This window comes from Ornithodoros turicata, chromosome 1 (assembly GCF_037126465.1).
Source record: "Ornithodoros turicata isolate Travis chromosome 1, ASM3712646v1, whole genome shotgun sequence".
Lineage (NCBI taxonomy): Eukaryota > Metazoa > Arthropoda > Arachnida > Ixodida > Argasidae > Ornithodoros > Ornithodoros turicata.
In genome coordinates this window covers 67014552-67086640 of record NC_088201.1, presented here as the reverse complement: position 1 = coordinate 67086640, position 72089 = coordinate 67014552, and the positions used below count along the sequence as shown (strand labels likewise).

General features: G+C 45.4%; 1 long non-coding RNA gene and 1 pseudogene across 4 annotated transcripts; both read right to left on the bottom strand.

The window, feature by feature from the left end:
• Positions 1-18266: 18266 nt before the first annotated feature.
• Positions 18267-19878, bottom strand: LOC135400108 (uncharacterized). Of its 4 annotated transcripts, none has more exons than XR_010424530.1 (7): positions 19216-19878; positions 18932-19003; positions 18800-18871; positions 18668-18739; positions 18536-18607; positions 18404-18475; positions 18267-18343 (listed from the first exon to the last, which is right to left on the bottom strand). It is a non-coding gene; the product is annotated as an uncharacterized LOC135400108 (long non-coding RNA). The 4 variants fall into 4 exon arrangements; XR_010424531.1 differs by having other exon boundaries at positions 19622-19876; XR_010424527.1 differs by having other exon boundaries at positions 18404-18461; positions 18932-19875.
• Positions 19879-39012: 19134 nt separating this feature from the next.
• Positions 39013-40042, bottom strand: LOC135401645 (uncharacterized protein K02A2.6-like; annotated as a pseudogene).
• Between the last annotated feature and the right edge of the window lie 32047 nt (positions 40043-72089).

Below are 72089 nucleotides of genomic sequence, written 5' to 3'. Positions count from 1 at the left end.
TAGGGCTGCGCTGGTGACGTTCGTTTTCGGTTATATATTCTTTGCAATCTTCGCACTCACTACACTTTCCGCTGAGAACACCGAAAATATCCTTGTTTGCAAGCGACATCTAGCTTTTCCGTTGTTCCTGACGATACTATGATAAACGCGAGGAAAACCACTGATTAAAACAGATTACACTTGTTAACGGACGGACGACGAGCGTTAAGCGTTTCAAGGAAACCGCTCTCAGTGTGGATAGACCTAGACCACGCTCGGCTACGCAGCGAAATCGGAAATCTTGGTGGTTGCGGCATTGACAATGGTTTTCCACCCTTTAGAAAGAAACATACTATCAGTATTCCAGACTGCGAACTTATAATCTGTGTTCGTACAGCATTGATAACATGTAGTCGACGTATAGATGACGCTGAAACAGATAAAAAATAACAGCGTAGATTCGCAACTGTCGTCTCGATGGGAGGCTGAAACGTGGCATTATGCTGAAAAACAGAAGGAAAACAAACGATAAGAAACTAACAAAGAAATTATCGTTGGAGATTTCGCTTAGAAGTTACAGTGTCGGAGTAGAGGGTACATTTATAAGTTACAACAAGCAGTTTTTGTTTTTTCCGAGATGTAACTTCTATTCGTGTTGTAAAGACATGACCTTGGTCGCTTTTAACCTCTAAATATACGTTACAGTGGTGTAACCTATAAGAAATCTCGAAATCTACGTCTATATAGAAGTTACATGTTTCTAAAAGTTACAATAAAAGGTACGGGTTTAAGAGTGTACCGCCAAAGGGTGGAAAGTGTTGTGATATTTGGGTCTCCTCCGTTAAAGCTAACCATTATTCTCATGTTGGCTGAGCCGTTTTCCAAACATATAGCCTTAACTTCAGGATGTAGGTACACACATAACGAGCACTGGCTTTAGCGGGGGCCATGCCTTTCAAGTTTGTACTTTCCGCATTCATTTCACAATAGTTTGCAAACTCATTCATTCGTTGGTGTCTGCGTTTGTTCATTACACCGCACTGCGAAACCTTGACGAGCCGTCACTCCTAGCTCTCCTTCATGTTTATAATACGTTTTTGCGACAGGAATCCGTACCATCTACCTGAAAGGAGGCTTTAGTTGTTCCAATCCTGAAACCAGGCAAACCCCCAAATGCCCTATCCTCCTTTCGCCCCGTAAGCCTGACAAGCTGTGTGGGGAAACTGATGGAGAGAATGGTTTTGCATCGCCTCGACTGGTGGCTCGAAAAACAAGGTGCGTTCCCTCAGGAAATGGCTGGATTTCGCCGCCACCGAAGCTCTATGGATCCAGTTCTCGATCTAGTCTCTACATTCCAACATGCTCGTGCTCATCGGCGGATCGTTGTATCGGTCTTCCTGGACATTAAGCTCGCCTATGCCGTCTCGCACATCTGTGTCCTCCACGGGTTGCGGTCTTTTGGAGTATCTGGTCGACTTTTCAGCTGGCTTCACGATTTCCTTACGGACCGAACTGTCGCTGTCCGCACATCTCACGGCCGAAGCCCAAAGCACCCTGTTCATCAAGGCGTACGCCAAGGAAGCATTCTCAGTCCTACTCTTTTTAATGTGGTCATGGCAGGACTAAAATCGATAGTTCCACGCAAGGTCGCATTCTCCGTGTATGCCGATGACGTTGCCCTTTGAACAGTAGGCAAGTCACGACCAGCCATTCAGCGCCGTTACAACAAGCTTTAAACAACGTTCATCTCTACCTTACGCGACTTGGAATGGACCTTTCGCCCGAAAAGTGCGTCGCTTCACCCATAAGGCTATGCGTAATTTCCCTTTTTGGGTTGGTACACGGAAGCTTGAGCCTATGCGTTCCCGTCGCTTCCTTGGTGTGGTCCTGGACTCCCACCTGCGCTGGGCTCGCCACATTAAGTACCTTGAAACCAAAGTGCAGTGATCGCTTCCTGCCATTCAACATCTTTCTGGCTTCGGCTGGGGCTGTGATCACCCCTCCCTCTTAGCCGTTCACGGGGCTTTGGTGAGGGCGACTGTGCTTTACAGACTTCCAGTCTTGCATAGGGTTTCTACAACATGGTTAAAGGTCAGCTCCGGAGGAAACTCACTGCCACGGATTACAACAAAAACCGGCAGGCACAAAGGTTGATGCCTACTGAATGTACTTCCAAAATAGTTTCGGCGAATACCCTGTATTTACTGCGAAATCTGTTTTTTGGTTTGCCGTCCGATCGTCCGCTTGAACAGCTGACGTCACGCTCAGCTTTCGCTTTGGCTCCTCTTGGCTTGTTTGCTGGCTCGCAGTTTCGCAATCGCCAGCAATCACAACTCGTCAGGCTGAAAGCGAAATCGAGAGTCGTGTACGTGTGGGCACCTTTCTCCGCGTTTTAATTTGATTATCTTTTTACTCCGGCTAGTCAGTGTCATACTGCCTTGACTGCAGTGACATGTGCCCTGACTTGTATTGAAGGAAAATGATATTGTGTCAAATAAAGAATAATGTAATGATTGGATATTTGTAATAAAGAGACAGAGATTGTAATCGAGCAGCATCGCTTTGACACTTGCATGGGTGAGACTGACTTTGAGGGCTGGCTGTCGCTGCATCGAGCTCTTCTTCTGAGTGGGCATAGAGGACCTACAGTCAGGAAACAAGTGTGTGTTGTTCACACTTGACACATGTATTTCAATCGAAACTGGCAAATTAATTCTGTATGTCTTAAGCTGGGTTGCACTAGTGCAGATTAGACCTCCGTAAACTTGAGGGTGCAGTGCCATGGACTGTGCAGGCAATGGCTCATTTGTATATGCTCGCTAATTGAATGAAAATTCTAACATTTAAATTTTACTAGTGACACTTTTGGAATGTCTGTTTTACGTATCGGAACCTTCAGTGAAAAATATTTAAAGAAAACTATGTTGGCAATTGGTGATTTTTTCAAGTTATCAGTTGGTTACAGTTTACACATTGTTTGTACAGAGCAGTGTCCAAAGCTCTCTTACTCAGCTCACTTGACATATCTATCGCATGTTCATTTGTCTGTCACACAAACAGGGGTGACAAAGGATAAGAGCGTCCACACAGGCCAACTTTCACCACCAACCGCACATTCATGACCGACTCAAATTGGAGGGAATCTGTCAACGAACGAAACCTTCAGAAAGTGGTTGTGCATTGGCAAGTCGGCGAGAGATTGTCACATGACTTATGCCCTCACTTCCAATGGTGATGCAATTTTATTTGTGTCATAGTGCCGTACTACTATTATTAGATTGCAGGTGGAGCTGAAAAATAATAGTCCTTAAAAGGTCAAAGCCGCAGAAACATCCCAGTTGTCATTTCTTAAGAGAATGTTGTTCTTTTGGTGAAATAAGATGATGTGAGATTGTTTGTCTGCGGAGCTGCCTAGTTGGTACTTGTGTGTACGCATATGGCACCGCCTCGAAGTTGGTCTGTTGGTCTCTGTGAACACTGCTTAAAGAACACCCACAAGGCATGCTTTTGAATCCTTCTCTACCTGACTTGTAAACAGCAATGGCTATGATGTCATTTCGCAGGTGAGACAGCACGTTTGCATCATGAGACGACACGAGTGCTGTGCACCAGTTCGGTAGAGAAGACGAATGAAAAGCGCAGTGCATCTTCCATGTGACAAGCAGCCAAAGAGCACATTTGTACAATGCTTCACGCAAGAAATATGTAAACAGAATCCAACTAATAACTCGAAAAAGTCACTGAGTGTCAATGCAGTTCATTCTAAGAATATTTTTTGCTGGAGGTACTAGCCCACTTGCACGAAACTTCTGCTAGGATGCTAACCTTTAGGCATTTCCTTTGACACAGCTCTGGCAGTGCATTTCACTTATAGGAAAGTTTGTGTCAGTAGCTCACGACACAAGTACTAGCAAGGCTGTGCCAAAGGGAATTCCTCAAGATTAGGACCCTAGCAGAAGTCTAGTGCAAGCAGGCCCAGGTACTTACCCAAAAGTGTCCAAAGTAAAATTCAAAAGTTGATATTTATTTAATTAGTGAGCATATGCAAATAAGCCACTCACTGCACAACTCATCTTTAGCGATAACAAAGCTCTCCTATAGCACCAACTATTTATGAATTATTCAGACTGGGAACATTCTCGAAAGAAGTCCAAAAGAAATGGGACGTGGACAACAAAAGGAGTAACAATTAAATGGGGTGTTTACACTTTGGCAGTTTATTCCATGTAGCAGCTGCAGTTTTTGAAATCTAATCTGCAATATTGTAAATTGTGCTAAGCAGACTTCTGGTAGGACTCACATAATGTGAGGCCATATTTAGGTATGTAGATGGGTAGAAATCCAGCGAACCGGTAGAGATGTAGGAAGGGAGTTGCCTCAGGACAGAAGCCGCCGATATTTCGAACAGAGACTGTTCTTCTTCTCTGTTCTTCTTCTTCCCCAGAAGAAGAACAGTCTCTGTTCGAAATATCGGCGGCTTCTGTCCTGAGGCAACTCCCTTCCTACATATTTAGGTATGTTTGGTATCAGAGGGGTAGTGATTCTATTAGTAAACATATTGACGACACATAACAGATCCTTCTAATTTAATAGACACTACCTGTAGTAATCAAAATACATGTAAATTCTGTAAAAATATGCCGTATGAAAGAATATCAGGTGCCCTGTCTAATCCTTATGTATGAAAAGGGGGGGCCGTTCCCCCAAAGCCCTGAGATCAAGAGGAGAGTGTTCTCCTGCACCCACCTTCCCCAACACCCGCATACATACAAACATACATTATATCAATGTAAACAAAGGGGTTGTGTTGATAGACCTGGTGGTTATGATGCTTTCATTGTCGTCACGCATGCTTGTGCTCCATCAAAAGTTGACTGCATTGAAAAGACAGAGCTTTTGTTAAAAACCTTACACCACTTGTTTTTCTTTGGTTTGTCGTTCCCTTTTTTTTCTTTCCTGCGAATAGGAAGCCGCCATAGCAGAGGCTAACCTTTCCCTACTACTTTTTACTATAAGAAACATATCCCCCCTCCACACCACTATCCCTTGCTTTTACGAAAAGTGTGCCTTGTAGCCTGTATGATAGATGACACCTGCGCTGGGTATCTGCAACCACGTATAAGACTATGCAGTATAATAATAATACATAATAGTATATAATTAGTTATATTATTAATATTAGTTTAACAATAATAGTATATAATAATAAACAACAAATATAACAGAGCATGTGTGGACGTCATCATTTCACTCAACTAACTGGTTGCTGTGGCTGCAAGACATAAACACAATTGTACATAAACACATAAACGTCCATTGATGAGGCCTGTTTACCACAAAGCATAGCCTACAAGATTTGCAGAACAGTCTGCATAAACTTCTAAAATACTTTTTTGCGGGTTTCAAAAGATGGTGCAGTACCAAAGCAATTGTCAAAGTTCATCAAGCATCACATTGCTCTGCCCTGAGGGCATAATCAGAAGGAAGCAGCATAACGAAGCAAAACGAACGGACTGGCCCTGCATGCAACTTTTTCATATGAGCATATTGCAAGACGTTGTGTAGAACACCAAATTACAGTAGACTCATTAATTCAAATCCTAGGTCATTACATATTTTTCTTCAAATTGTCATAAATTACTCCAAATATATGTTGCAGCTCACATTTTTTTGCCTTTCCTCTGAAGAAGTGCTATTATGAGTGGGGACACAAGAAAGCAGGCAAAAGTTAATAACTGCAGAGATATTCAAAAGAAGCATGTCGATGATTACTAGCTTAACACGTCAGTCCTCAAAACTAAATGTCTGATGTCAGCTAAAGCCCAAGCAGTAAGGGTGCCTTTCTTAGGAGACACGCATCTGTAGGTGAGCATTATGTTCAAAGGTGGGTGTCTCAAGAGATGGCGTCAGCAACCTGCGGAAGTAGTCTTCTGCCCGTAGGAGGGTTTCACACGGGAATGAAAAATGTTGATGAGGCAAAAATGCCGTTCAGTTACTAAGCTTTTCAATACACTGAAAACTGTGGGCTAAACTTGGAGGTGACATGAAGTTTGTGTGAAGTATGCAAAAGTATGAATTATCGTAGCTTGAGGTAATGAGAGAACACCTACATTAAAATGTAGCAGGTACCACAAGTTTGTACGACAAGTTTTTGTCGGTTGTTTGAGGTCTATCTTATTAACTGCCGTGAACTTTCCTGGGCTATGCTTGTATGGCATTAGCACCAGACATCATAAAACGCAATATATTTGCTCTTTCTTGTGCAACGATGGCCCGCTTAAAGACACGTCCTGAAGCTCACTAACACAACTGTTACCTGATAGCCATAGTACTGTACATGTTCATCGCATTGCCCTTGGTGGTTTGCTTTTTCTTTTTGTTTGCCTTTCTTTGCTGGGAATAGCAACCCGCCATGGCGCAAGCTAACCTTTCCCTCCTATTTTTTTACATAATAAATATATCCCCCCCCCCTGGTGACCTTATACGACTAAGCAATAGATGTCTTTGTGTTGTTGAGGCTGTGAGTTTCCCCCTACAATCTCAACGTTATAGCAGTGAGTGGAACCAGAATTCATCAAAACCATGCTCTTAAGCACAGAAAAATCAACACTTTAAAAAAATCTTATCGATTTAAAGCTTTCTGGCAGGTGTTTACACAGCCTATAGGAAAACCAAAAAGTTGTAACTCTAGTGATATGGTGCTACCATAATTGATATGTTGTTTGTGCACAGCAAACTGAAATATTAAAAGGCCATTATTAGCGGCAAAATATGGGGAATACAGTTGTAATGTTTTTGTATTACACGGAATGCATGAAGCCCAAGCAAGTAATTTATCCTGCAACATGTGGGGGTTTCGTGGAAACGACATTGCTGTGTGACATTGCAAGTATTACTCTAGTGAAATGAATAAATAATCTCTTTTGTTTGCTTGTAATGAAAAACAGGAGAAATTTAACATGTCTCCCAACTTGTTCTGCTGGTCCGAACATAATTTCTCACCCCCCACACACACACTCCCTAACAATACTGCTCATATGCTCTGCACGCAAGTTTGGTATTCACTATGCACATGTTCGCTGTTCAGAAGTCCACTAGCCATATGTTCACTAGCAGTCCACTATTCACAATTATCCCAGGATCATGCACAGAGAATCCTAAAAGGTTGTATCCATCCCACAGCCCTGAACACAAGTGCCGCCAAGGCAGCATCCCTAGTGTTCGGTGCCCAAAGTCCCAACACCTTCACTATACTGAAAACACTGCTGTCCAGTCCCTTTTTGTTTCATAACCTGGCAGTGCATGTTACTCTTTTACACAGCTGCAGTGCCTTTGCGTTTGTGAGCAACATGTTGTACTTAAAGCTCAATTTATGTGCATACATACATACAGCATGTGATGGTGTGGGTATGATCAAGATTGGGTCAAGTGGGTGCAAACACTGGCACTGTATTTTTTTAAGTTAACATACTCCCTTGCCTTGATCAGTAAACATGTGAACCTAGATACCTTTCCATCTTGATAAGCTTGCTAGATACCCCCTTGAAGAAACCGTTGTATGACAGCTTTCCTAAATAATAAAAACAAGAGAAACGTGTCATCTGTTAGTTGCCAAAACAGAGTGTAGTAGCAGTGGCCCCAGCCAAAAATGAAAAGCAAGTTGTAAGCATTTCATGACCATGTCAAATACATCTTGTCACTATTCCTTACTAAAGTAATTTAGACATGTTTTTCTGGAGCTACAATTCTAGTTATGACTGGTAATAGTCAATGGTTGTCTCCAATGAACAATTCCGTGGTGAATCTGGTATGTGCATGCATAGGTATTGCATAAACAGGTGATGGGTGAAACTGATGATCTTTCGTCCTGAGGTGATAACCACTATTGTCTCTTTGTCCATTACCATCACAGTCATGAGCAGAGATGAGAGTTGACCATGAGACACAGAGACTATCATAGCCATGGGATACAGAGTGAAAAATAAAATCAGATAACATAATTTAACCACAAATGGCGATTTCAATATTGCTCATGGAACGTGCAATGTGGGCATTTGCTAAGTCACAAAGTTACAAAAGTAATGTTTTGCTGAGCTGCGTAGTAATGAACTAATCTAAAACAAGTAACGTAACTAATACTTGCGTTCAGTTCGTGCAGTTCAAATGAGAAAACAAACATAAATGTGTGACAAAATTGGTCAGTTCTGGTTGGGTGATATTAAGTGAGACACAAGTAGCTATACCGTAATGTTCCAACTCGAAGCATCCCTTCTCTCTGCAGAAAACAATGTGAATGCCATTCCTCATCATAAGATTACCAATGCAGTGATACTGACTGATTATTGTTTTTGCTTTTACTGGTAGCTTTTGTAGAAGTATGCTTTTAATTCATTTTAGTCTTGCTATTTTGGTGCACTTGCTATCTTTAGGTAGGCATGTGTACATTATGCATAATGTTTTCTCAAGTTCAGGCCACAGTTCCTTGTTAGCAGTCAGAAACACTGAATAAAACACAAAATATAGCTATATAAAAACCCGTGTGCATTTTTTTCATACTGTGTACATTTATCCACAACATTTAGTAATGAAAGGCAAGTGTAAGGCAAGGCATTTTTGCCAATATGTAACCACAAAAGTAAGCTGAATCAACACTATGGTCATAAAATCGTATAAATATTGGTCAGAAATATATGTGAAGTGCACTGAAATGCACCATAAATACAGCCTGATTACGTGTTATACCCTATTCCACCCCAGAGCCTGAAGAGTTCGTGTTAAACCAAGTATCACCCTGAATTCAATCACGTTTCAATCATGAACTAAACTGGGTGCACATTATTTGGATTTGACGCTCAAGACCACTACATGCAACTTTCTCTGCGAGAGAAAAAAAGACAAAAGGAATATAACCTGAAGACGTCAGAACTCTAGTCACTATTAGTGACTCTAGTTGGAACCACACACACAGTCTTTGTGCACGCACTACGCTCAGACTTCACTACGGCGCCTTTGCTTTTGCAGATTCACTTCAAACTTCTCCACACGCCGCGAGGACCCATTTTCAGTTTCTGTCCCTGTTAAGTTCTGTGTTTGTTAATATTATTGTCTTCACAATACGTATATGATTTTCTGCTTTTCTAAGTGGCCCCAGCCTGGAGCATTATGGCGCGTATGGTATGCTTTTATTTTTTTGTTTATCACAAGGGTCTCGGCCTTGCTCATTGATAACAAAACCGCACCTGTGACGACACGCTAATGGGTTGTGTCGCAGTTGGGACTTAGACTAAGGGAATCGCAAGGACGTCTCGCTCACGCGAAGGTTGACTATATTAGGAAGAGTGTCTGGGGACAGGCTAATCCGCTGTTTCCTTGTGGTTTAGGGATTGCCACTAATGTACTTGCTTTTAGTTATGACAATTGTGTTTACGGCTAAGTGTCTTTTAAGCAAGCTCTTCCGGAGTACATTTTATTGGCTGCATGGATTTTTGATGTGCCCAATCAGGGTATTGGGAAAGTGCAGTCATCAATTGTGATTCGTTGGAAACGTTTGGGCGGTACACTGATGGTTGTAAATAAAAGGGCCCGGACAAACAATGGAGGGTGACTGGACAGCGGAAGGCTACACATGAGTGTGGGGAAGAGACAATCAGTCTCGACCTGAGGTAACGTGTACTATGTATATACTGTAATTAAACAGTTGTTGTTGCTAGTATATCCTGGAATGGTTTCTGCTCGCTCCGTGACGGACTCGCGTCATCCCACCACCACCACCCCTTCACGACAACTTCTACCAGGGCGTCTTCGTTTCTTCAACGGTGGAAGCCCGGGCAGAAAGTTGACTGTCCCACTTTCACATTCGATCACTTTCAACTTCCATGCCGTGTATTACTGGCAACCACCACCCAAATAGAAGCACAACATCGCTCTCATGAGTGAACCAGATATCCCACATTGGACACCCTCCAATCTAACCCTGGGAACGAGGCTTAGACGGAAGTGAGCACAGTCTCGAACAACTGCGGGGGGGAGGGGGAACCCCCCGGACCTCCCCCCCCCCTGCGCGTGTAAAATGTACTGACCTAACCTAACCTAACCTCACTAAAGAATTTGCAAATTACAGGGCAATTTATTACTAGCGACGCGCGACTTCCGGTTAGCCTTGTTCCCAGGAGGGGGGTCCGATATGGGAATTTTGCAATTTCCTCGCTCTCATACACTAAAAACACCGGCTCTCTGCGGACTCACGCTTTCAAACACAAGGAGCATAAATGTTGGAAGAACTTGCGCGTTACTTAACGCGTAATCTCAAGGCACGTCAACCAACAAGCCAAATCTATCTGCTTCTTTTCGCTCAACCCATCTGTCCCAACCCAACACCACAAAACATAACATCGCCTACAGCCGCCATTATGTCAACAGCGTCCTGCGACAACGCGACGCATCGGGTTTTCAGGGTTTTCTGCCGCAGCCGCCGCCGCTCTTCTGTATCGGTCAGGGTTTCGAAATACGCCCCCCGGAATTGGGTGGTCTTTACTGACTCAGCATCTGCGCTGCAAGCAATTGAAAATTCTGGCATCCGAGGCTCCTCCGCACCGTTGGTTATGGATGTGTTAACCGCTTACAAACTTCTCTACAAAGCAGGACATAGGCTCGCTCTCCAACGGGTTCCCGCCCATTGCGGTGTCGAAGGCAATGAACTGGCGGACAGCGCCGCCGAAGCAGCTCTCTCGTGTCGGACACGGACGCGTATTGCACTGCTGAGAGGCGATCGGCGGTCCATACTTCGAAGCCCTGTGACTCCTCTGGCTACCCGCCAACGCACCGCCGACATACTATCCCCCGCCATGCTGAGCAGAGTTGACCCAGCGCTCGCTTTCCGCATGCCAGCACATATCTCTCGTCAACACGCCGCATTAGTTCATCGAATGCGCCTCGACGTAGCCTTCGCAGCACAGTGGCGCTACCGCTTGAGACAAGTTAACTCTCTCCACTGCAGTCACTGCGGTGCTGTTGAAGATCTCGAGCACGTTCTTCTCCATTGCCCACACTACCACCCTTCCCGCTCCGTACTCTCCGCCTCCCTCAACGACCTAGACTCCTTCCCCTCTCCATCACAAAATTGCTTGGCCCTGGCCGCATCCAGCTCACCAACGCTCTGTCCTCAAGGCTCTCTTCACATTTTTGGACGCCGCAGGACTTCGATCCTCATTGTAACGGGACCCATTGCTTCATTCCCTGCTTCACCTCCAGCAATGGGGTAGAGTATCGCCCCCGGCGATGAAACTCCCCACCCATCATCCTGAAATAAAGTTGTTGTTGTTGTTCATTCACACGAAAAAAAAAAGACCCTCAAAAGAGAGGAAGCTCTCAATAAACAGTGGGTGAATGTACAGAAAACAAAGTAGGTGTTCACTAAAGTGAAGCGGTGCGTGGTTTTGGCAGTGCTCGATTGCTCTTTTCTTTCCTTTTTCCCATCGATGATGAGACGGAGACAGGGCATCAAAACATCAGGACTAAACATCAAAATGTACTTCAGTTACAATTATTCTGTTGTGTGTTCCGAAAAATTGAGTCAGTACTTTTAGTTACTTCTTATCATGAGAGTGACTGCCATTTGATTCATGATTCATAAAACTAATCGAAACTATTGTTTTTCTTTCCAGATTTTTCTATGTTTTATAAATCCCATACAGGTACCCCGTGCGCACTACGAAAAATATAACGCTAAGACCACTTGAGGGTGCGGGTTGTAATGGCATAATTAACAACACTGAAAGATACACCACGCATGATCACTTGTCTGTGTGTATCGTTCGTGTCTGCGTTTGTTCATTACGTCCGGATACCAAAAACGTATCTGCTCCATGCGACACAGATTTGTCAGCACGAATCGGACAATGAAATATAAAGTAGCAATATGACGACCCGGACGAATGTACAGAGAGGAGAAGGACGGGGGAGAGTTCATCCTCTACACGCCAAGTGGTGGGTTCCCACTCAACTAATCTGGCTTGTCCCTGAATCTTGCTCATGAGACGTACCGCCATCAAGATACAGCTATCCAATGTTACGTCGTTTTAACGATTTGCAGCACCTCGTCAGACGCCAGCGCTGAGGTACTCATAATGTTCCGCTGTATGGGCCTGTTGCTCTGGGCCAGGTGGCGCGAGTGAGCAGCAACATCAGGGCCCCAAATCATGCAACACTCCCCGGTTTAGCAGACGACGCGGCACTTTCAAGCACACGGTTTCGAGTTGTTCGCGCTTTTCAAGAAGCACCGCTTTTTCTGTTGATTTCCTACAGGTGTTGTAGCTTCCTTGGCACCATACCGTTTGACACACCATGCAAAACCCGCTGATGGAACTCCTTACTGTTGGGATCCGCGGCCGTTTGGGCCCGAAATGGCGCTGTGCAAACTTCACTGCAACAGCGCTATACCCTTAAAATTGAGGGGAAGGGGGGGGGGGTGCCGAGATAGCTTGCCCTTAAAATTGAATTTCATCACAATGCACGCTCCTGGCCAATCATCATCCTGAACGACAACGTTCTCGTCCCTGATTTGTTCAAGACGGGAGGCAGAGCCTATCTTGTAGCCATATAATGCCGTACATAATAGCTCAGCCTCCCGTTATCGACAAATCAGGAACGAGAACGGAGCGATCACTGATCTCAACAATCAGTGATCACTGATCTCTATAGTAGGATTTCGAATGTGCACTCTAAATCGTTTCACACCTTTAAAGGTGTAAAATAGGTGTATTAACAAAGATCACACCCCTTTCACACCCTACAACTTTGTTTTGGAAGTTCCTGGGGGTGTAACGTCAGTGTACTCCACCCTCAGGTGAAATATGGTGATAGTGTGTCGCCTGGGTGTAGAAAGGGAGTATGTTTGTTTTCGTTCACATGAACAAAAGTAAATATATACAACAACAGGGAACAGGAAGTTACATTACAACAGTGCATGGCCTGGATTTACAACAAGTCTACCATCTGGTAATGCATGCAGATTTAGAAGGTCTGTTGAGATAGTGCTTAAATTTCTTAAAACACTTTGCTCCTCATTGCAAGACAGAACAAATACATGATAGTGCGCATCATACTCAACAGTAGTTAATGTTTGTATGAGAAAAATGGTATCAGAGTTAATAACATGTATGCCTGCAATCTCAATAAACACGGGTACGTCCTACTCTGAAGATTCTTTGGCAACAACAGCCAACAGCAAATGTGTTATCATTATCAACTGCACTTTTCACATAGACTATAGATTCTGCTTGAATCTCCTTGGAACCATCAGTAGATGTGGCATTTCTGATGAAGGGCTGCGACCATAAAGCGTAAGGGCTACATTTCATAAAATTGATGTCTTCTCGCTAATGAAAGGGTTATGTTCTTTAAATGTCGAGTTTTTCTAGCAACATCTTTAAAATGCTGGTGTTTCCCTTCAAAACGCGTACAACTATACAGATAGGAAAGGACCAAACATCATGATGAGTCGCGGATAATGAACAACGTAATGCATTTTACAGTGGTTAGATATTTGTGGGTACAACACTGAAAAGCCTTGAAGAAACGAATAAATGCAGCGTTCTAGGTAATGAACATGCATATGGGGGAGGTGCCTGCTCATGAGAAGGTCTACAGTTTCACGAAAGGCTATATACAGCTGCCATGCTTCATTGCCATGCACAGCTGCCACGCCATACATGATTGTCTGTATGTCGGCTGTGCATGTTTACACACATATTTAATCACCTCGATGTGCATACATATATGGACCTCAATGTGATTATAGGCAATATGCTGGTAATTGTGAATACACAGTTACCAGCTCATTTCCACAAACCCAGCAGTTTTATTCGGCGTTACACCCTTTACACCCCAATTGCCATGAGGGTGTTAAAATACACCTTAAAAGGTGTGCGCCATGAACATTTTGATTTACACCCTTTAAGGTGTAAAACGATTTAGAGTGTGCGAATTCCAACCTCCGACAGGTTCCCGTCATCAACATCCTTCTACGAGTGACGTTGCACACGAGGTAACATGTGCTGGGATTCCAGCGTTTGCACATGTTCTTTGTACATGTTATGTACGGTACAGAATCCCCGAATCTATAGGCTGGATAGCGGACTGAGGGTGCAACCGGTCACCGTCACCGGTCGCCATCTTGGCAAGCTCAAAACATTGCCGTCCGCGACTCAGCTGCATATTCTGCATGCGCCTTTGCGTAGCATTTTTGTGGTGTCATGCCCGCCTGCAGTGGTTATGGGTGTGCTCCCCGTACTGGCAAGGCAACGGGGATGACACTTCACAAGTAAGTGACTTGGTTCTACAAATAAATGTGATTTATTAGTCTACAAGCGGGGCGACAAAACGTTGCTGTTGAAGCATCTGCGCGGCACTTTGTGACTCGTATCTCAAGATCTAAACGTTAAACTTTAAGCAGTACGTAATCTGGATAGAGTCATTGTGATAGTCCATACTTCCTGCAGTTCACGGGTATGGTCTCGGCACGCAGCAGGCGTTGAAGTGCGCTTGTCAGGTGGGGGATCTACCGCTGAGTTTGTTGCACACGGTATCGCCGATTGCTTGCCTGGATCAGCCTTGTCATCCATGCCGTAATTCATGGCATAAATTGTTCAATGCAGGTTCCCTCACAGCCGCCCAGAACTTTTAAAAAAGTGGGTAGTGAATGTGAGGCGCAAGGACTGGACGCCGTCGAGGACACCAGTGGTCTGCAGCAAACATTTTAAAGACAGGTGCTTCGACAGAACGGGGCAGACCGTTCGTTTGAGGCCTGACGCTTTGCCCACCAAGGGGCTTTACCACTTGTACGCGTTAGGAGCTAACGAGAGGCGGGGCACTCGTCGAGAAGTGCACATGATAAAACACGTGCACGGCGCTCTTCGCGCGATACGTGAAGGGCGTGGGATACGTCACGCGCAATGTGTCACGTGCCCATCTTTTTGAATTTCCCGCGGCTCGTTAGCTCATAACGACCTTAACGACGATGAGGTGATTAAGCCCCCAAGTTCGACTTCCCAGAGCACCTCCACAAAGTAATAATGCATGCCTCATATGTAGAGGCCGGATTTATATGCACTAAAAGCTGGTTGAACACACATGCATGAAAAATTCATTAAACTTGCTCAAAATATGCACCTCTACACGCAACAAATTCGCTGGGGCAACAGTATCTTACGTTATGCACTGTACAAAAAACATGCAGAGTTGAAAGTATGTATTTGCATGAAAATCTGGCCTCTATGAATCATGTTCCCTAGTTAAGAGTTTCAAGCAATGGTTGCTGATTGGAATCAGTACTGCATGAAGGGCACCTTAATTAAAGCTGCAGCTAGTCCAACACTCCTGAGTTATGCATTGATATGCAGTTAAAAGCCACTCCATATTACATAGGACAATACCAAAATGGGCAAAAGCATATAAAGAAAAAGTATTGCATGAAAATTTTGCCTAACTTACAAACTCATATTAGTGGGACATACAAACACACCAGCCATATGTCTTTTTGGTGCATTCCAGCATGTTTACTTTACTTAGAGACAATAAATAATTTTTCAACCTCGAATGTCTACTATTTATTCTCCCTGCTTAAGTTTGCAACAACATATGTTTGAATGCAGCCCAAATAAAAACCATGTAATCCGTCTGAACAAAGAAATTTCTCAGTGCTACAGCACGATCAGACTGTACCACCTTGCCAAGGAATATACAGAGAAGGTGACAGTCACGCCTCATCTGTGAAAGATGTGGTGGTGGTAGTGGTGGTGGTGGTGATAGGGCTTGCCGTTGTCGGCCTCACGTATGTGGGCAACGTATCTGTGAAAGAAATTGTCAAGGTTGATCATATTCAACAACCAGTAATGCACTCTGCTCATGCTGAATGTTTCCACGCTCCGCGTTGACGAAGACGACGACATTCCAGCCCCCTCTCACACGATCCCATATTCTCAGTTGATTCCCTTCTTTTCTCTTCATCAGTAAACAGCCCATCCCCTCTCACTCTCCTGTCTTGTCGTCAACAAATGGTGCCGTGAACAGGATTCAACAACTCACTTACCTGGTTGACTGCTTCAAACTTGCCTTTGCAACTGGACCTGTGATACTTTGGTGTTGGAGCTTTCACCGCAAGACCTTGCTACTTAGCCTTTTTATGACATATTCACTCTACCCCTAGTCATTTTGAACTCTCTTTACCGCCATTTACCTTCCTAGTGCACATTTTTCTAGTCGATATATTTTTACCGTCATATAGCCTTTATATTACATACTTAATTTCATTCTAGCCCCGCCGAAAAAAAGGAATTGGTCCAGTTGAAATTTCTAATTGGTATGAATGTGACCCAACAGGTCCCATGTCAAAACCTAACCTGTTGGATATTTCAGTTGCAATTGGACAGTCCAGTTGGTAGTTGAGCACCAATTGGAAGCACCATTTGGTTTCATGCACTCCAACTGGCCATCCCAATTAGCACACAATCAGCAACTGTTGGTCTCATTGGCAGTGTAGAGTTGTAAAGTAAGTGATGTGGTGACTCACTATTTTCAATACCTAAACCTACATTATGTAAATTACCTAAATTAAAAACCTACATTAATTAAATTAAAAACCTACATTATGTACCTAAATATTAGGTATTGAAAATACCTAATGCCTAGCCAGTGCTTGTGTATACCTAAACTATTAATGCTACCAATAAGCAACAGTAATTTATATTAACAATATTTTATATTTCAATGTTTAGTTCGTCCTCCGAAGAGCGAGATTTTTCGGTGCACAAAATGCGTAAATTAGGCTTCATATCCACAGCTGGATAGAATATATAAGTTGATAGCGGCAAAGAAAGTTCGTGTTTCTTGGTCGCACGAGCAAAGCTTTCGCTGTCTTCACTTCAGTTTGAAACCAAAACTTTGATGCTCTCATCGTCATGTCTGACGCAGCGCATCGGCGTCACCATCACCCCAGAATCCGTTTGAACAAGTTTCTGTTGGTGTCGATCGCGTCGTTTGTGCAGCGGTGCAGCTCCGTGAATGAAGCGTTTCGTCTGGGTTTTCAAACCGTGTAAGAACGTGAACATAATTGTACTTGTGTTGTGAGCTGCTGTGTTATGCGTAGAAGTTTCTCTTCGCCCCCGTGCACGAGGTGAGTTACGAGAAAGGACAAGCGGCCCGTGCATGACAGTTGTAAATTTCCTGAACTTTCAAATCCGAACTAATAGGTTGGTGATAGATATGTATGTTTATCTGAACCTCCCTTATGACGTGTCATCGCCTTGCGCCAGATAGCTAATAGCTTTTAGTAAAAACCTGCTGTATTGTTTTCGTTTGGAAATGACCATTGTAAAGTACTTTGTTCTGAGCAATTCTAGTCAACAGGGCTAGTACGAACGTACAATAAACAAGTTCACTGTAAAAAAGTTCACCGTAAAAAAAACGGGCAAATGCAAGGAAAGTTGGCTGCCAAACATTGGCCGTTTTTTTTACGGTGGCCCCGTATAAGTTGTGCCCGTGAAAAATACTGCATTGGCCAGTAATTTTAACAGGCATACGCCGTGTAGCATTACTGTGCTGTGGTCGTTAAAAAAACTGCATTGGCCAGTAATTTTAACTGGCATATGCCGTGTACCCTTATCGTGCTGTGCCCATCCCTGGAGCCCCACTTTTTTTTTTTTTTTCTACATACAGTCGTAGCAATGAGAGCAGTTTAAGTAATGATCATGCGTAACACATTGTGATGTTTGTCACATCGGGATTTATTTTCTATGTACATAGTGATGAAAATGCGCCAATCACCTCTGGCATCAAAACCCTGCAAAGAGAAAGGAAATTGTTACAGGGAGCAGGGCAATTAACATGCAGTTATACTAACCGTTTATTTTTTCAAAGGAAGAACGTTCGAAGGAACCATGTGCACCCATCAGTCAGCTCTGGCATCAAGACACTGCAAAGAGAAAGGAAACTGCTACAGGGAGCAGGGCATTTGACATGCAGTTATACTCACTGTTTATTTTTTCAAAGGAAGAACATTCGAAGGAGCCATGTGCACCCATCAGTCAGCTCTGGCATCAAAACCCTGCAAAGAGAAAGGAAACTGTTACAGGGAGCAGGGCAATTAACATGCAGTTATACTCACCGTTTATTTTTTCAAAGGAAGAACATTCGAAGGAACAATGTGCACCCATCAGTCAGCTCTGGCATCAAGACACTGCAAAGAGAAAGGAAACTGTTACAGGGAGCAGGGCATTTGACATGCAGTTATACTCACTGTTTATTTTTTCAAAGGAAGAACATTCGAAGGAGCCATGTGCACCCATCAGTCAGCTCTGGCATCAAAACCCTGCAAAGAGAAAGGAAACTGTTACAGGGAGCAGGGCAATTAACATGCAGTTATACTCACCGTTTATTTTTTCAAAGGAAGAACATTCGAAGGAACCATGTGCACCCATCAGTCAGCTCTGGCATCAAGACACTGCAAAGAGAAAGGAAACTGTTACAGGGAGCAGGGCAATTAACATGCAGTTATACTCACCGTTTATTTTTTCAAAGGAAGAACATTCGAAGGAACCATGTGCACCCATCAGTCAGCTCTGGCATCAAAACCCTGCAAAGAGAAAGGAAACTGTTACAGGGAGCAGGGCAATTAACATGCAGTTATACTCACCGTTTATTTTTTCAAAGGAAGAACATTCGAAGGAACCATGTGCACCCATCAGTCAGCTCTGGCATCAAAACACTGTAAAGAGAAAGGAAACTGTTACAGGGAGCAGGGCATTTGACATGCAGTTATACTCACCGTTTATTTTTTCAAAGGAAGAACATTCGAAGGAACCATGTGCACCCATCAGTCAGCTCTGGCATCAAAACACTGTAAAGAGAAAGGAAACTGTTACAGGGAGCAGGGCATTTGACATGCAGTTATACTCACTGTTTATTTTTTCAAATGAAGAACATTCGAAGGAGCCATGTGCACCCATCAGTCAGCTCTGGCATCAAAACACTGCAAAGAGAAAGGAGATTATACTCACAGTTTTATTTTTTCAATGGAAGAACATATGAAGGTGCACACAAAACGCGGAGACGGCACGGAACTTCTTCTGGCAGCGTTCATAAGGACATCTGATCATGACCCTTTCGTATGTGCTGCTTCATATGTGACACTATCTCTATATTCGTAGTGAACTGACGCGAGCACGAATGGACGTGACATACTTTCGTGGTTTTGGAGAGCAAATCGATTCGAGGCGACCGTCCTGATGTGTTCTTGTAACGTCCCAAAATGTGACATCTGAGTGTTGCATAGTTCGCCGCCGTGTACACACATAATGCATGACAACACGGTATTCTGCTCGCTTCATGTACATGTCTACAGTGGTCAACGTAGCCCATCAGAGTGTTAAAAACACAAGGGCACCTTCCGCAACGATACATTACAATAAGAGCGCCTTGATCACCCTACGAGCCAGGACGCATGACACACGGAGATCTGAAACTAGGGAGAAGCCTCACAGCAAACGCCACGATTTACTGGTGTCCCATAAGTTCAACAAAAACAAGGCATACGGTGCACCACGCTCAAATCGCAAAGAACAGGATGTGCGAACAGAAATGTGCTTACCTGGCTACGTGCATTCACGAGATTTACAACGACCACTTCGTTCTTCTTCCTCAACGATCGTCCGCGCACGATGTTCGGCGTCCGGCTGTTGTGAATGACGGCAATGACCCGTACTTGGCTTGGCCTTGCCTCCGCATTGAAGTTTTTGGCCGGGGCATGATGATGGCGCCACCGTTTTACGTAGTTTTCGCAGTATTTGTGATTACGGTAACACGCCGTCGTCAGATACTACTAAACGCCCGTAGAAATCACAGTATTTTTTTACAGTGTTGTTACCTCCTGCACATGTTCGTGTGTGACATGTTCTGATGAAACCGTAGCTGTAGCTCTATGTGGCAGACCCGGCAGGGCTACATGTTTCCAATTGGGGACCCTACTGAATCCACCTGGACCATTTGGTATAACTATTTGGATTGAGTTGGTTAGCTAGTATGGGGCCAATTAGTAAGCCTGAGCTCGCCAGTTCTTTGTAATGGAGGGACCAATTGATTCCAAATGGTTTCAGCCCAATGGGTGACAAGAACACAACTGGAATTCCAATTGATTTGAATAGGAAAATGTCCAATTGGACCAATTCCTTTTCTTCGACTGGAGTCCTTTGAAAGTGCTTTACTGCCGTTCGGCCTTTCATGTCATAATAGTCATATCTAAACTTCCTGTGCAAAGCACAATTTTTATGCCGAAGCATTCATAGGCATATTAAGGTAGTTTCATAAACAAACGTGCCAAACATTGCTGAATGCCACGACTCAACTCTGAGAATACTGCTCCCTAGCATTCCGGACCCCCGAGCAGAAAGGAAATGGGAGAAAGACGAGAAACAACACGCGCACACGCTGATAGACCGCAAAGGAAACGTAACACAACAAATGCAACACCACACAAAACCAGCAAATCACATAATAGAAGTTCAAAGTACAAAATTGGAACGACACGTGCTCACACGAGTACAAAATAGACAGGGATAATAACATGTACGTGACAGGATTTCACACAAAAAACGTAAGGAACCCAATCACAAGGGATTTCTGTAACGCCCCGTGGCAAAATTTTTGCGAAGCAGTAAGGGCAACGCTCACAAACATCAAAAGATGTCATTCCTTACATGATTTCCTATGGGCTGTAATCGCTGTTTTGAGCACCGAAACAGGGCGGGCGGTTGGCGTACCCATTCCCGCGATACCCTCACCCATCCACTATCCAGCCTTCTCTAAATAGAGATCAGTGGGAGAGATGTCTAGCGATTCACCCATGCACTCTTTGAGACGCTTCGCAGTCCTGACCAGACAGCGTGCGCTTTGGTGCACTATTTCCTCGGTCATGCCGTCCACGGGTTCACTGAATGCTACTGACTGCCGTCCAAGAGCAGAATTTCATTCCCTCCTCTTCGCAGCTTGCATAGCTGCCGTCAGACTGCCAGCTGCCGTCAGCTGCCGTCATAGCTGCCGGCGTCCCTGGACGCCGACGTGTCTCTCTGGGAAGCCACATATATCTACGCGACACTCACAGAGGCACAGCTAGTTCCCTCCCTAGCTGACGCCCCGGATGTCAGTCAGTACAGTCAGTATCGACACTGAGCTACGCAGCCGAGTGCGGCAGGCATCTTGAGTCTCCCTCCCTCTACGGCGCAGTTAGTTTCGGTTTGCTCCGTCGGTGGTGATGCTTTTTCGCCGTTGCCTGTAGGAAGCTCCTCACCCATGTGGGCTGCCCTACAACGTGTGCACAGTTTTGTCCTGAATTCTTGAATGAGGAAACGAAATTTTTCATTCCCTCTGAAAATGCGCATTGGGAAACACGTCGACGATCGCCGTAGGAAATCACTGTAATCACCATCCGTGGCGAAATTGAAATTTGTGGAAATATTACGGGACTCGTTGACGCTGTTATCAGGGGCGTTGTCTAACTTTGTAAAACCGTTTATAGATTCGGCATATGAAAGAAAACGTTACGATAAACGAAGCTGTTAAATCATAGGGCAACATCACAACGCCAGTGACTTCAACATTAACAAACGTGTTCTGGGGTATATTTTATATATGACGTTACGTGCCAATCTCAATTCATGTACTCAGGTGCCTTACCTTGTTCTTATAGGTACTATTAATGTTTAATCACCAGCTTTCTTAACTTTTTTCCTCTCTATCTCTCTCCCTTTCTCTCGAGAACTGACCACTTGGAGTAGCCACACGGCATTTCTGAATGGCCAATGAAACCAACATATCATTTGATGCATCAAAAATTACGTATGACGCATTTCACTACATTGATTTCAAATAGCACTGCAGAGTGCCGTGTGGCTACTTTTATTAATTCTAAACTGCGGAAACTTTGGTTCATGTGTATGTCTGACGCATTTCATAAGGGTTTTCATAACACACAGCACACCCTCTGTATAAAGCAAGGGAGTGGCCCTGAAAAGGGCCTTTTTTCGTCTGCCGAATGTAGAAGTTGTGAATCCTTGCGGTTATGCCTCTTCCGCAGTGGTGCCCTGTTTATTACTTTAAGCGCTCTGCGAGAACTCTCATAACCACACTCTTACTGCCATATTTCGACGAGACAGCCCGTGGTGCACTATTTATTTTCCAGAGTGCTATGCGCATCCGTAGGCTCAGGAACTTGTCCACTACCTTCTTAGCAATTCCGTGGCAGTAGGGATACTCGTGTGAAGGGGCGGACTGCAGAACAATTTCAGCAATTGCTGGTAGCGACACATCCAAGATATTGTCTTCGTGCTGCCGGAAGACCTTTTCTGTGTACTGCAGCAAGCTCAGAACTTTCTTTGGTGGCAGGCAGAGTGGGTTCTTCTCACTAGTGCCGCAATACGACTTGAACTGTAGCAATTCGTCATCTTTTAGAGATCTTTTAGAAGTAGATCTTCTTCCAAAAAGGACTTGCATGTTGCACAGGGCTTCTGTAACTAGGAAACACTTTTGGTGGCATAGCCTGCTACATAGCATAGTGACTGTGCCTCAGTGTTGTCGAGTGACGTGCTCTCGTCCCATGTAGCATCCGGCAGCTCAGCTTCCGCACTTGCAGCATAGTCGTGTGTGCGGTGGCTGTCCTCTTGCGAAAGCCCTCTTGTCAGCTCCACAAATTCCAACAGGTCGGAACGGTCACTGATCTGGTAGCTTCCTTTACGACTTGTGCAGAAATACCGCGACAACATGATAAGTCGCAATGCGGCTTGAATTCGACTGCCCGAGGCACCGGGTTTTTTGCACGTAGACATGAAAATAAGTTCTCCAGTGCGTCCTTGCTCAGTCTGCCCAGCATAACAAACTTGAACTTCTGCTTCTTCAAGAGAAACTCCTGCAGCTGTAGTGCACTTACAGATGAGACCATGATGGCCGCCTGGACAGGCTTAAAACATTCATTCTGAGCTTCTTTTTTGATTGTCACCACCGTCGACATTAAGCGTGTAAATCCGTCAAGGGAGCCCACGGCATCTTGGTGCTTGTTCTCCTTGAAGTGGCTCAGACCTGTGGAAACTGACCTCGATGACATGAGGCAGAACCACTTGTCCACCTTTTCAAGTAACCAGGCTGTGGTGACGAATTGCTTCTCGAGCTTCCTGAGCTTGTGGGAATAATTGTCCCACTCGCGGGTTCCCCTGTCCGTTCTGCCGTTGAAGGACGACAAAAGCAACCGCACAGGTACGCTATGTCTCTCTCCCACTTTTTTGTGGGAGGGAGACATAGCGTACATGTTGTCCTCTCAGCGCCAGTTAAGTTAAGAACTCTTTGTGGTAAGGTGAATGGTTCTCCTACAAAAAGGGGCTGCCAGATTTCGCACAAGAATGCCTCGGTTGAATGCCGGCAGAATGTGGTACATCGCATTCCGTTAACATGCGGGAGGGTTTACATAGGCCAGACTGGGCGCTTCATTAACACTAGACTGAACGAACATAGGGCGTTGGTCCGGAGCACCACTCCATCAGGACACCTGGCTCTTCATTGCAAGACCTGTGGGTGCTCCCCGCTATTGAATAATACCACAATAGAGGGTGGGTTCAAAACGCGCGTTGCTCGGGAAATTCTGGAGACCTTCTTAATCACAACGTCAGAGGAAGATCACTGTGTTAGCACACCGTCATTGTCACTCTTATCAGCCGAAATGGAATATCTTGGAACGTGCTGGGATCGCAACCATCATGTGTTGAGCAGCTAGCTTTTCTGTTTTGCTGTTGTGATAAGGTGTTGTCACATTCCTTAATTGTGTCTTGTTTTTGTATTTAAATGTGTGCTGCAAGTAAACTTCTGTTAGTTGAGAGTCAGCAGTTCGTTTGTGCACTTCCTCGTGCGTGTCCCTGGCTGCGTTCCGTGTATCATTATGTACAGTTACCAACTACCCCGCATTTCTACGCTCGTTCAGTATTCATCACCGCTGATCTCACACTAAAATGTGTTGCTCTTATCAACATGGCCATGCCTTCACTGTACATGTGGATAAGCTTAACAACTTTACCTGCTCCGAATTTCACATTATCGATCTTTCTTCGCAAGGTCCTTTCTGACGGTAGTGGCAAAAGTTCATGCTGCACAAATTCATAGCACGCCCCCCCCCCCCCCCCCCGCCCTGCCGCACGCCAGTCGTGTCTTCAACGCTTTGAGGACGGTTGCATCATCCCACCTAAATAGAGGCAGGCTCCATGAAAATAATGAACCCTGCAGCTACGAAACAGTTAGTCTGCAGCAGTTTTACTGGACTTGTTGTGGATTGTTCTTGCAAAAAGAAAAAGGGAATAAATCCTACCTATTAGCGCTTGCATCATTGTTCTCCATACTTCTGAGCTGGTCAGGTGCCAGGCACGTTCGAGGGTCTTTAAAAAAATTCCGTCTTTGTCAAGCACTGCATCATTTACAGAAACTATCATTTGCAAAAAGTAGCGCTTACTTTCAAGAGCCCCTAGCTTCTACTATTGCCGGAGTCGACAAGAAATCAAAATAGCTTGCTATTGAGAATTAGGCTTGGAATGAACTGATGAGAATGATGAAAAATCAGCATCCCCCTGAAGTTCATTTTCCGCAACTGTCGACGTGCAGTGGAGAAACATGAGTCTCAAAATTCATGAAAATTCAGTAATCCACTATCACAGGCATAACCCCCACTGCCAAATTGCGTCATTGACTACTGCGTAATCTAACATAAAAGGCACATTCATGTCATCTTGTCATGTGTCTTCTCTTTTTCCAATCCTATATTCGCCTGTTCTACCTACTATGATTCAGTCAAGCCAGTTCAGAGAGGATAAACTCTGTAGCTTTTAGTTCGCTTACCAAAAAGCGGCGCTGGTGGATTGACCGGGTTGACCAAAATGCACTCCTGTGCAGCATAAGGTTCGTATTCAACAGCTGCATTTTCCAGTGGAGTTTCTGTATGGACGAATAAAGCAATTTAATTACCAACTGGCTATCTTTCTTTTCTTTTTTTTTTTTTTTCGTGTTATGAGAGCTCTGTGAGGAACGAGCTCAACCCTTGTTTCTTACTCCTCATCATCTTTAATACATACCACTTGTGGAGACTGTGACATCCTGCACTTCAACGGACTCACCGATTACCACATGACCTAATGAAAAACAAATGTCATGTGTGGTATTCCACTGCAATCTCTTAGCCATCTATAGATTGAAAGTAAGATGACGATGTCGTACCAGGATTTGACTATAACGGATCTATCACCATTAACTCGTGCACAGCGGAGGGCTCGACATCCGCACTTGCAGACAGGGAGACTTCTGTGTGGAAGAATCGAAAGAGTTAACTGAGGGACTGACTTTTTACGCTTTGCATTATAAGAGCTTGTTCGCGAACGAATGCAACCCTGATGGCAGTTTTCTTACAAAGATGTGGTGTCAACTCGTCCACAACAACGGACTCCTGTGCAGTAGGTGGCACGAGCTCAACACTTTCAGTCGGCAGTGGGATTTCTGTGCATAGAAATGAAGCGGATTATTATTATTATTATTGTTATTATTATTATTATTGTTATTATTATTATTATTATTATTGGCTCTACAGTCTCTTTTAAATCTCTTCTAATTTACTCTTTTTTCGTTTTGTCAAATGAATCATAATTACGCATGGTCGACTGTCCTTGAACAGCCACGTAAATGTAACAGCTCACAGAGATTTGCCGTCGTTCCCTCAACCATTTATTAGTACATTAGCTAACCTTTGTTTCATGTTTCTTGGATGGATGTCACGGGGAGCACCTTCAGTAGCTTCTTGCGGGGTTTGCTTCCGGTCTTGTCTCTTCCCGGTTTCGTGGGCACAGCGTCCCATTTTAGGAGTCGTCTCCCGTCAGGCCTGTTCCACTCCAACAGGCTGGATTCAAAGCGGTCCTAATTAATTAACTTAGACCTTCCCGTAACGTTGCTAGCGTGTTGCAGTACCACGTACCTGGCATAGTCGGGAATGTTCGGTCACTTGCTTGACGATCCCTTGCGACTGGCGACACGCAACCAAGCCTGGAGACGAAGCTCGTCCTTCTTTCCAAGGGGGAATCTGTAGAGTTTATTTTCCCCGGTGTTCCTGTTGCGGCAATACAGTGCCGCACAGCACGGCATATCGCTGATTTCGCGGCTTTCTAGGTGCAAAACACAACTTCGATCGCAACCGCATGTACGTACGCCGAACGAAGGCCGCGCCCGCGAAGGTGCGCGCTTATCCCTGCGTAGTTTACCCTGGGCCGACTTCTTTGGCGATTTTCCGCCTGGGCCGACTTCGTTCGTCACACCTGTGCCGACTTCATTCACAATTTTTCTGTCTGAGCCGACTTCATTCGTAATTTTACCGCTACAACAGCTCTGTGGTGGGCAGTTTGCATGCAGTGTATAGATATGCACGCTGGCAACACCGCCAAGCAATGCCACCATCGCACCTGGGCAGACTTCATTCGCGATTTTTCCGCTATGCCGACGTCACTCGCAATTTCTTTTTCGTTACAACAGCTGTGTAGTGGGTGGTTTACATGCAAGTATAGACATGCAAAGGACAATCATACAGAAAAGTACAAGTGGAAATATGTTTATTAATGCCGTAATGCCAATCTGTGAAGTGGAAAACCCAGCTAAAAAAACCTGAAACAGAAGAAACACAATACAATACAATCCACACGATAAAGAATATACTTACTTATTACAGGTACGATGCAATACCATCGAAGAGGTATCACACAGAAGGAATCAAACACAATATTTTTTATTACTGGTAATCATGCACACAAGTTTTCAATGAATCAGAATAAATGCCTAATTTTTATGTACGTACCTACAGTGTGTATACCATGTCGTTGCCAAATACTACTTGTTCACACGATTATAATGCCCTTAACGAAGCTTGCTTACTGTTCCTGGAACGTCAAACGACAGACATTCGAGAGAGAGATATGTCCGGAGTATGTGACTTTGCATGCAGCAAGTGATGAAACGGTTACGGTACGAGAATGAAGTCTCATAATTAAGGAAGGAATTGACTTACTTCATCAAAGATAACTACAATTCCAACAAAAATATAATTCGTATGTAGGCGTAGCGCAGCTCGGTTGATAATACAAGATGGCCATGGTGCTCTTCGCTAGTTAGCCGCAAGCCGGCAACGCGACAGCATAATTGCACGAATCCTAAGGACACTGGTGGTATCAACAAAGTGTTTTGGCATTTGCAAACCATCCCACAAATAGAGAAACACAGCAATCAAGAAGCCTACGTCGATCGAGCAGACCGTCCCTGCCACCATCGCTTGTCTACATTCTCTTATGCTCCGTAGAGAGGGAGGGATGTGTTCAAGAACACTGATACCACTTGTGTCAGCGGTATAGGCCACCTAAACCAATTCCGTCATAAAAATGTCGGCCCCCATGTGTGTTTTGGGATGCTTAATTTACGATTATTTAAAATATGGGGCCATTTTCTGGAAATTAAGGGTGGTTTCAGACACAGTTCGATATGGGCTTCCTGAATATCGTTACAGTTTCAAAACGTCAAGCTACCCCCAGAACTGACCTTTAATATATTGTTTCGAAGAAGTATGACGTCACAGTTCGCACAGTCTTCCACCCCTCTGGCAGTATATTCCTTCTCTCAGTTCAATTTCCCTCTCCTCATCACGGCTGCTGACGGTCTTCCAACGTTTGGCGGAGGGCGGATACAGGGGAAGTGCGCGCGCTGTTGCTAGAAGACAGACGCCAGAGCTCGTGGGGACGTCATCACTGTCGGAGAACCTGAAACTGTTAAGTTTTCCAGATTTATGTTTTGTGTACCGAGTGTTACAGCAAGTGGCAACCATACGCTCTGACGTGTGCACGCCTTCGTACTTCTCAGTGGATTATACGGCTTTTCGTGATTTCATGGTATCACGTCTCTGTGCATAAAGATGGCGGACAGTCATATAGTTCTGCGGTGAGTCTGAAGAGTCTGGTAGATGCAAACTCATCGGTGAACCAGGCACGTGTGGGGTTGTGAGTGCAGCTCAACGTTTGTGCTTTGTAAACTCAAAAAAGTTTAGATCAACTTGCCTGCGCGTTAGCCGCTTTACGGCAGTTAATGTGTACGGACAAGTATCGGTGGAAATTAACTGCCGGTTTGATAGCCGTTTGAGCAACAAAATGCCGACACTGTTTTACGTTCACAGGGAAAGGTCGTGCTATAGTGCACACACACAAACACATACCGGGTGTTTCAGTTAAATCCCCGGGCTAAATAATTCGCGAACCGGTGCACCAATCCACGAGCTTTCTTTTTTACAAGTATCTGTCCGATACCACCTACAAGCTGCACACCGTGTGGATTAGTGGGAGGCGCTCATTATTAAGATAAAAATGGAAATGAGTTAAGTAAAAAAGCGTAACTTCTAAAGCAGGGCGCTGTCGGCATTAAAATTGGTACTACCCCTTTTGGAACCTTCAGTGGACACCTTTTAGAGAAAAATCTGCCACCGAAGCGGGTCATTTGTTGCAGTAATTAATTAGTTTCGGTTTACGTATTTTTGTCGCGGCTTGTCGCTGCGAAGCGCAAAAGGACGCTCTTTCACTCCCTTATCCATCGATGAATTACGTCCTTACACCAATGAATTACACCAATGAAATACGCCCTTTTGCGCTTCGCCGCGACCAGCCGCAAAAAAAAAAAAAAACGTAAACCGAAACCAATTAATTACTGCAACAAATGACCCGCTTCGGTGGCAGATTTTTCTCTAAAAGGTGTCCACTGAAGGTCCCAAAAGGGGTACACTATTAAACCCGTACCCTTTATTGTAACTTTTAGAAACATGTAACTTCTGTATAGACGTAGATTTCGAGATTTCTTATAGGTTACACCACTGTAACGTATGTTTAGAGGTTAAAAGCGACCAAGGTCATGTCTTTACAACACGAATAGAAGTTACATCTCGGAAAAAACAAAAACAGCTTGTTGTAACTTATAAATGTACCCTCTACTCCGACACTGTAACTTCTAAGCGAAATCTCCAACGATAATCTCTTTGTTAGTTTCTTATCGTTTGTTTTCCTTTTGTTTTTCAGCATAATGCCGCGTTTCAGCCTCCCATTCGAGACGATAGTTGCGAATCTACGCTGTTATTTTTTATCTGTTTCAGCGTCACCTATACGTCAACTACATGTTATCAATGCTGTATGAACACAGATTATAAGTTCGCAGTCTGAAATACTGATAGTATGTTTCTTTCTAAAGGGTGGAAAACCATTGTCAATGCCGCAACCACCAAGATTTCCGATTTCGCTGCGTAGCCGAGCCTGGTCTAGGTCCATCCACACTGAGAGCGGTTTCCTTGAAACGCTTAACGCTCGTCGTCCGTCCGTTAACAAGTGTAATCTGTTTTAATCAGTGGTTTTCCTCGGGTTTATCATAGTATCGTCAGGAACAACGGAAAAGCTAGATGTCGCTAGCAAACAAGTATATTTTCGGTGTTCTCAGGGGAAAGTGTAGTGAGTGCGAAGATTGCAAAGAATATATAACCGGAAACGAACGTCACCACCGCAGCCCTGATTCACACACTTCATACACTGGGTAAGTGTACATTTTGTGCTAGGTACGTGCGTTATTTTGATAGCAAGAGCTCTTAGCGCAGGTTTGTTGTGATTATGGCAAGCGTTTTGCGGTCCTGCATATGAACGCCACTTACGCTTGCTACTTTTCTGCTCTTACTTGGTCGCCAAGTCAATACACCGGCGTGCATTTTGCGAGCTGCGGATATATGCATCGAGATATACAATTCGCAGCTTTCTACTTGTTGTATTCTTACGATATTCTAAGACTCAATCGCGGAGTGAACGCCTTCCCGCATTTATGCTGCTTTGTACCTTGTGCTTTGTACGGATTTGAATGGTTCCGTAAATGTTACTCTCATTGCCCAAACTTTTGTTCCCAGGATCCCACATGCAGGTTCACATACCGTCACCAGCGCAATGCAGTACCTCACAAACTCGTCCCAGAGCGCCTCCAACGCTGATAACGCAGTAATGTTGTGTCTCCTGCGTTACTGTACACTCATATTCCTCAAGGTTGTGTGCGTTTTATGTAATACTGTATTGCCATTTGCGCTCGCCTCTGCAACACGAATGTGGAATAAATTTTTTTCTGTTTCAGTTTTTGTAATATACATATGTTCAAGATCTCCTTTTCTGCTGGTTCATTTTGGTACCTTGGTGTGTTCTGTAAATGTCTGTCCATATCCCACGCACAGGGTGTTTGTTTTTATTCGCATCACACCAGCGCTCATTTGACAGGTGGGTTATGTTAATTTTCGCAAATTAACCCATCCGTAGTTACAAACATTTCCGACATTTCCTGACGCATGTGTTTGTAACTACGGATCGACTAATTAGCAAAGATTCACATAACCCACCTGCCAAATGAGCGCTACTCTGTTGCGAATAAAAATGAACATCCTGTATAAAAGCCGCACGTTGGCGTAACCTTTACGGGCAGGTGCTGGATTGAAGGCCGTAACCTCTAATTAGTGGGTTTCCTTGTAACTTTTATAAAAGGTGTCACTCAGAGGGTACCTGGTAGCTTCTGAAATAGAGGGTAAAATATTGCGATTTTTTACCCTTTACTAAAGGGTACGGAGTTAAGAGTGTAGTACCCATTTTAATGCCGACAGCGCCCTGCTTTAGAAGTTACGCTTTTTTACGAAACTCATTTGCATTTTTATTTTAATAATGAGCGCCTCCCACTCATTCACACGGTATGCAGCTTGTACGTGGTAACGGACAGATACTTGTAAAAAAGAAAGCTCGTGGATTGGTGCACCCGTTCGCGAATTATTTAGCCCGGGGATTTAACTGAAACACCCTGTATATGTGTTTGAGAGACCGACTAACGGTACGGGACCATTTTTGCTTACGATTTATCGATGTGTAGCACCAACGAAGATATTATGGAAAGAACAAAGCAAACAAAAGGCTACCATTACAAAAGAAATACCAGGGCACACACTGCTATACTTAATGATGTTGAGGGGGTCCGAGAGGTGAAGGCATGTGCACATGTTTTTCAAATCACAGCAGCAAGTGCACTCTTTTTGCCTTCTGGAAAACAAAAATATGACATCCCGCATGAATGAGGGAAGGTGGTGGCAAGAGGAGACACGGAGCATGACGCGACACTTTCGCTCGACGCCACCTGTCTCAGAGACGTGTTGCTCAATGCGCGTGCGCCTGAAACTGTAGAGGTGTGCACCGCCGCCACACCGCTGTTGCCGCCGGTTCTACCGACTGCCGCGAGGAAGTCTGTCGAGACTGTCGAGGAAGGAAGCTCTGACTTTTCCGTTCGCATTTTATAAAACAACTGAAAGAATGCATAAATTTGCCATCATCATGTGATTTCTTTTTTGTTATTTCTGTTGCAATAATCCGATCATTCATTGTGTGCAGCAAACATGACCATGATGACCATGACATGATATGTGACTCACATGCTCGAGTCCTGGAGATGCCAGTGTTGCCGGGTCAGATTTTGTTTTTCCAGCCTTCGCTACCTGGCTAAATCTACCTAGCAACGCGAGAATTAGACCATCGCTAGACTGCTGGGTTAAGCCGTGTGAACGGTGAACGAAATGAGGCATTCAGGGCAAATATTGGTTTGAGTGTGAGAATATCCGCCTTATACGAACGCACTTATAGTAGCTATACGAATCAAAACTTACCTCTAATTCGTCGAAAAATTTCTGGCGAACCGTAGATTAGGCCTAGCGGTCGCCATTGCTCCGAGACATTTGCCTTCAAATACGCAAGCGCTGTATATACACAAGCCCCATCGAAACCGTCATGGGCCTCACAGCAGCGGCGTATGAGCGGATTAGAACAACAGGGTGGTTGTCCGTGATTGGAGGACGAAGGTCTCACGTGATCAACTTAACCCAGACGTCACTAAACCAGTGGGTAAACTTAACGAAAAGGAGGAAGAAGAACAAGAAAAATTTCAGTGCACACACCTTTTCTGTCCATGTTACTCTGTTCACCGTCAAATGTAAACGCTGAGACTAAATCTAAATAATAACCCCTGACCTGTGTTTTGTTGCTCACTACTCTACAACCATGCCCTTCTTTCATTTCGATTCACTATGTTTCGTGGGCGAGCTTTCGCTTGTCCCATCCTACAGTTGGCAATACGATTCACTTTTCGCGCTCATCTGCTAGTCGCCTGGTACTACAGTCGCTTGTGGTTCCTAGGAGTCCTTGCCACGCCGCCACCACTAATTCGTAGTGCCATCACTAGGCACAGCGTTCCGTTTTCTCTGGGGCGGTCCGGTGGAGTGGGTCGCGAGGTCCTGCTTGCACAGTACACGGCTTAGGCTTGCCGGTGGTGCTCGACAAGTGCCTTGCACTTCAGTCGCGCATTTATTTCGAGGCATTGCACACTTCCGAACACCCAGCATGCGCATTAGTGCAGTACTCTCTGGGATGTGCCACCAGGTGGTTCGTTGGGAGCCCTAGGTTCCAGGCTAGGTCCGAAGTCCTGCCTCATCAATACAGTTCCTGTGTTGATGTCGTAAGACATTTAAGACTCCAGCTTCCGGACGCTGACAACCAGTTATGGGCTGTCAGCGATTTTCATACAGCTATCAGGGAGTTGGAGTCCGGTCCCCCAGTCTCTTCGGTGCCGACGAAGCTGTCTTGGCGTCGAATCACTACGGTCTGGCTAGATGCCCGCCGCGCCAGTCTTCAGTGGAAGTTGGCCCACGATGTTCGTCCTCTTCGTGAGTGATTGCGATTGTCATATTTCTCGTTCTGACGGTCGCCCGTCTTGTGGGATGTGTGAAACGGCCGAGCACTATCATGACTATGGCCTGGGGTACAGTACACCACCCTATTACACGCGAAACATGAGATGTGACGCTGCTTCACATATGCTATTTTGGAACAATATGTGCAAACATATTATGAAGATATTATCTGAGAGCCACAATAAACTATAAGAACCACATTTCATCTTGCATCATCTTTGACTACAACATGCATATTTGAGTATTTGAGCAGCCCAAGATACAAAGCTTGGTTCCTTAAGGTTTACATCCTACTCCTACTGAGTCCACACTTTGCACACAAAAAGAAGATTGAGGTTTTGGATAGTCAACTTATGTAGTGAGCACTTCTGGAGGACTGAGAGCGGGATGAACCGGAAGCCACACACAGGGTAACCTGCATAACAGTGTGATTTGCTGGCACATAACGATCATTAAAATACTTGAGGTGCTTAAACAATACTATTTGGGTGCTATCAGACAGAGTTTGAACAACACTTACGACATGCTGACGGAATGGGTGGACAAAAGGATGCATCAGAACAGGATTGGATTTTAATACCATAGCTGTGTCGGCGGTGGAATTTAGAGCCCAGTGTGATTGTTGACCTTGTTGACAGTTTCACACTCTGTTGACCTGATCTTAACACACATCCGTTCGCTTGCTCTACCTGTTTCCAACTCCCCCTGGTCTGTGCAGTCTTCCTGCAATTTCCCCTTTACCGCACTTTACAATTCTCAGAAACATTGTCAGAAACCATACAGGCTTCTTGCTATGAAAGTGAGCATCCCTAAAACCAGTGAATGTGCACACCACTGGCAACATTCTTTGGTTACAGCTGTGCTCCTGTTCGCCCATTGCACCGAAACAGTTCTACAAACGGACACTGTTTGTGAAAAACGAGAAAAAAATTACTTTCTTCTAGTTCTAAGTACTAACGTCCCCTTCTTCGTCTGTGAACTACACGTGAGCTGTGGGACAATGTCACTAATGCATGTTTAACCAATATATGTACATGTCTTGACAAAAGACGAAAGACAAAACACCAAAGCAACACCTTATACAGCACTGAACAGGAGTGAGTACACTTATTATGACGTGCATAGAATACACAGTCAGGGGTGGATTTAAGGGAGGGGGGGAGGGGGTTCCAGACGTTCTGACCCCTCCTCAATTTCAGTTGTGTCATAGAGTTTGAATTGACTTTGGTGGTGTAATAGCATGCTGTCCAAGGCAGGATCCGCGTCTGTGCACAGTAGTCTGTCTGCAAGTGTATCTGTTCCTGTTCCCTGCAGCGTGTTGCTCCTGTGAAAGTATGCACCACAAATTTCTCTCTGCATTCACATTCAAAAGCCCCATCTCTTAGAATGCAAATGCATGCGAAAGGGATATTGACAAAGTGGCTCACAAAAGTTTAAAAAAATGTGCTCATGTTGTTTTTTGTCATACTAGAACATGAATTACAAATATGACTACTGCTAATGTGGCAATCAACTTTTGTCATCACATACTGGACAACTCAACTTACAAGTATGTTTTATATTATTATTGCATCCAGCTTTATGAAATTGTACATGCAGTGTCTGAAAGATTTTTCAAATGCTGTTATAATCTGAATATTCGTATATGGCATAAATGGACATGAACTGTACTGGACTAATTTACTTATAAACACAAGTGTCCGTATACTACACTCTTAACTCAGTACCCTTTAGTAAAGGGTAAAAAATCGCAATATTTTACCCTCTATTTCAGAAGCTACCAGGTACCCTCTGTGCAGTACCTTCTATAAAAGTTACAAGGAAACCCACTAATTAGAGGTTACGGCCTTCAATCCAGCACCTGCCCGTAAAGGTTACGCCAACGTGCGGCTTTTTATACAGGATGTTTATTTTTATTCGCAACAAAGTAGCGCTCATTTGGCAGGTGGGTTATGTGAATTTTTGCTAATTAATCGATCTGTAGTTACAAACACATGCGTCAGGAAATGTCGGAAATGTTTGTAACTACGGATGGGTTAATTTGCGAAAATTAACATAACCCACCTGTCAAATGAGCGCTGGTGTGATGCGAATAAAAACAAACACCCAGTGCGTGGGATATGGACAGACCTTTACAGAACACACCAAGGTACCAAAATGAACCAGCAGAAAAGGAGATCTTGAACATATGTATATTACAAAAACAGAAGTCTGTCGAGAGGTGACACATTGTGCACAAGTGCGATTCTGATGTGAGGAGAAACCATGGTCGCTTTACCATGTATGTGAAAAAAAGAACTATCTTCTAAGTGAGAAGCAATGCATAAAAGTGCGAGGAAGCAAGCGAGTCAAAACAACTGACCTATGTTTGCTAAGCTGAACAGACCCAACGAAATGGAGAATTGCAGCAGAAAAAAATTTATTCCACATTCGTGTTGCAGAGGCGAGCGCAAATGGCAATACAGTATTACATAAAACGCACACAACTTTGAGGAATATGAGTGTACAGTAACGCAGGAGACACTACATTACTGCGTTATCAGCGTTGGAGGCACTCTGGGACGAGTTTGTGAGGTACTGCATTGCGCTGGTGACGATATGTGAACCTGCATGTGGGATCCTGGGAACAAAAGTTTGGGCAATGAGAGTAACATTTACGGAACCATTCAAATCCGTACAAAGCACAAGGTACAAAGCAGCATAACTGCGGGAAGGCGTTCACTCCGCGATTGAGTCTTAGAATATCGTAAGAATACAACCAGTAGGAAGCTGCGAATTATATATCTCGATGCATATATCCGCAGCTCGCAAAATGCACGCCGGTTAGAGCTGAAAAGTAGCAAGCGTTAGTGGCGTTCATATGCAGGACCGCAAAACGCTTGCCATAATCACAACGAACATGCGCTAAGAGCTCTTGCTATCAAAATAACGCACGCACCTACCACAAAATGTACACTTACCCAGTGTATGAAGTGTGTGAATTAGGGCTGCGCTGGTGACGTTCGTTTTCGGTTATATATTCTTTGCAATCTTCGCACTCACTACACTTTCCGCTGAGAACACCGAAAATATCCTTGTTTGCAAGCGACATCTAGCTTTTCCGTTGTTCCTGACGATACTATGATAAACGCGAGGAAAACCACTGATTAAAACAGATTACACTTGTTAACGGACGGACGACGAGCGTTAAGCGTTTCAAGGAAACCGCTCTCAGTGTGGATAGACCTAGACCACGCTCGGCTACGCAGCGAAATCGGAAATCTTGGTGGTTGCGGCATTGACAATGGTTTTCCACCCTTTAGAAAGAAACATACTATCAGTATTCCAGACTGCGAACTTATAATCTGTGTTCGTACAGCATTGATAACATGTAGTCGACGTATAGATGACGCTGAAACAGATAAAAAATAACAGCGTAGATTCGCAACTGTCGTCTCGAATGCGAGGCTGAAACGTGGCATTATGCTGAAAAACAGAAGGAAAACAAACGATAAGAAACTAACAAAGAAATTATCGTTGGAGATTTCGCTTAGAAGTTACAGTGTCGGAGTAGAGGGTACATTTATAAGTTACAACAAGCAGTTTTTGTTTTTTCCGAGATGTAACTTCTATTCGTGTTGTAAAGACATGACCTTGGTCGCTTTTAACCTCTAAATATACGTTACAGTGGTGTAACCTATAAGAAATCTCGAAATCTACGTCTATATAGAAGTTACATGTTTCTAAAAGTTACAATAAAAGGTACGGGTTTAAGAGTGTAAGCCCACTTTTTCGTAAATATGAAAGGAATGAGGGATATTATGGCAAGACGTACCTCCACCTAGTATATCTTTGGTATTTAAAGCCTGTGGTAGTTTCTGTGGGAAAGGCTTGGGGTATCCTATTCACCGCACAGGCTGGTTAACCATTTTCTTGTTTTTCTTCTTTTTTCAAACTGTTGGTATGCAGTGTATCTGTATTTCCTGCGTGAGACAACGCAAGCTTTGAACAAAGCTAACGTTAGTAGGACGCCGAGTATTATTTCAGCTGCACTCTTTCTGAATATGTGACGAACAATGACGAACAAATAACTATTTTGTATTGAAACCCACCAGCATAAGTGTGCATGAGACACGCTCATTACTTGTGAATATGAGCGCTCATAGGTGCGTGCTGCCCTCGAAGTTCTAAATATGCTACTTTGAGGCAGCTTCTTGCAGCATAAGCACTCGACCTCTTTCGACATTATTATGCATGAAACACACCTGCACCTTAAAAAGACTGCGCCGTCAGACACAAAATTTACACAAACTGTTCATGTGCTTCATCATGATGAATGCTGAAAGCTCATCTGCCAGTCTGTTGTTTACGTTGTCTACTTCTTGCGTGCCCGATGCGTATGGAACTTCCTCTTCATGCTGAAGCCGATTCGCGGCTCAACATTCCAAGAGCAAGGCTTCCGAACTCTGCTTCACATAGCAGCACTACCCTCTCAGTTGCTGAAAAGTATCTGAAAAGCTGCCTTGTTGGCCGCGCTGTGCTTTCTCCTTCGACGTCCATGTTGAAAAAAAGCACCCAGCAATACGGAAATTGCGGAAACCACCCGAACTTCCGGTGTGGACTTTCCTCCAAAAACCGTCGCGGGTTTTTTGCGTCATACACTGTGGAAAACCGATGCATAATAGCTAGACTTCTGCGCTGATCGGACGAGTTGAGGGTTGAAAGCGAAACCGCCTTTCGGATCCTTGTTTAGAATATCACTCTTAAAAATGAACTTCACCGCATAGCACGCTCCTAGCCAACCAACATCTGGAATGATGTCGTTATCTGCCCTGATTTGTTGAAAACGGGAGGCGTACTCCCCTTTTGTGACAATTATGAACAGCATAAGTGTCACAAAAAAGGCGTACGCCTCCCGTTTTCAACAAATCAGGGCAGATAACGATATCATTCGAGATGATGGTTGGCTAGGAGCGTGCTATGCGGTAAAGTTCATTTTTAAGAGTGTATAGTCTGCGGGAGCTCCGCAGAGGCGAAACGTTTCAATTGTAACTTGGAGGCATCATGTAGGTTCGTTATCCCTAAAAACAAAAACATTTACCAGGTTCTGGTCAGAGACCCTTCTGCCGCTCCCGAACCATAGCGGCACATTTGCGAACTCTATACTTGCACAAATGGTCTGTAGCACACCGCCTACGCTGTAACTCGGCGGTGGTGTGCTTCGAAATAGAGTGATCGAAATCCTCGCTGCAAAATAAACTACTGGAAATAAACGTTATTTGACTATAAAATGCACAGTCGCGCGCACCAAGCTGCAAACAGCGAACTTAGCCTAACCTGGACATAAAAACGCAAACACTGAACTTGAAGTAACCTAATAATGAACTAACCAACGTGGTGGTCCGTCGCGTCTGCCCTGCTAAACGGGACGGCCGCTAAAACTTGGCTTTCGTTGACTAAAACGACTTGAATACCCATCGAAAACCCGTGAATTTGGGTGGTTAAGTAGTGATGCCGCACTCTTAAAAATGAACTTCACCGCATAGCACGCTCCTAACCAACCATCATCTCGAATGATATAGTTATCTTCCCTGACTTGTTGAAAACGGGAGGCGTACGCCTTTTTTTGTGGCACTTATGCTGTTCATAATTGTCACGAATAAGGCGTACGCCTCCCGTTTTCAACAAATCAGGGAGAAATAACGATATCATTCGAGATGATGGTTGGCTAGTGTAACAAGTCGAGGTGAATCCAGAACAGCCTTTATTCCGGAGTGAAGTACAACGACTGACAAGAATAAATGTCGCCCAATCTGACATGCGCTTAAGAAGGCGCCTGTGCGGAGCCGGTAAACAAGTGGCGAGGGTAACACGCTGATAACGAGCTAGCTTGTGATACGTGATAGTACAGACTGCTACACTGTTAAAACAGAACTTCACCACATAGCACGCTCCTGACCAACCATCATACCGAATGATATCATTCTGTGTCTTGATTTGTTCAAAACAGGAGGGAGGCGCCTATCTGGGACAAGATAATCTGTCCCGGGAAGGCGCCTCCTCACATTTTCAACAAATCAATGCACAGAATGATATCATTCGGAATGACGGTTGGTCAGGAGCGTGCTATGCAGTGAAGTTCTGTTTTAACAGTGTACTATCTTAAGATTACAAGCTTCTTACATCTCCCCTTCTACTACAGAAAACAATTTCTTTGTCAATCAAGCCATGAACAATAAAGCAATCTTAAATTCAGTTCTCAGGTCTTGGGTATCGTTGCGGGCTCCGGCGCTTCCGGGAGCTTCTCCTGGGTGCTGCTAGAACGGGCTGCGGCTCTTGCCTTTGTTCGCTTCTGCTTGTCTGCGGTTGCTCACGAAGATGTTCTCGAGTACGACGGTACTCCCGACCATCGTCTGTCCTCACGTGGTAGGATCTTGGTGTACCTGCAGTTCCCAGGACTATCGCTGGTGCCCATGTGCGACTTTGATAGTTGAAGACCGATACAGGGTCATCTGGATGAAGGTCTGGTAGCTGCCTGGTGCCATGGTTGTAGAAACATCGTTGGCGACGCCGGATGTCATGGAGGCGACTGACAACCTCTTGTGGTGGCACAATGTTGGGCTTCAGATGTTCCGAGTGAACTGGCAGCAGGCTTCTTGTCCGACGTCCCATCAGTCTCTGCACTGGAGACTTAAGGATTCTGTCCCTGGGCGTGTTTCTCCATTCCAGGAGTGCGCATCTGAACTCAACACTGTTATAAGCGTAGTTTCTATGTAGCTTCTTTGCTTCCCCAACGGCACGTTCAGCCATTCCGTTGGCACGGGGATAATGCGGGCTCGACGTTACATGAGTCACTTGAAGCGTCTTCATCCCCTCCTTGAACGTGTTGCTGCTGAAAGGTGGCCCATTATCGGTGATAAGCTTACTAGGAATGCCGTGCGTGCTGAAGGTTTCTGTCAAAAACGAGATAATTTATTTCGCCGTCGTTGTCTTTAGTTGCTGTATCTCGAAGTAGAACGAGTAATAATCAACGACGACAATGTACTCACTTCCAGCGTGGTAGAAAAGATCAGCTCCCAGCGTTTCCCAAGGCAGGGTAGGAATCTCGTGACTCATCATGGGAAGTCTTGCGTTGCGCGGCTTATGCTCTTTGCAGCTGCCACAGTTCTGGGCTTGTTGTCTGATAGCTGCTGACATGCCCGGCCAAAACATGACGTCACGAGCGCGTTCTTTCATCTTATCTTCTCCGCAATGTGCTGCGTGTAGCAAGCGAAGAACTTCGCGACGCATGGATCGAGGAATGATTATCCTGTTCGACTTGAACAGGAAGCAGTCTTGACCATGAATTTCTTCTTTGTACTGCCAGTATTCTCGTAGTTCCTCGGCGACTTCTTTTCTTTCCTCTGGTCAGGACGATTCTGCGTAACGCCGTAGCTGTTGCAGTTGGGAATCTTGCTCTGTAGCACGAAGAATATTTAATTTCTCTTCCGATATGGACATGTTTTCCAAAACATTGACGTGGAAATCTTGTGCTTCCTCTTGTAGCTCTTCTTGTGCTGGGAAACGGGAAAGCGCGTCCGCTATAAAAAGCTGTGCTCCAGGCTTGTAGATGACTTCAATTGGATATTTTTGTAGCGTCAATCTCATTCTCTGGAGACGAAGTGGACACTCATGCAGCGACTTTCTAAATATGGCTTCTAGTGGTTTGTGGTCAGATTCGACTGTTACGGTCACTTGCCCGAAGAGGTAATCGTGGAATCTTGAACAACCATGCATGATCGCCAACATCTCCTTTTCGATGTGTGCGTACTTTTGTTGCGCTTCGGTTAGGGAACGAGACGAGTACGCAATAGGACGTTGCTTCTGGAGGAGTACCGCTCCAACACCGTACTGGCTGGCATCAACCGAAAGGGTCAGTGGCTCGCCGGATTTAAAATAAGCTGATACCGGGGCCTTTGTCAGTGCGTCTCGCAGTGATTGGAAGCTTTCTTCCTGTCTGTTGGTCCATTCCCATGCTACGTCAGCCTTCAGTAGCTCACGTAATGGTGCGGTCCTGTGCGCTGCGTTTGGAATAAACCTGGATACGAAATTAATCATCCCAAGAAAGGTTCGCAATTCTTTCACGTTGCTCGGCTGCGGCACAGCCCGGATGTCTTCCACGCGCCGGGGATCCAATGATAGTCCGTCCGGTGTCAGAATTTGTCCCAGGTATTTGACTTGTTGCTGACAGAAGTGGCACTTCTTCAAATTTAATTTCAGATTCACATCTCGACAACGTTCTAAAAGTTTCCGCAAGCGTTCGTCGTGTTCAGCTTTTGTTCTGCCCCAAACGAGAACATCGTCCATGACGACCTCGACGCCCTCTAGATCCTGGAGTATCTTGCTCATGGCTCGCTGGAAGATCTCTGTCGCTGTACAAATTCCGAATGGCATCCGCAGAAATCTGTATCTTCCGAACGGAGTGCTCATGGTGCACAAAAATGAGCTGTCCTTGTCTAGAGGGATTTGCCAGAATCCAGAGGAGGCATCAACCGTCGAAAAATACTTTGCCCCACTCAAACGTGGGACAAAGTCTTCTAACGTTGCCATTGGAAAGTGCTCCCTGAGCAGAGCTTGGTTGAGGTACGCAGGATCCAGGCAAATTCGAACCTTTTCCTTCTTTGCTACGACGACCATGTTACTGGTCCATTCTGTAGGCTCAGTGACCTTGCATATCACGCCGTCTGCTTCCATACGGTCAAGCGTGTCTTTTACTTTGTCTTTTAATGCAACGGACATTCTTCGCGCGGGCTTCACAACGCCTTTGACGTTTGGTTTGAGTCTCATGTGGTAGACTATTCCTTTGAGCTTGCCTAGGCCCTCAAAAACGTCCTCATAAGGGCGTGCAGCTTCGTACAATCCAAACTGGTTGTCCTCATGAACGCGGGTGGAGTGCACCATTCTACTCACCAGTCCCAGATGTTCAGATACCGTTCCACTCAATGTTGTAGGAACCTGGCGATCCACAACGAAGAACTCCGTGCTAAGGTCTTTTCCTTGAAATGAGATATGCAATTGTATTCTGCCTTCAGCTTTTTCACTGTGTCCGAAGAACGTGCTCAGGGGCACGCTGCATTTGCATGCCTTCTTGTCTGTTATTTTCTTGAGCAGGGCTGACGATATCACAGAACAGTTCGCTCCGGTATCCAACCTGCAGGACACGTTTGTTCCCTCGATGGTGGCCTTGGCGGACCATATCTCGGTCTCATCAATTCTTTTCGATGATAGCGACTGAAGGAATAGTTGGCTTTATCTTCATATTCCAGATGTCTTAATTCTTTCTGATGTTGCCTTCTTTGTCCTGGCGGTCGCCCAGGATTCTTCGTTCTGCAGACTGACGAAAAATGATTTTTCTTTCCGCACTTCTTGCAGACTTTCCCTACCGCTGGACATTGGCCTCCTCTGTGCATTCTGTAGCCACACTTGGAGCACGGTATCCTTCCACTCCTATTGTCCTGGACGGCGTTCACTTCAGACTTTTCTTCTTTTACTTTCTTGTCGCTTTGAATTTCTTGTAGTTGTTGATGACTGCGTTCCCGCTGCCTGCAGATTTCAACGACCTTCTCGTAAGGTAGGTTTTCATTGATAAGTTTTTGCTGAAGGGCATTGTCTTGTGTGCCCAAAATAATGCGGCTTCTTAGCATGCGAGTTTCAAGGCTGCCAAACTCACAGGTGGCTGCTAACACCCGAAGCTCTGTTATCCACTCGTCGAAGCGCTCCCCTTCCTTCTGGTCTCTCGAACCGAAAAGGAATTCTTGATAGGTGAGGTTTACTGTGGGCTTGCAATGTGCTTCGAATTTTTCTATCAGCTTTGCGACATCTGTACGTTCCTCTTCACTATCAAAGTGCAGCGTAGTATATATCTTCCTTCCATCTTCACCGATGATGACCAAGAAAGTTGCTGCCTGTACCTCCTTTGGTTGAGCTTTCAACCCCGTAGCCACAGCAAAAAGTTCAAATTCCCTTCGCCATAACTTCCACGAGTTCCAGAGGTCTTGTGTTGTGTCTAGTGCTTTTGGTGGCGGTAGCAGGCTTGACATGCTGTGCCGTGCCATCGGTTCTTGTGACTCTTGTTCGAGCGCAGTCGGTGCCCCTGATTATTGCTTATCCGTGGACGTCATTTGGCATCATCTTACTTGATATCCCTCACAGGAGTGGAGTCTTTGGTTCCGTTCTCTGTGGTCTTTTGCTGTTTCGTCGAAGTTTGCACCGCTGCCACCATGTAACAAGTCGAGGTGAATCCAGAACAGCCTTTATTCCGGAGTGAAGTACAACGACTGACAAGAATAAATGTCGCCCAATCTGACATGCGCTTAAGAAGGCGCCTGTGCGGAGCCGGTAAACAAGTGGCGAGGGTAACACGCTGATAACGAGCTAGCTTGTGATACGTGATAGTACACACTGCTACTATCTTAAGATTACAAGCTTCTTACGGCTAGGAGCGTGCTATGCGGTGAAGTTCATTTCTAAGAGTGCGTGTTTTTAAACACGGCATACCATATTATGAAGCAATCCTCGAGCATTCTCCTTGATGTTCCTTGTTTGCTCTGGTCTCCCTTCAAATCCGCGTATGCGGGGAAGGGAGGCAAAGGGGAGCCGGTCCTTCATATACTGGAGAAGGCCTTCTCCAGGCGGACCGAGTTATCGAGGGGCTCGGGCCCCTCGATAACGCGGTCCACCCCCGGGTGGGCCGGGTGCTTGAATGCGCGGCCGATAAAAAGGTGGTCGGGGCAGCACTGCTTGCGGTGCTGTTCCGAAAGATTTTTCTTAAATCCTCGTTTCGAGAACGGGAATTTCCCGATCGAGGATTTCGCAACCGGGAATATCGAGGTCCACCCCTCCGCGGCGTCCGTCTTACCGGACGACCTGGACGAGATAGAGAGCGGATTTTTAGGCGCTAACAGGGGACGCTCTTGACCGCATTGCACGCTGTATGTTAATAAGCATCCCGTGTGATATTGCTCTGTCTCCCGATAAGCTAAGAAAGGGGGCCCATGCCTTTTTATGTATCATCTTTCCTTACAATCGGAAGATAAAACGATATTATTCTGAACGTTGGTTGGCCTAGAGCGTTTTATGATATGAGGTCCAACAACAACAACAACAATAATAATAAATGAATGAGAAGTGATGATGACATGGAGCGATGGATTGGTGATCGAGTGCGATGAGGTGAGCTCCCGGTTAGTGCCTAAAAATCCGCTTTCTAGACATTACGCAAGACACGCTGTGCAGACACTTGGGAGTTTTAGCACATCGTAAATGCTCTATATATGACATTCTTAGGTAAACATAAACAAGCCCCGTCATGACTTTCGGTGCCACGAAGACTTTCGGTCCTTCCGCGACTAAGGCCGCTCGGAACCAGCCACCATGCAGAATGATAGCTTTCACTTTCCCTATTTGTTGAAAATGGGAGGAGTACGCCTCGTTGTGGCAATTTGAATTGCCATAAAAAGGCGTATACTGCCCTCTCTCTCTCCTCAAATCAGAAGCGGTAACTGTATCAATCGGCATAGTAGTTGGCGCAGACCGTGTTTGCTGCGAAACCGGATGTTGTTTTGGCAACAAACCGGAAGCGGTGCAGAAAGGCATGTATACGGAACCAGGGCGTCCGCCGAACTGTTTCTGCTGAGCCCAGGTAGCGCGATTGGCCAACCTCTCCTGAAGTCCCAAACGCATCGCTTGAGTGAGGGGGCCCTTCTCCATTCCGTCTGCAACCAGCGTTACGCAACGCGGCTACGCAGAGGCCTCAAAAATGCGTTAAAGAAATGATATGACATTTAAAAAACAATAAAGGGTGACACGACTCATGACTTTTCATAATGCGCAAGTAACCTCTTCCGCCTTGCTTGATGAGATTGCATATTGTTTCCTCATTGAAATATTATTTCCTGTTTCCATGCCATATTATACTCATCTATACCCATTTAACAAGCGCAAGACAGAGCACAAGTCATTACGATGACAATGATAGCTTTCAGAAGTGCGACGCGACCTTTAAATCGGGAATAAAGTTAATACGTTTCCTCTGTCTTCGGGCGGATGGACGATTCGATTTAAGTAAAGCAAAACAATTATCTCATACTTGGCATTGTTCGCACTAAATTCTGGAGAAACTAATTTCCGGCTTCAAGGTGGCGTCTGACGGTGCCAATTGTAGTACGATGCACCTGCATGGAGCTATATAAGCACACTCAATATCAGCGGAATCGTTCGCCTTCTTTCGGGTATCTTCATTTGAAATAACAACAGCATCATGAGGACACTGGCCGTTATCTCCCTCTTCGTCCTCCTTGGTAAGCATATTTCAAATGCGCCACTTAACATTCCTTGTGGCATTGTCGATGTCATTATCACTTCAGACTATTCATACGACCGAAACTCGTTAAAGTAGCACAGAAGTCATTTTTAACACCCAGTTTTCTTCCTATAAAATTGTTAAGTAGGCCAGTAAGATGCACCATGCGAAGTAATTAACACCACATAGTCATAATTACCGCAGAAATTGAATTTAAAATACGCCGCAAAAAGGGACCGTGCGCAACGGTGGTGAAGACCAGTATCAGCCTGTGATCTGCCTGGAAGATAAATTCCATGATAGGCAAGCCTGAGCGATGGGCAAGACACGTAAACAAACACAAACCTCGCGCTGACGCTATAAGGAGAACGCTCGCTGATTGGCCTAGAGAAAAGTTGTCTGCTTCTCCGCTGTCGTCTGATACTCGGCTGTTCGGGGTTCTGATAAAGCCTTGCTCCTTGCTCGGTAATGCTTCGGCCGCTCCTTCTATCCCCAATTCTCCGGGAGAACTGGCAACACAGGTTTACAGCGGCAAAAGGACAAGGCGCTGACCCCGACTGACCGGCGAACCAGACCGACTTCTCCTTATACCGTCATCGGTGACGTGGCATCATACCTCCTCATCTTCGCTATAGCTGGAGTGGCCAGTTAAGGGTGAACGCGCGGAGCTATGTTTATGCGAGTTTTTTTCTGGGAAACAAATTTCACACATCAAAACCTTTCGCGCTACTCGGTATAATGACACACACACTTTCATCAGATGTCTTAATCTGAAATTTTTTTGGATGGCCCTCTATACTCCTTTAATATGACCACGGCCGTTCCCGCGCATTTTGGTCATAGAGCGAATTGTCACATTAACGAATACCACGTATTATCAGTCGTACGATGTCCGTTACGTAAGCTTCGAACAGTAGAAAATTACGTAAACTGGCATAATAAGGCATTTCAAAAGAATTTGTAACACTCTATTAAAACAAAGTATGATACATGCGTTTGCTTAGCGTAATTCTCCATCTGACATATATCAGCTTTTTCATTCCGGCAGTCAGCTCTCTTCATTTGCGCTCCTTCTCCGCTATGGTCGATGAATGCCGTATGACTGCAGCAGCTCACTGTGACCATATGACCAAGGTCACTGCTCTTCTAAGCACGTCAGACAGGGGCATCATGAGTCACCCGAAAGCGGGCCCGCGTTTTGGTTGTCAGTGGTCATTAGAACCGCCGGTACAGTCACCAACGGTCATAGTAACCAGGTAAAGTACAGGGTGTGTGCAGAAAAACATGACCCGCATTTAGGCACATAGCTTGTTGTCTACCTAACTAACGAACTTCCGGTGGCGCACGATGGCGCATTTATGCGTGCGAAATCTGTAGAAAAATAGTGGAAGCCATACCCAGCTTAAAAAATAAACGGAACAACGAAAACGTCGGCTTCCGTGCATCAGAATAGGGCAACATGGTGGACAACAGGGTGTATGTGGAAGGGCAACATGGTGCACGTAGGAGAGTTGTGTTCAAGTACCGCTAGGGGAGCTATCGGTGCATAAATCGAAACGATGTCCCACATGGATGCTTATCGGTATAGTACCCCTAGCGGTGCCTGCACATAACTCTCATGAGACGGAAATGCACTACAATGCACTGTCATGACCGCCCTATTCTAATGCATGGAAGCCCATGTTTTCGCGCTCTGTTTATTTTTTTACACTGAGTATGGCTTCCAGGATTTTTTTGTAGCTTTCGGACGCATAAATACGCCGTCGTGCGCCACCGGAAGTTCCTCGGCTATGTAGACAACGAGTTACATGTAAAAATGCGGGTCATGTTTTTCTGCACACACCCTGTACATGTTTTCGCCATTAGTTGCGCTGAAAACAAATACCGGTCATTGTCAAATAAATGAAATGTCATATTACTACGAACATGATTTCCATGCGGAGGCCATCGGGAGGGAGCGGTTCCCCAGAAAAAGGGTCATACAGCGCAGATATCATATTAACGAATGTCATATTAGTGAGATTCGACTGTGCACTGGATATATCGGCGATGTTACCAAAATACCCATTCATCGTATCTTGAGATCCCCAAAACCAAACTGATGAGTAATTGTGCCCTTTTCACATGTTCCTATTATAGTTTTAGCCTATGCTGAAGAGGAACCCGAATGCTGGAGTGATAAGCGTCCTGTAAGTGTGTGCTTTTCAGACATCTGGCCCCGTTAATGAACAATCCGACCGTGAAGTGCCACTTAAAGGTGTATTCGGGAAGCAATCGCAGTGTGTTCAATTGCAGGTTTCATTGACATGTCAGTTGCATAAAAGACGAAGCTCTCGGATTCACAGCATGCTGTGAATCCGAGAGCTTCGTCTTTTATTGTTGATATTAACATACACGGCCATATTCTTTGGGCGGGGAAGGGATTTCAAAATGACGTATCGATTGATTGCTCTGCCTATGTTCATGTGTATAATTGTCTTTGCGGTGCAGTTATAGTGTTCAACTGAGTCTGGGGAAAGAGCGATCGCTATACAGGGCGTCCCAGAAAACATGTCATTGAATTATAATAAAAAAATTACGCCACCTAGAATCATGCGGTCAACAGCATTTGTTCTTATTAGGTTTTTGCCACCTCCTAATGTGAACGTCATGTACTCTAAGTTTAATTATGTAAATATTTGCGAACTGAACTCGGAAATTTGCCAAGTAAAGGTCACTTTTTTACCCCACCAATATGAAGAGCGTGCCGAATTCACCCAAATTCATGATAATTCACAGTGATATTCACGAGCTATCCCATCGGAAAAAATAGCCGAATATCATGCTTTTCGGAGCACCGGACCATAGCGCGCGATGACTTTTTGAGCGCAATCGCTCTCAGTGCGACGAAAGGAGGTTCCGAAGCCAGCCCACAGAGTGATAGCAGGAAAAGTAACAGTTCCTAAAATTGGGAGAGGGAAAGCATTATTCTAGCGAAAGTCGGACGTGATAAGCCGTGCCTGTTTTATCTCTCTCTGGGATGTCGGGGAGGGCTGAGTTTCCAACCTCCTTTCGTCGGACTGACAAAGATTGCGCTGAAAAATTCATCGTGCGCTATTCTGTGCGACCTCCGTAGAGCATGATGTTCGGCTATTTTTTCCGATGAATACCCCTGTCAATTATCATTAATTTGACTAAATTAGACACGCTCTTCACATTGGTGGGGTAAAAAAGTGACCTTTACTAGGCAAATTTCCGACTTAAGCTCGCAAAAATTTACATAATTAAACTTACGTTACACGACATTCACATGAGGAGGTGGCAAAACCCCAGTAAGAACAAATGCCATTGACCGCAGGACTCTAGGTGGTGTAGTTTTTTTTTTTATTATAATTCAATGACACGTTTTCTGGGACACCCTGTATTCACCCTGGTCATTTTTCTCAGTATAGCACATAATCCCACTGGAAATGCAATGGCAATTGCCGAAATAAATTCGGCGAAAATCCATGGAAATAAGCCCTTGGCTCCGCCTCTTTTTTGACGGCTCGTAGTTTGAGAGCAAAGCTGCGAAGGGGTGGGGGGGTACGTGCGGTGATCCAACGTAAGCTCGTCGAAGCGTGGAAACACGGGAGAATTTTCGTAGAACACGGCTGTCGTGATCGTACATTAAGTTTAAACAAAAAGGAAACGTGGCCCGGAAGGCTTATTTGAGGTCGTCGGAAGGACGCACCCTTCCTGATTTACGAGGTCATCGCGAGGACCTTTAACAACCCTCGTCAATAATTCTAATGCCCTTGTCCTCAAGAAAGCCGAACTTCCGTCGTAACATTGACCTGTCTCGTTGACTTCCCCATAACATATTTCGAGTACAGCTTAACCCTCAATAAACGCACCTTTGCTATTAACCACTCTCCTACTATTGTCGGGATCTCAGTTATTTTGCAGTTACATGACTTCATGGTCGCCCGATCTTTCATATCTTAGCGCATGTATATTTGATTATATGCACGCTACAGTTACGGAAGGACGGACCTTATGGGGGACATTTAGTATTACATTTAGCTACAGGAGTGGGAGACAACGTTTCAACGACTGCGTCGTCTTCAATGTGCGAGGTTACCCAAGATAAAGTAGGCGCGCTTTCTCCACTCTGTGAAAATAAAAAATTAAAATTAAAATGCTGCACCATAGACGCAGAAACATTGATCGATATTGTATGCAGTGATAAATAATCGCTACGAAACAAATTTTCACCTTACAGATTCGTTTCAGTGAATCAAAAACCGTTCGTTTCTAATCGTTGTCGATACCAAATTCCGCCACTTTCTTGAGCTATCGGGGGATGTTGGGGCCCTGCCATTAATACTAGCCGGCATATTTATATATACTAAGTGGGACCACAAAAGTGCATATTATATTAGTGCAAGGTTTTAGACTGCTGTGAAATATATACGAAAAACTGCACACACAGACTTACTAGAAGGTATGGATCTTTCGGTGTTCTTTTCACTTGCAAAATATATTGACAAGACATTGAACCAAATGGCAATTTGTATATGATTTTTTGTCGTGTGATACGTCCATCCACGTATAGCATAGCTTCGAAAAGCTGTGTGTGTTTGGGGGGGGGGGGATATAGGTTTATTGCAAAAAGAAAAAAACAAAGAAAGCGGGGAAAGGTTAGCCTGGCTCCAGAAGCCGACTTGCTATTCCCGCTTACAAAAAAGGAAAAAATAAAAATAAAAAGAAAGAAAAAACGAAAAGAGCGAAAGAAAAGAGGCGCAGTCGAAAAGCTGTGTTTCGTTAATTTCCGCTTACATATACACACATATTTACAATCTATAATATGATATATATAAATGTTCAGAGGTAAAGGCCGATACGGATAGAAAATAGATAAGACAGTTGTAGGGGAAGCTAGAAAAAGAAACAACCGTTTCTTAAGGGATAAACTATTTAGTCAAGGCTATAGCCTATAGGCAGTATAATATGGACGACCACGTTAAGGCGGATGCTCCGCACTCTAGAGGACAATGGTGTGCGTGTGTGTATTGGTCTTGATGATGTGTATCGTATATACCATTTGATGTGTACATGAATGAACGTTACTTAATAGTCGGGAAACGGCGACTGCGAATATTGCTGCCAGGAAGGAGGTGATACTAGGTGCAAATTTGGTGCCTACCCGGACGGTCTTCTATGCGACGTAAGTTTGAAACTACGTCATTGCGAGTACAACATGTTTCCTTCCGCTGTTGTTGGCAAACTTTAAAAAATCACATATTCGAAATTCGAAACGAGCTATCCAAGATACAAGGAACGGAAAATGACGCAGGAATGAAGGTATTTAGATATTTAGAGGCGGCTGTCGCATACCTTACGACGTTCGTTAACGTTCTACTACAATGCCATCCGATACAGGAGTTGGAATTCGGAAATACCTGAAATGATTAGGAATGCCAACATAACGGGAGAAAGTAGATAGGGTGCTGAGTAGGAAATACTGACAATAAAACACAGGGGCATTGAATAAGGTACTGAAATAGCAACAAAAGTATTTAAACTACAGTATCGACTGCGGTACTCAAGATACGTACAATTATGATCTCATTTAACGAAACATGAAGTCATAACATATAAAAATTTGCCAAGCGCGTCACTGCATGTATATCTATACGTACATTCACGTTAAGCTTTTTAGAAGTTATGTGCGCAAAATTAAGCGAGTTGGTGTTCATTTATGTGGGCATTGCATTTTCGCGAGGCAGATTCTCATTCGCAAGTATGTCGTTTCAGAGCTGTCGTCCTTTTCCCGAATTCCGGGAATTAAATCAGTTTTTTAAAAAAGCTCCGAAAAACTCCGAATTCTCGAAGAATAATAAACTCCAAACAACACGCTTCGAACATGTCCAAAAATGAACACCCCGAAAACTAGCTATATCATAGTCGCTTTAAAATCCTTCATTTGCAACTAATTACAACGTCGTTACAGAAGCGTGATACCTTTGACGTGGTACGATGTTCTGACAGCTTGTGTACCAGCTGATGTTTGGTGTAGCTCATAAATATGTTTTTTGTGCTTCTTTCGTAGTACACTGGACACTTGGACGGCGTCTGCAAAGGTGGTCTCTGCCACTACAAAGCACACTAAAAACGAAGAACAATCGTGTTGCTCACTGGAAAAGCCGAACCGTGTACCCAAATAAAAGTGGTGTACAATAAAGTTCAATTGACTGTTCGAGTTCAGCCTTTATTCAGATTTGATCACTTTTTACGGCGGTAACTGTGACAGCACACTTGAGTTACCATGTGTGAGAAAGGATATGATAGAGAGTGACAAAATCTCTCTGTCTGTGTTTTACGTGACAATTGAGAGCATCGAATATAGAGTACATGATTTCGCAAGCTGCGCTCTTGGAAAGGAAAGTTTCGCTTCGAACTCATTAGAAAATCCTTCAGAATAAAAAAAAAAAAAAAACTCATTACAAATAGCTTAAGGCATGCTTCCATTTCTAGCAACACTCTTCGAAATGAGGAGGGGGGGTCGAAGTAGCCGTTGTTGGCTGCACTCAAGTGGGCATCGTCATCACGACTATAGCCAAAAAAGGGGGTGCACTCTTAAAAATGAACTTCACCTTATAGCACGCTCCTAGCCAACCATCATCTCAAATGATATCGTTATCTGGCCTGATTTGTTGAAAACGGGGGGTGTACGCCCTTTTTGTGACAATTATGAACAGCATAAGTGTCACAAAAAAGGCGTACGCCCCCCGTTTTCAACAAATCAGGGCAGATAACGATATCATTTGAGATGATGGTTGGCTAGGAGCGTGCTATGTGGTGAAGTTCATTTTTAAGAGTGTGGGGGAGAAGAGAGTTGACTTGGCATAGCACACTCATAGCCAAAATCATCTCGAATGATATCGCTATCTGTCCTGATTTGTTGAAAACGGGAGGCGTACGCCTTTTTTGGGACACTTCTGCTGTTCATAATTGTCATAAAAGGGGCGTACGCCTCCCATTTTTCACAAATCAGGGCAGACAACGATGTCATTCGAGATGATGGTTGGTTGGGAGCGTGCTATGCGGTGAAGTTCATTTTGGTGTGACCAACAACGGCGAGCCCGACCCTGCCATTACCCTCTTCTCCTTAGTTTTAAGAGTGAATGCCATAAATCATTGCAATTAAGTTTTCTACATGGATCGTTGTCAGCCAGTCATGAATAAGGCAACTGTATTGGGAGCGATGATGGTGATCGTGATGAGTTAAAGAAAAAAAATATCGGGAACGTATCGGGACGCTGACACGCCTTTATTAAAACATGCAAAAAGCAGGCCAATCAGTATGGCTTCAGCTGCCGACTTAAGAGCTGTCTGGTACATTAGTGACGCTATATGGAATCTTCTGCTTTGTTGGATGACCTCCAAGTTGATTTTCCAGCAGGGTGATCTCACGCCGAATCAGACAGGGTGGTCCGGTCGACCTTTCCAGTTTTTTTTTTTTTTTTTCAAACATATATTAAACCCCTGTCCCTAGGAGGCATATTGGAACTGAAAGTACACTCTTAGAAATGAACTTCACCGCATAGCACGCTCCTAACCAACTGTCATCTCGAATGATATCGTTATCTGCCCTGATTTGTTGAAAACCGGAGGCGTACGCCTTTTTTGTGACACTTATGCTGTTCATAATTGTCACAAAAAGGCGTACGCCTTCTGTTTTCAACAAATCAGGGCAGATAACGATATCACTCGAGATGATGGTTGGCTATGAGCGTGCTATGCAGTGAAGTTCATTTTTAAGAGTGTAGTTGAAAACAGGGTGTCGAACCGAAACGTTTTTCGTTCCGGTTTTCGTTCCGGTTACATCATAAACGATCCGGTACCGGTTCTGCTCCGGAGCAAAAAAATAACGGTTAATACCGGTTTTTAACCGGTTCGGCTTCTGCTGGGAATATTCATCCCCACACACACAAAAAAAAAAATTAATGTTACAAAATGTAAACCCGTTTATTCCGCATACATGGTATTTAATATTAATAGACAGCTGTGAAATTGGTAGCTCCTGGTTCCTGTAGGTTACTGTCTGTTCAAATGGGCTTTCTCCTTTCTTGAAGCACATGCTACAAACGGACTTGTTTGTCGTGAAGTCATACGTAAAGTACTTTCTTGCTGGATTGGAGCGATCGCGTCCCATCCGAATGTCTGTCTAGCCAGCAAGCACCACCACACGAGTAGGATGCAAATCGAGGAACACCTTCACTCACAAACGCGCTCGACGGCTCCGTTTTATTTTCTTCGTGTCCTGTCCACAAAAGAGCTGCCACTTCGCACGGGCTTGCCCTCGCGTATACGTAAATGTATTCAACTTAGCTGCACTCCAACAAGGGACGCGTTGCGCGACATTACCGATAAAGAAGCCGTTATGCAGCCCCCTTGGGTCGCTGTTTAGTTGGGGAGAGTTTGCGGGGATCAAATTAAAACGACCACTACGGCACATTGCTAGAAAGCCACATGTACCTCTAAGTCTGTGTGCGTGCGCGAACGATAAACCATTACAAAGGGAGCCTAAGGGTCATAGTATACCAACATACATTCCACGGTAACCGTAACCCTCGTATAGTATCCATGACGTGACTTCAGAGAACACGACGTCTGTTTCATTCGCCTATCCGTAGTCCAAACCGGCGAAGCTTTTTCTTGGACCGAAAACCGTTAAATATATTTTTCGGTTTCCCTCCTGAGCGAAAAAAACGTATACGGTTTCGATTCCGTTCCGGTTCGCACCAAAATAGCGGTTTTTTTCGGTTTTCGGTTCCGGTTTTCGGTTCGCTCCGACACCCTGGTTGAAAATAATTGGTTGTTATTTTTTGATGAATTATCATTAGATGTGCACGCTTAAAATGAACTTCACCACATAGCACGCTCCTAGCCAACCATGATCCCGAACGACAACATTCTCGCCCCTGATTTGTTGAAAACGGGAGGCGGACCCTATTCTGTGCCGTGCATAATGGGACAAAATAGGCTCCGCCTCTCGTTTTCAACAAATCAGGGGCGAGAATGTTGTCATTCGGGATGATGGTTGGCGAGGAGCGTGCTATGTGGTGAAGTCCATTTTTAAGAGTGTGGGCAAGGAAAAGGAAAGTGTGTGGAAAAGGAAAGGGGACGAAAAGATAGGAAGAAAACGAAAAAAGGAAATAGGGCGGCAGGTTAGAAAACGAAAAAAAAAACGAAAGAAAGAAAGCGAAAAAAAAGGGAGGAAACGAAAAAGAGGAAAGAAAACGAAAAAAAAAGAGAGAAAACGAAAAAAAGAAAGAAACGAAAAAAAGGAAAGAAACGAAAAAGAGGAAAGAAAACGAAAAAAAGAGAGAAAATGAAAGAAAGAAAAAAACGAAAAAAGGGGAAAAAGAAGGAAACGAAAACGATAAAGAAACGAAAAAAAGGAAAGAAAACGAAATACACACACACATACACACAGACAGATACACAAAAGGGCCTTAGAGGCTGGTCGAGAGACCGGTTGCACGGAGAAAGCTCAAGAGGGCAGTCGTAACTGCCCCCTGGTTGTGCAGGACCGGGCCGAGCAGGGTGCCCAAAGAGACGTTAGGGTAGCCAAGTTGTCGAAAGTGGCGTTGGAGGACGAATCTTTCTGGGAGGTACCGGTTACAGGATAGGAGGTAGTGCTCGATGTCGGCTTCCACATAACAAGTTGTGCAATCGGGGGAGTTCGTCTGGCGCATTTTATGCAGGAGTGGGGGTGTCCGTGCAATATTCATTCGAAGGCGGTGGAGGAGTGATTTTTTAGCTCTATTGCAGCGGCAGGCAATAGTGAAGTCCTGCAAGGGGTCAATGAAACGTACGAAATGATGATATGAGGTAGATTCCGCTCGGAACTGCCGGGTACGGACACAACGCCACCGACGAATGTGCAGGGAGCAGACAGAGATCGTTAGGGGCAGAGGGGTGGCAGGAAGAGCTCTGTTAGATGTTGCGTCTCTTGCTATTGTGTCTGCGCGGGTGTTACCCAGAAGGCCTACGTGTCCCGGGATCCATTGAAGCGTCACAGAATGGCCAGTTGCCGCAAGTTGTGTCAGAGCTTGTAGTATGAGCGTGTGGAGAGTGCATATGGTGCTGGGGCGAAACTAGAGCAGCAAGTCCAGTGAAGCGTTGCTGTCAGTCAGAACAACCCACTGTGCAGCCGGCAGACCGAGCGGGTGCTGTAGGGCAGAAAGGATGCCGAGGAGTTCCGCTTCCATGGAAGACATTGGGTATGGGAGGACAACGGCTTGCTGAAAGTCACTATCATGGATATAAAATGCAGCACCCGAGCTGTCTGCCGTGACTGAGCCGTCCGTGCATACCTGGCGATGATTCTGATACGTGGAGTGCAAACAATGGAGAGCGAGTTGGAGGGCTACAGGTGCGGGAGTGTCACGCTTGCGCTGAAGAACAGGGACGGTGGAGCAGATATCAGGACGCGCAAGGGTCCACATTGCTGGCGCATATGTGGGAGTAGTTGGGGAGGGAGGAAGATGATCCTTCAGGCGGGCGATGGTCTTGCCGAAAGCTGAGTCAGGGCATTCGTCGTCAATATGGCAAAGATAGTGGTGAGGGTGACTGGCGGTGAGATAGCGAGAATATACTCGAAGTGTATCAGCATCCCGCAGAAGAGGGACAGGAGTCTCCCGTGCTTCAGCAAGCGTGCCGTAAGTCTCTGATGTTCGTGGTACTCCCAGCCAAATGCGAAGGCCGCGGGCTTGGATGTTAAGGAGCTCGCGCTCCTGTGTTTGGCTGAGGGCATGCAAGATAGGGAGGCTGTAGCGTAGTGTCCCCAACACGAGGGCCTGATGAACGCGATGAAGATCAGAGCACGACGGGCCCCAGGACGCACCAGCGATACGTCTGAGGACGTGAACTGAGGCAGTCGCCTTTGCGGTAATCATCTTCACATGGCGGGACCAAGTTAGGTCGCGATCAAGTATAACACCTAGGTATCGGCATGAAGTGGCGAAAGTCAGACGGGAGCCGTCAAGGTAGAGCGGATACCTGCGGAAGCACTTGCGCAAGAACGCCATTGCAACAGTCTTCGCCGGCGACACTGTTAGGCCACGGGAGGCAAGATAGGTGGTAATCACATGTAGAGAGCTTTGCAGTCGGCGCTGGATCGTATCTCGACTGGTTGCAGAAGTCCAGATGCAAATGTCGTCGGCGTATATTGTGATGGATGTATGAGCAGGGATCGACGGGGTAAGGGAAGCCATGATAAGATTAAAGAGGAGGGGGCTAAGGACACTGCCCTGCGGGAACCCACGGGTCACGTGGTGCTTGGTGGTGACACCACCAGCGGTGCGCACGAATAGATAACGTCCTGCTAGGAAGTTTTGTATCCATCGCAGGGGGCAGCCGCCAACTTGAGCCGCAGTAAGAGCGTCAAGGATGGCAGCATGGTAAACACTGTCGTAGGCTTTCTTTACGTCGAGGAACACAGCGGCAGTCAATAATCCCTCTGCTTTGGCTTGTTGTACTTGACTGACTAGGTTGATGACACAGTCCAGCGCTGATCGGCCCGGGCGGAATCCCGCCATCACACCGCCATCATCATCGGGAAGTACTCAGCAGTCTCAAGGAACCAGCTGAGACGTGTGAAAATCATGCGTGCAAGTGTCTTCGCTATACAGCTGGTGAGGGCAATGGGACGAAAAGAGTCAATGTGATGCGGCGATTGGCCCGATTTGAGTATAGGAACCTCCATGGCCGTCTCCCAATTTTCTGGAACTTGTCCGGTACACCAACTCTCATTGGGAAGTCGCAGGAGGTTCAAGCGGCCCGATAGGGGAAGGTGCCAAAGGGCCTTATAGGTAACCTGATCTGCCCCAGGTGAGGTGTGCAGGGGAGCGGCTGCAAGTGCAGTTTCGAGTTCAGAGAGGGTGAAAAGCGTGTCCAGGACAGGATGATTTGGCGCGTGGACTGGGACTGCAGGCGTTACTGAGCTGGGGGTGCTGGTGGTAAGTCTTACGCAAAAATCTTCGGCAATTTGTAGTTCAGGCTGTGATGTACAAAGGGACAGGGAGCGGAACGGATTCCGCTGAGATACAGGGGAGGGGAGGCCTCGTAGTACTCCCTATATTCGGGACAGTGGTGTACGAGGGGATAAACAGGACGTGAACCTGCGCCAATGGTCCCGCGCAAGCTGACGCAGATGACGCCCAATAGCTTTCTGAACCCGCCGGGCTTCGAGGCGGTCAGGAGCGTGACCAGTGCGTCGGGCACGGCGTTCCGCGCGACGACGAAGAGCACGAAGCCGCTCGCACTTAGCATCGACGGCAGAGAAGCACGGCGGGACACGGGAGCAGTTAGTAGCAGCCTGCGCAGCACCTGCTACAGTACGAGCAAAATCCTGCTGGTTTCCCCGTGGATCGTTTGACGAAGCTGGCTCCAGTGTGGCCTGATAGAGCTGCCAGTTGGTTCGCTTGACGGAACGTGATGTAGCCGGCTGACGCGATCGTCGGATGCCGATAAGAACGGGCAAATGATCGCTTCCAAGGGTGTCGGCATCTACTCCCCATGTGAAAAGACGAGCCACTGATGTTGACACAGCGGTAAGATCAAGAAATGAGGAGAGGTATGTGGCTTGAAGAAATGTTGGGGAACCGTCGTTTAATATACTTAGAGCTCTGTCGGCGAAGAGGTCCGCAAGGCGCTGTCCTCTTGCGTCGGTGCGTGTGCTACCCCAGACGGCATTATGCGCGTTGAAATCGCCACAAAGCACAAGCGGCGACGGGAGGCTGGCAATAAGTGTGTCCAATTCAGCAATGTCGTAGGGAACACCAGGGGGCAAGTAAAGGGAGACAACCCTGAGGTCAAGGGAGCCTAGACGAACGGAGCAGGCCACGTAGTCGCCAGTCCCCTGCGTGCGCACTGTCCGGCAGACTACGGGGATGTCAGACCGGACGAAAAGCGCAACACGACTTGTTCGTCCTCGGGGTTCAGAAAGGAAGGTACGGTAATTCGAGAGCCGAAAATCTTCTGTGGTACCGCATTCGGAGACGCAGAGCAAGGGGAATTTGTGCCGCCATGTGAACTGGCGAAAATCAGGCGTCTTTGACTGGAGACTTCGAGCATTCGATTGAAAAATAGTCGTGTGGCGATAAGGTGCTGTTGGAGGAAGTGGCGGGTGATTAGCCATTCACAGGTGGAGAGGGAAGATGACGCAGAAGAGGCTCAAGTGCTAGTACTGTTTAAACAGCCGGTAGATCTCCCGCGAAGCAGGTATTGGTTGGACAATGGCGCGCAGTGCAGTGAACATCATAGCGATTATTGCGCCAAAGGAGGGATCCTCTTTCTCCGGTCGAGCTCGGCACGCCTTAGGTGATCGCGGGAGACTGTCTTGAGGCGCCGGTTTTCCAGCTGGCGCTTGAGTCTTGAGATCAGATGCAAAGGTCTTTAACGCGTACGCCTTTGTGTGACACTTATGAAGAACTGTTAATTGTCACAAAAAGGCGTACGCCCCGCACTTTCCACAAATCAAGAGCCATAGAGGTATCACTCACAATGGTTGGCCTTCAGCGTGCTATGTGGCGAAGTTCATTTTTAAGAGTGCATGGAATGGTGGCACTCGGGTTCTTCGGGACCGAAGAAATTCAGAACTCAACGATCAGCCACGGCCACGACCATGGTCATCAGTCATGGCCACGGTTTTCTGGGACAAGGAAGGTGCTTTGATGACTTACTATCTCCAGAAGGAAGAATCAGTTAAAGCATTGTACTACTATAGCTTGCTCTGCCTCTTAAAGGGACTATGAAATTTTCCGAACCCCCATACTTTTTTTCGATGGAAACTGTTCTTCCCGCAGAGAAACTAATATGCCACAAATTTTTCCGGACGAAATCGCTCCACTCTGCGAGGAGCGCGCGCTGGAAATGTCTCTTCCGCGTTCCTCCTCTCTCGCGCATATTTCCCTGCCGATGGTGTAACTGTACGGACCGCACTTCGGTTCCCCGTTACGTCACCGGTGTTGCACAATGGCGAGTAATGCCGCGAGCTCTCGCTGTGGCTGCCGCCACTGCCGAAATCTGCCCATCGCGCGAAAGCTGCTGTCATGGAGATTTCCACTCCCGATGAACGCATACGCGGGACCCTACGGCGCATGCTCCTGGCTGGATTCCTCGGCTCGGCAACACGTCACGATGACGTGTTGCTGAGCCGGCCGTGGTCGCGTCAAGTTACCCGTTGTGTCTCCGCTCGGCAGCTCCCCACGGCGCTGCGCCAGCTGTCCTCCCTTCGCCGCTCCGTTTAAATTCGCTCCCGAGAAGTCCGCTCGCGCGACGAAAGTAAAATTTCGGTTCTAGACTCAGAAAAATGTCTTCTTTCGAACGAAACGAAGAAAAAAGTCGTTTCATAGTCCCTTTAAAGGAGGCTTTGAACGAAAAGCGGTGCGGGAAGCTACGGAAAGGCGTTCTTATAACTTTTCCAGGACAATGCACCTGCTCACAAAACAGGCAAGACAATGCAGGCTCTCAAGGACATGCGATTTGAATCTTTTGAACGTCCGCTGTATTCGCCGGATCTTGTCCCATCGGATTATTTTTTGTCTCAAAACCTGAAAAAAAAAGTTAAGAAAGAAGACATTCTCGCATGAGTCAGAGGTTGTAGGAGTAGCCAAATCATATTCCGGTGGGATATATTATTCTTGGGAAGGAGACTACGCAAGAAGAGTAGGCCACGATGCCCGCCAATACCCTCTGCGGGAAAGTCACAGCCCGCCGCTTGGGAGAATTCAGATTTTCCGCCGTTGCCGTTGCCTTCGCAGGGCAACCCCCCTTCCCGCCTGGCTCCCGCCAGGTGCAGAGAATATTCCTTACTTTCTTCTTTTCCTTTTCTTCTCTTCTTTTTCTTTCTTCTTTTCCTTTTCTTTTCATTTCTTCTCCTTTCCTTTTCCTTTGCTTTCTTCTTCTCCTTTTCTTCCCTTTTCTTTTCTTATTTTTCTTTTCGTCCCCTTTTCGTTCCTTCCCCTTCCCCTTGCCTTTTTTTGTTTGGAATAGCAAGCCGACCTTCGTCTGGCTGACCTTTCCTTTCTTTTTCTTAATAAACATATTCCCCCCTTACCCACAGCTACAGGCAGCCCAGCACTCTCCCCTTGTGAAAATAAATTTGGCCTGTCTATTGACACTGTTTGGACATTTTTTGGGCCCTTTGGCTTTTCTTTTTACCTTGCCTTTTTATAGACAATTGTACAAATAACGTCTAAAGACGTGCTTTGGACACCTTTTTTCCCACCTGTCCAAACCACTCTGCCAAAGGAAGTCTATAGACGTTCTTTGAAAATTCTTTTTCTCCACATTTAATAGACAATAGGAAATAGAAATACAAAAGACAATCCGAAAACTTAGTGAAAGCAAAGACAGCATCGTGCTGTCATGCTATTTCAGTCTCTTCTGTTTCTGCATATACAGCACATTTTTAGAAGCTTGATCATAATTTTTAATTTGTTTATATGTACATGGATGTGTGACTCCCACATGTATGAAGGGATGAGTGCAGATCACATCAAGAAAAATGTGATTCTCGCAATGATGAAAACTATGACAATCTATTACAAAACAATTTAATGCATTTGTGCCACTGCACAAAAAAAAAAAAGGAAACAAAAAGGTCAAACGAACACCGAGGTCATTACATACACAATTACATGCGAAAGCGGTTGACACGCAGAATTGGCCAAGAGATAAAAAAATCTAGATTTCAGAAAAGTTCTGTAGGTCAGTAGGTCAGGCGAGGGCCACGTGTATCAGTCGTGGTTATCCCCAATGTGGGTCAACGGGGTCATCCAATGAGTCGACGGGACTGGTTAGCCTCCCATTCAGGGGAAAGGCACCATTGACAAAGGGACAAAGTGACCTATCTCGCCATTTGTCGTAGGTGTGCCAGCGTGAAGAGGTCTGTCTTCAGATTTGCCTTGCAAAAAATGCACGTTTTAGTGAAGTGGCCCCATATGAATGCTTTGTATGTCTACCCGGTGGACCGAATATTTGATGTGGACATTGGTTTGATGTTGTGGTTGCTTGTGTTTGTGGACGTTGGTTTGCACGATGCGCGTGTGGTGGAATGAAGCTCCCCGTGAAATGGAATCTGGTCGCTGAACCGTCCAAAGGTTTTATCGTTGCAGCTGGTAAGTTACTTGCTTATCTGAAGCTCTTAGTGCCGTCTGTGCCCGTACATTTTACGAGTAGGATTTTTAGGAAGGTGTTCTCTGCTGCATGCATGCGATTCATAATCTCTTCTATTGGTACAGGGGATGCTGCAGCCTTGAAAAAAAAAATAGGTTAGGAATTCTCAAGGCGCTCGAAATGGTTGTCGACCTATGTGGAAACTACGTAAGTACTCCATGATCGTGATTAATTTATTCTCACATTGTTTGCCATCCGCAGTTTGGATGATCAAAATGGCTACACGCGTGGCTTGCGTGAAAACGGGATTTGCCGACGGAATGCTCCAATAACCGAGCGTTCATGGGGATCCATCCCAGTACCAAATTTAAGAATGCAATACGTAACTGGAATCGGAGAGTTTGTTGAATGCACTCGTTCATTAATCAATCGTAACCGGAAAAGAACTCCTTCGAACTGCCGTACGGAAGCGTGAAGGGCTCACCGTTGGCCATGCTTACATTTAACGATAGATAGGCTTAATAGAGAGGCAATGCCGGAGCTCTAACAGCTCTAGCTTTGCCCCTTTTTGTACTTGGATTTGTTTCGACTGGAAAGTGATTGTGACATGATGCATGGCTATACGATAAATGTGCGAAATAGTATCGCTGTCAGAGAGGGACAATCTGGGATATTGAGTATCCAGATATTCTTCAACAGGTTCTTCTGGTAACATCTTTTGAACGCAGGTCACAGCAACACAAGAGCCCACTGGCACTACATGTGACAAGAACGTGAAACGAGTAGCTGAGCTAGAAGAGGAGAACGGAGCACTGTCCAGAAGGCTCCCGAAGTGTAGGAAGGAAAAATTATGTATGAGGAACAATAAGTTTTCTGGCGTTTCACATATCTGACTTGGTCAGTGTGTTATCTACGACAGGACGCGTTTTATTCTGGGGGGGGGGGGGAGAGAACGTGCGAAAACAAATGCATGCAGACCACCGTAAGAATTCAAGGAGAAAGAGCATTTCAACTGTAATGGGTGGAAGCCCCAGAAGGTGACCTTTATAAAGTCTATAGCATGTCCCACGACCGATTATCTTTTGCTTTCCAATAGCACAAATGCTATAGAATGTCCGTACCAAATAGCTAAACGGAGGAAAAAGGAAGGAAAGTGGTGTGTCCAAACAGCGTCTATATGCCGTCTATTTGTTGTCTATAGCCTCTTTAGACTTTTCTCTATAGAAATGCTATAATATGACCATAGGATTTTTCACAAGGGTCAGGCAGCCCGTCGCACTTCACAAGACCTCACACCAAACGGAGACACGGCTGCTGTAATCATACAGCTGCTCTTCGCAGCGCTCAAAGCTATTCTTGCCGCTTGCCCCGAGTGCGCGGCCCTCACCGAGACCCAATCGATCCTAAAACTTGAAAACCAAATCACGTCCATGATCGTGGCCCCTCGAGACCAAGACTAACCCAGTGCGGGTCCACCAGGTCGTCCACATGCCCTATGCAATGATGAGACCGAGCACGCTGCCTTCAGGCCTGCAGTACTGCACAACGACCATCTTTCAATGGAACTCGAGAAGCCTTCCATCTAAAGTATCCGATTTCCGTCAGTTCCGTTCCGTCAGGAGGCACAAGTTCCCGTTAATATGTATCTCGGAAAGCAGAATCGATGATAACTTCCGCCTGTCAAATTACGTTAGCTTTACCTCGTGTGCCCGCGGGAGGACAAGCCGCGCCGCGCTCTTCATCCGCTCCGACATCCCGGCCATCAAGCAGCATATCCACTGCCAAGGACCCGGGGAGTACGTCTGCTGCACTGTATGCATAGCCACCCTTACTTTCTCTGTCGTCTCCCTGTACGTACCACCCGCAGTTGCTTACGACGTGAATGATCTGGCTGCGTTACTGGACAATATCCCCGCGCCGTACGTAGTCTGCGGAGACCTCAACGCCCGTAACACGATCTGGGGGAGTGCACGCACCGACACCCGAGGTGTTCGACTGGCGGCCCTGTTTGAGAGCCGGGACCTCTACATTTTGAACGACGGTTCCCCGACATACGTGCAGTCGACTCAGCTCTCATCATGCCTGGATCTCACTGCTGTGTCGGTCTCTGTTGCACGGATCTTCAGATGGCAAGTAAATGCAGACACCCTCGGAAGCGACCACTTCCCGATCTTGATCAGCGTCCATGACGCACAGCGCAGCCCGGCTGGCCATTACGTCAAGCGGACCGACTGGCAGTCGTACAGAGCCATCATAGAAGATGCTGTCTCCGGTTCCACGCCCACAAGCGGAAGCGCTTTCACCCGGACTATGATTACCGCTGTACAATCCCCCACACGAGTAGATCGAATTCCCTTGAAGTGTGCTGCTGTTGACGCGGAGTACGAGAGGTTGCGAGCCATACGCCGTCGCGCCGAACGCCGTGCCCGGCGGCGTATTTCCAAACCCGCTCCTGTACAACAGATCGGTCGCCGCCGCCTCTAGCGCGGGCAGCGGCGGCAGAAAACCCTGAAATGTCATGGCGGCCGCTGTGCTGTGTTACTATGTTTCACTGTTTGTGGTCGGAGCGTGTTACTGGACGGCTAATGAGCGAAAAGTAATTCATAGATATGTTTAGGTGTCGTTGGATGACGATAAGCAATATACAAGTTCTTCGAACATTTATGTGCCTTGCTTTTGAGAACGTGAGACCACGGCTAGACAACGTTTTCAGTGAAAGTGACGATGTGCACTCTTAACTCCGTACCCTTTAGTAAAGGGTAAAAAATCGCAATATTTTACCCTCTATTTCAGAAGCTACCAGGTACCCTCTGAGCGACCCCTTTTATAAAAGTTACAAGGAAACCCACTAATTAGAGGTTGCGGCCTTCAATCCAGCACCTGCCCGTAAAGGGTACGCCAACGCGCGGCTTTTTATACAGGATGTTCATTTTTATTCGCAACAGAGTACCGCTCATTTGGCAGGTGGGTTATGTGAATTTTTGCTAATTAATCGGTCCGTAGTTACAGACACATGCGTCAGGAAATGTCGGAGATGTTTGTAACTACGGATGGGTTAATTTGCGAAAATTAACGTAACCCACCTGTCAAATGAGCGTTGGTGTGATGCGAATAAAAACAAACACCCCGTGCGTGGGATATGGACAGACATTTACAGAACACACCAAGGTACCAAAATGAACCCGCAGAAAAGGAGATCTTGAACATATGTATATTACAAAAACAGAAGTCTGTCGAGAGGTGACACATTGTGCACAAGTGCGATTCTGATGTGAGGAGAAACCATGGTCGCTTTACCATGTATGTGGAAAAAAGAACTATCTTCTAAGTGAGAAGCGATGCATAAAAGTGCGAGGAAGCTAGCGAGTGAAAACAACTGACCTATGTTTGCTAAGCTGAACACACCCAACGAAATGGAGAATTGCAGCAGAAAAAAATTTATTCCACATTCGTGTTGCAGAGGCGAGCGCAAATGGCAATACAGTATTACATAAAACGCACACAACCTTGAGGAATATGAGTGTACAGTAACGCAGGAGACACTACATTACTGCGTTATCAGCGTTGGAGGCGCTCTGGGACGAGTTTGTGAGGTACTGCATTGCGCTGGTGACGGTATATGTGAACCTGCATGTGGGATCCTGGGAACAAAAGTTTGGGCAATGAGAGTAACAATTACGGAACCATTCAAATCGGTACAAAGCACAAGGTACAAAGCAGCATAAATGCAGGAAGGCGTTCACTCCGCGATTGAGTCTTAGAATATCGTAAGAATACAACGAGTAGGAAGCTGCGAATTATATATCTTGATGCATATATCCGCAGCTCGCAAAATGCACGCCGGTGTATTGACTTGGCGACCAAGTAAGAGCAGAAAAGTAGCAAGCGTAAGTGGCGTTCATATGCAGGACCGCAAAACGCTTGCCATAATCACAACAAACATGCGCTAAGAGCTCTTGCTATCAAAATAACGCACGTACCTAGCACAAAACGTACACTTACCCAGTGTATGAAGTGTGTGAATTAGGGCTGCGGTGGTGACGTTCGTTTTCGGTTATATATTCTTTGCAATCTTCGCACTCACTACACTTTCCCCTGAGAACACCGAAAATATCCTTGTTTGCTAGAGACATCTAGCTTTTCCGTTATTCCTGACGATACTATGATAAACGCGAGGAAAACCACTGATTAAAACAGATTACACTTGTTAACGGACGGACGACGAGCGTTAAGCGTTTCAAGGCAACCGCTCTCAGTGTGGATAGACATAGACCAGGCTCGGCTACGCAGCGAAATCGGGAATATTGGTGGTTGCGGCATTGACAATGGTTTTCCACCCTTTAGAAAGAAACATACTATCAGTATTCCAGACTGCGAGCTTATAATCTGTGTTCATACAGCACTGATAACATGTAGTCGACGTATAGATGACGCTGAAACAGATAAAAAATAACAGCGTAGATTCTCAACTGTCGTCTCGAATGGGAGGCTGAAACGCGGCATGCTGAAAAATAGAAGGAAAACAAACGATAAGAACATCAACGATAAGAAACTAACAAAGAAATTATCGTTGGAGATTTCGCTTAGAAGTTACAGTGCCGGAGTAGAGGGTACATTTATAAGTTACAACAAGCTGTTTTTGTTTTTTCCGAGATGTAACTTCTATTCGTGTTGTAAAGACATGACCTTGGTCGCTTTTAACCTCTAAATATACGTTACAGTGGTGTAACCTATAAGAAATCTCGAAATCTACGTCTATATAGAAGTTACATGTTTCTAAAAGTTACAATAAAAGGTACGGGTTTAAGAGTGTGCTGCTGCTTCGTGTCTCCGGTTTGCGATGGCATAAATGGCCATTGTCGTTCAAATTATTTTGGGAAACAAAGCCCGAAGAGTGAAAAACTAATATAGGCTAAAGCTTTGTTTTGTGCACCGTCGTTCAAGTGTAGCTGTATGAGAAATAATGCTTGTCAATCCCGTCGTAACGTTCTTTGCTGCGATTCTTCATAGCGACCACTCTCTCTGAAGCTGTTTACGAGGAACATTGGAATTAAGTCATTAAAGAAATAAACCGTCGTCAAATTATGACATGGTCATGGCGCATCTGCAAAAACAGCAAGAAGTAACTGCATGTACTTAGGTCCGTACATAGTGCGTGCACAAAAGATAATACTTCTGTGTGTAAGGACACCTGTGCGTCCTATCTTTTCGGACAATGAAAGAACTGATGTTCTGAGGCTGGAACAACATAGAAGGGACAAATACACACAAGGCATCAATTCGCCTAAGAAATTAACGATGAAGGATGAAAGTCACTGAAGAGGTTAGCCAGCTGTAGGTCCCGAACCCAATCCAGAAGATGTGCGTTCGAGTCCTACAGCTGGCTAACCTTTTCGGTGACTTTCATCCTTCTACTTTTTCGGGTTGGGGGGATGTGTGATTCGAGTTGTATTTTCCAACTTATAATGAGCTGTGAAATGGAGTCCTGTTTATACATTCAGATGATGTCCATTTCTTTCTGCTTACTTTTTTGCTGATACTTGTTGGCCTATCTTTACGTAACTAACAGCTTTGAACAACTGTACGGTGTACTACAACAAAGAATCTACTGAGCTTTTCTCCTGATGTTTTTTATTCAGTACTTCTGAATCCACGCAGGTAACTGTGTCAACGAACAGGAGAAATAGCATGCATAATATGCACAAACATAGGTATGTTCAAATACAGCAAGTGTACCAAATAGTGCCACGAATCATCTTCGAGAAACTTCCAGGGCAGGCACGAAACGGTACATCTCATCCCGGCGCGTGCTGAAGAAGAAGCAAGAAGATTCCAGACACATCGGCTGCTCTCTGGCAAACGCACGTGCTCTTAGACCATCGTTGCTTGCGTCGGTGTGTATTTCTGTTTCGGCGTTTGGATCGAAGTGGGCAAGCACGGGTGCGGTCTGTTGACGCATCTTCAATTCATCAAACGCCTGTTGCTGGGCTTCACTCCAGATAAACGTGGATCCGTCCTTCGTGAGGGCATTCAGGGGTGACGCAATTCTTGAAAAGTTCGGAATGAACTGTCGGTAGTAGGCGCAAAGGCCAAGAAAGCTTCGAACGTCTTTCACGTCAGAAGGAACACGGTAATTTGCGATGGCCGCCGTTTTCTCGGGGTCGGGGCGTACGCCGTCGCTGCTCACGAGATGGCCGAGAAGTCTGAGTTCCTCGTAGCCGAATCGACACTTCTGAGGCTTCAACGTCAGCCCTGCAGTTCTGATAGCCTCGAGGACTTGCTTTAGCCGTTCAACATGTTCTTCGAATGTTCTTGCGAAGACGACAACATCGTCGAGGTACACCAGGCAGGTTTGCCATTTAACCCGGCGAGAACTGTATCCATAACACGCTGGAACGTCGCTGGTGCTGTGCAAAGGCCAAAAGGCATAACCTTGAATTCGTAAAGTCCATCCGGAGTGACGAAGGCAGTCTTCTCACGGTCCCGTTCGTCGACTTCAATTTGCCAGTACCCCGTCTTGAGGTCCATGGAAGAGAAAAATTTTGCGTTTTGAAGGCGATCGAGCGTGTCGTCGATGCGCGGTAACGGGTAGACGTCCTTCTTGGTTATCTCATTGAGTTTCCGGTAGTCGACGCAGAACCTGAGTGTTCCGTCCTTCTTCTTCACTAGTACCACCGGCGATGCCCACGGACTGGTCGAGCTAGAAGCCGTGCTCGTTCAACTTCACGACGGCGTCGAACGTGTCATCTCTTACGCAAGCAGAACGCTAACCAAGGCAGAGAAGAACTATTCGACGACCGAAAAAGAGTGCCTTGCACTCATATGGGTCATCACAAAGTTGCGCCCCTACCTGTACGGACGGCCGTTCAAGGTGGTAACAGACCACAATTCTCTGTGCTGGCTGGCTGGTTTAAGGAACTCGCAGGACAGACGTACGGCGAACGTCAGACTTGAGGCCGCTCTGCTACCACTGTGAAGAAGCCACTCGGGTCTACCGCCGTTTCCAATACCGACCACTGGGTCTACCCGGATTTTCACCTGACGCCTCCTGCCTTCAGCGCGTAGTCACCCCGCCGCAATTGAAGACTCTCTATGGCAGCAGCATGCTTCTGCTGACTCACGACGCGACCAGTCTCCGAGCTCGACGAACAGCAATACAGACCGCCGCGACGCTCAAAACCTTACCAGTGACCGGCAAAACTCATCGACGACCACGAGACAACTACATTAATCGATAACGGCGCCGACGACAACGTTAAAAACGACGACGTTGGCTACGAGGCTTCGCAGGGTGCAAACGAAATGCGATGAGCCGAACCAGGTTCCGGCATCGGGACGATGCCATCTCTACGGAGGGGGCAATGCCACGAATCATCTTCGAGAAACTTCCAGGGCAGGCACGAAACGGTACATCTCATCCCGGCGCGTGCTGAAGAAGAAGCAAGAAGATTCCAGACACATCGGCTGCTCTCTGGCAAACGCACGTGCTCTTTCTAGACTTTTCGGCGCGACGTTTAAATGCTTGTGCGCTCCAGGCTGGAGCATTCATTCTTTGGACTCAGTTGTGTTCAGAGAGCTATCACTCTTGCGTTTTCCTACCAAGTAGTCTAATAAACCGTTCGCTGTTTATTCGACGACTCGCCGACCCATTTCGCTTCGTGACAATAGCAACAAAATAAAACAGAATGAAAGGCTACCAGCAAAGACAAAAACCATAGAAAGAGGTAACATTCCCTTGAGTTTGAGGAACACGCAATACAAAGAGGACAACACAAGACTATAGGTACATATCATGATGACATTATGAAGCATGCTGCATTACTCACCTCACAATGAGGAATGCCATTCACAATTTTTGTTGTTTGCAGAGAGATGTTCATTGTTTTTTTATCAATTCATTATTGTGTAATTAGATAAGACATTAACATTACTTGATTTTCTGCCTTAGCACATGCCCCCACTGCACATTCCACAAGGAATATTCAAAGCTAAATTTAAAGGCCATTTGTGATGTTAACTACAGTCTGCCAATTAGATTTTCGCTCTGTATCTCATGTGTCTTTAATTTCGGGGGTTTGCCTGTATACCTTCGTAGCGTGATTTCCACTGCACACTCCACAGTCAGCCCTTTGTCACCACTCCATGTGAACCTGCATGCCCCTTTGTATGCATTTCACGTAAATTAATTCTGCTGAGCTTCCCTCTTGATTTTCCTTCTGATATCCCTCTCTCGATAGCAAGGAATTCATCAAACGCTGAGGGGTGTCTGCGTTTAGTGCATTATGTCATGTTGTACCTCGTCTCGCTGGTTGTTTTGGTCAAATTATCAGCATCCCTTCTGCAGTCAGTTCTGAATCATGTAGGAAATACAATACAAGTCAGGGATTTGCTGGGATTTTCTTCTTGTGGTAATGTTAAGGCTCAAAAGGAACTTGGAACTTACCCCAAGACACTTTGACAAAGTAACCTAAAAAAGGAACAAGTTCTCAAGAAGTTACCGGAGCTCAAAAGCGACGACTTAAATATAAAAGTATACAGGGGGACCCCCAATGTAGTCAACTTCTTGTCAGCTCTCTGATTAAAGAAAGGTAGGTTTACAGTAATGAGTTACCCCCAATACTGACCCCTGTTGTTATTATTAGAGCTTGAATCAATGTGCACTAAACACTGCCAAAATATGCATGCAACTATGCACTGAAAATCTTTGAAATATGCAGTAAAAATCCTTAATATGTGCACTGTTTTGCATTGTTTGTGGTACAAAAGTAATGCACCAAAATCCTATTTTTTTAAAAAGTGATTATTTTGTTAGGGATAATACGGTAAAATAATGCCGCATTCGTTCTGCAGAACACAGCAAAGGGTACTTGCGCCACAGATATAAATCATGGAGCTAAGGCGTCTGTGATTGGTAAACTAGCGTAAACGCAGTCTAGGTGGTGGACGAAACAAGCTTGAGCATGAGCAACACAAACATATGTGTGTTCGTGTAAATCCTGTGTTCAGGTTATTATTATCCAGGAAAGAAGTGATACAGTGGGCAAACAGACCTCTAGGTCCACACGTTTACTGGTCAAGGCGTAGGGGGGTATATGTTATGTTATAGATAGGAAAAGTTAGCCAGGCAAAGAGCCGGCTTGCTATTCCAACAAAGAAACAGAAAAAAAAACGGAAAGGAAAAGAAGGAAAGAGACACTAGAACGACGTCACATGCAGTTCACGAGTCCTCAGACTCTGAGAAAACCGAGGCAGTGACAGCCCACTGGTTGGGGTGCAAGACGGGGCCAAGGAGAGCGGCCAACGAAAAGTCGTTACAGCCAATCTGGAGAAGACGGCAACGAAGGGTGTTCCTATGGTGAAAGTGCTGCTGACAATGTAGTCATAGTCAATGTGTAAGTCGTAGCTTCGCCCCGGAACTGCCGAGCACATATGGAGCACCGACGGCGAATATGTAAACGACAAAGGGGTTAACTAAAAAAATATCCAATACCGGTACTCACACACTCACTTGACCTCACCTTGATCATACTCAAACCATCATGTCACTACTTCCTTACATCACATACATGCATACATGTAAATTGAGGTTTAAGTGTCACAGGATGCTATGTTTGCAATTCCAAGAGCACTGCGGCCCTGTAAAAAATAGCATGCGCTTCCATGCCATGAAAAAAGGCATAAGTTATTCATGTCAGATGAGTGATGTGTCATTTTGTTCATTTCATATGTTCCCTGTCTTCGTCACTTCACCATGATTCCTAACGTATCCCAGCTTACACAATCTGCTGACAGACTGATATTGTAATGTTGCACAGCTGCGTCCTTTCCATGAAATCACTATATGTTGCAGAGTGAATTACTTGCTTGATCTAGATGCATATCATAGTGCCTGCACATTTGTTTTGGTACTGAAACCTTTTCATTTATTGCACACACCCTCCAACGCTTGAACAGCCTTCACCCTATTTTGCCACTACAGTCTGATGGGCACAATACGGCACATTAATGATGGTAGTATCGCTTGACTAGTGATACGGCTTTGGTTTTATCCGATAAGCTCTGAAAACACCCACCAGTAATTGTTAATATAAAATTTTGTACAAAATATTGAGACTATTCTGATCCACAAGGCCAAACTCGAACTGCCAGAACACTTTGAATAGCACAAAGTCATGTATTGGCTTGTTGTAAAAGGCCACAAAGGGACCGTGATGAATTCGTACAGCATTATGGCTTTCAGCAAATTCTCCTGCCAGGGAGCTTCAGGGCATCTAATGAGAGTAGGCCATTTTTGCACGAGCAATCGTGAATATAAAAGGTTTTCCAGTGTCCGATGCTAATATTAGGTATTTACCAAGTTGAGATAATCAAATAGTAGTACACGTCTCAGATTACCAACACTAACTTCTAACTTGTCTAGTGCATACTTCACTTCAGTGTAACTGTGTATTTTACATATTGTGCTGCCGATGTGCAATGTCAATGTGCAAACGAAAAAGTTGCACGCTGCATTACAAGAGTGTGGTGCACATGCTGATTTTTTTTGTTTAATATTCGCATCTGATTTATCTAATGAACGTCAGCGATTGCGACCGTTTGCCCCGCTTCCTGGAACCTCTGAACAAGTGGGTTTTCTAATGTCAGCCACTGTCATGTAACAAAATTAGTGTGTTTGGTGTATATCAGGGCACTAAAAGAAATCCGCAGGCTGTTCGAACCGTATCCGTACACACTTAAGTGTTGTGTTTACGC